Consider the following 70403-nt stretch of genomic DNA (forward strand, 5'->3'; position numbering starts at 1 on the left):
GACGCCACTAGCAATTCCGCCCCTCTCGTGGACAAAAAGGTGAAAGGGTTTGCTGTAACTGGGGGGGCGGAGAGACATGGAGGAGGCCACACTGTCCTTGAGTAACTGAAAGGCTTGGATTGTGTCTGGGGACCACTGCAAAGGGTCAGGAGCAAGGTTAGCAGTGAGTCGGTGGAGCTGTTCGCTTAACTCCCCGCAGGACGTCAACCAGGGGCGACAGAAGCCAATTAATCCTAAGAAACCTCGAAGTTGTTTCTTGGTGTTTGGCAGAGGGCAGTTTTGGATAGTCTTTATGCGGACTGGGTCCATTTGTCTCCCCTCTGGGGTTAACAGGAAGCCCAGATATCGGACCTTCTGTGAGACCCACTGAATCTTGTTAGGGTCTACCTTGTGGCCTCTGGTGTGTAGGTATAATAAAAGTGCCTTACCATCGATGCGGAGGGCGGCTTCTTCGCGGTTACCTAGTAGGATGTCATCTACGTGTAGGACTAACGTGGATCCCTGCGGACTGGTGAAGCCTTCCAAGTCGTGGCGGAGGCATTGGCTGAAAATCGTGGGGCTGTCTCTGTAGCCTTGAGGAAGTCGTTGCCAGACATAACTTTGTCCCTCCCAGGTGAAACCAAAGAGATATTGAGAGTCTGGGTGCACAGGAATGCTGAAAAAGGCTGATTTTAAGTCAATAACAGTGAACCACTCAGCATCCCAGGGGATTTGGCTGATGATAGTAGCTGGATCAGGAACTACTGCATGAAGAGGGTTATTAATAACCCGTAGATCCTGTACAAAGCGCCAACGAATAGGGTCTCCGTCCTTTTAGGAGGCTTTTGACAGGCAGTATAGGGGTATTACAGGGAGTGCGCTGAGGCGGACTAGCTTTTGTGCAATGAATCCCTCGACAATGGGGCGGATGCCTTCCGGGCTTCCAGCGACAGGGGTATTGGGGACTGACGGGGGCTCAGGAGGGCTTCACTTGAATCCTTACTGGCTCTGCCGAAAGGAGCAGGCCAACATCAGTGTCAGAAATTCCCCAGAGGGTTGAAGGCAAGTCAGTGAGGTCAGGGGAGAGAGGGGGGGGGGGGTTTCCCAATTACCCTGAGCTGGGGCCGAATCTCCTAACACTGTCATCAATAATCCTACCCCTTCAGGAGTGCAGGTTAAAGTAGCCTCAAGCTTACAGAGTAAATCCCGGCCCATCAAAGGGATCGGACAAGCTGGGGAAAAAAGAAAACGGTGAGAAAAACATTTATCAGCATAAATAACATTTAGAGGCAAAGTGAGTCCCAGAGACTGTGGGTTGCCTTCCACCCCAGTTGCAGTTTTAACCTCAGAGGATAGCCAGGGAGAGGGGGCATGATTTAAAAGAGAGAAAGTAGCTCCAGTATCAATGAGGAAAGAGACAGGCAGTCCTTGGACTGAAAGGGTTAGACGAGGCTCTTTGCTGGGAGGGGAGAAAGTGAGGAAGGAGCCGGCTAAAGACATTAAGGACATAAGACCATCACATTGTTTGCCTTCGCCCCCGGGGTACCGTCATTGAGAAGGCTGAGCTTGCTGCAGCTGCTGCTGTTGCCCGTAGTTGATCCAGGCCTGAGGAACGGGCTGGGCTGGTGGTGCAGGGGTGTATTCGTCCCTGGTGTAAGTATCTGCGGATGCGACCGGACCCTCTGGGCGTCCCCAGGGGCATTCACGTTTAAAGTGACCGGGCTGTCCGCACTGAAAACAATTTCCTGGTGGCTGGGGTTGCCAGGACCCTCTTCCCCGAGCACCCTGAAATCCCCTGCCACGGCCATGGCTTCTGCCTCGAATACCACCGCGAAAAGCTAAAGCCATCAACTTATATTCTTCCTTTTTCTTCCCATGCAAAATCAGCTACGTCCAACACTGAAGTGACTGACTCACCTCCCCAACCAGGGCGAAACTTTAAGAAATAATCCCTTACAGGGGGTACTGACTGATTCACAAAAAACGAAATAAGAGTAGTATGCATCCTGCTGCATCTGCTTGATCTTTTGCCTAGTAATTACTCCTCCCGAGGTGTGCCCCTCCATTTCCTCCTTATCACTCTGCAGAGATTCCAATTTGGAGTCCTGCAGATTCCCCTCTGCACTCTGGAGAGAGTCCCCTTGCGGAGGAATAGGGGCAGGTGCAGTGGGGACCAACTGACGAGTTAAAACACGCCGTGGTTTACACCCTTCATCGAAATAACATGGAGGGGGTTCACTCTCGGAAGAATACCTGACTGCCATAATTTTTAAAGATTTCCACAGCTCTGCTGCTGTGTCCCAACAAAACCAGTAACATAACTGTCCCGGATGGTCTTTTCGATCTGGCTCCTTACTCCTCTTAAGGCAGCCTGTTCGAAAGAGCCATCTGAAAACCACCTCATCTCCGGGTCGGCCAATACCGCGGTATACCCAGTCCAATTCCTTACACACAGTGTGTACAACTTCCTCCTAGACATTCCTGTCTGTACTGGGAGTTTCCCTTCATTCCATAACTTATTTACAATCCCCAGCGGACTCTCAAGAGGCACGCTAGTCCCTTGACCCATGGTGTCTGACAGGAGCCCTCCAACTGGCGTTTATCCTGCTGTCCAGTACACGACCCCTCAATATTGAATTGGCTGGGAGAAATCTCCCATGGCGCCTGCCAATTCGTATATGAGTGGTCTGGCCACTGGACAGAGGCACCGCACCAGAAGGAATCCCGGACGAGCCCCCAAATTGTTAGGTAAAAAGCAAGTCCTTACTCACCTCTCCAGCACCTGAGTTTGTGCGGAGTTGGTATGGGGCTCACAAGTCTGTCAGAGACCAGACAACAATTCGTTGATCAACAGGCTCACACCATCCTTAGCTTACAGAAAAGCTTCGGAGTAAGTGTGGCAAGTTTATTAGGGTTGAGCATTAATATTTATACACAGAAGTAAACAAAGTGATTAACAGATTAGAATGGTCATGCATAATCAATCAAGATTCTACAGGATAAAACAGGTTAAAATGTAAATTAGAAAAAACAAAGGGGAGATGGCTACTTAAGGGGAGGGGGGTGTCATGAGTAGTTCGCAGGTCAGAGCTTTGATTAAAAGTTTCAGACAGAGACATCAAGTCTGAGTTAAGTTTCAGTTCATCAAAAGTTCAGACCCAACACTATCTAACCAGGGCTTAGGTCACCTTAACTATATGGATTGGGGGGGTCACACCCTGAGAGACGTCGCACTGCCAGTTCAGTGCCCAGCGTACACCAGCCCTTAGATCCCTCTTGGTATTTCAATGCAGGCACTGACCTGTGAGAGGAAAACATCAGCTCACAAACACAGAGACTGAATTCCCCACATTTAATTTTGCTGCACTTTCCAGAAAGTCACAAAATTCAATTCATTCTTGCTAGGCCAGAGAAAAAATAAGGGGTCATTCAGTCCTTTGTAGAGAGCTTCAGTTTGTAGCAAAGTCCATCCAGAGGTATGAAGCAGGACTGAAGACAAGATGGAGGCGAGGCATCAGCCTTTTATAGTCTCTTGCCATGTAGTCTTTGTCCCAAGGACACTCTATACAGCACCTGGCATAGAAAAACCTTAAAGTTCTGTCCATAGGCAGGTCCCTGCAGACCTTGCTGAGCCACAGGGCATATCTGCCTTCTCTCAATGGGTCGATTGTACAGCTGATGGTCCTTAATGAGCCATCAAACAGGCTAGACAGAACTGACACCAACTTGTCTGGGGTGTTCCCCGGAAGCATAGCACAAGTTTGAAATATGGGCAGCATAGAGCCAATATTCATAACATCAACTACAAAAATGATACACATCTAGAGATAGCATCATTATAATCAGCCAATCAGAACCTCTCCATAGACCCCTTACACAACAACCTTTCTACCATATTGGCTGAAAATATAGAACAGTGGTCGCAACAATGATCTATACAGTTATAGATTATGTCAATAACGTCACAGGAAGTGACACGGCATCAGTGAGACTGATACTGTAATGCTGCCTCCAGTTTTGGTGTCCTCATTTGAAAAATATGTTGTGAAATTGGAGCTGGGGCAGCAAAGAGCCACCAAATGTTCTGAGGGCTGGAGAAAAATGCCTTCTAGTGATCTATTGAATGAGCTCAACCTGTTTAGCTTATCAAAAGAAGATTGAAAGGTGACTTCATGGAAGTGTTGAAGTGCCTTAATGGAGAGAAAATATTGGGTATTAAAGGGCTCTTTAATCGAGCAGAGAAAGGCATAACAAGACCCAATGGCTGGAAGGTGAAAAGAGACAAATTCATATTACAACTAAGGCACAAATATTCAACGGAGAGGATGATTCACCACAGGAACAAGCTACCAAGGAAAGTGGTGGATTCTCCATCTCTTGATGTCAATCAATGAAGACTAGATGCCTTTCTGGAATGTGTTGCCCCCAAAAGTAGCTCTTGTGTCATACAGGAGGCCTGTGATATGCAGGGGGTCAGATTAGATGCTCTAATGGTCTCTTCTGGCCATAAAGTCGACTAATTTCTTGAGTGTAGCATTGGGAGCAGCATCTGATGTTTTCCTATCTAGCCGGCTTGCTGCCTAGAACGAACGCTCCTTGAGTGGGGTGATCCACAGGGAGTAGCTCAAACCTCCAAAGTGCCTGGCCAGGGGCAGGACATTAGCACAGCAAGGGAGGGGTGTGGCAGTGACATCACAAAGGCTTTTTGCAGGACCTCAGACTATTGGTCAAAGGTGGTGGGGAGGTGGTGACCTCACAGAGAGATGCTGACATCAGCCAGGCAGGACAGGGTTGAGGGGCCAGGGAAACCTCAGAGACCCCTGTGGCTTTGCTTCAGCAAGTCTCCTTCTCCAGGTCTCTCTTTGAGGACTGAGAGAGTATTCGGCTTCACGGACGTGAGCGCCAGGAGGAACCTCTTTCGAGTTTTCTCCTTCCCTTTTAGTGATTTTACTAGAAAACAGACGTCCCTGTTTAGAAGGTAAGAGCCTCCTCGAGGGAAGGGGTGTCATGGTGGCGTCACAGTTCGGATGCCGGTGCCCCCCCCCCCAATGTATGGAAGTTCCCGCCACCCTGCTCTGTGTTCGCAGTGCGGGAGAGAGCAGCATCCACGGCAGTGATTTGCTCCTGGCTGCCGGAGCAGAGCAGCAGGCTCAGCTGTGAGAACTTCCCGGAGCTATGAAAGGGGAGGGGCCATGGCTCTGTAGCAGGAATGCAGGGCAGGCGAGTTCACGGCAGGCATTGTGGGATACTGGAGGAGGCCAGTTATGGTGATATAATGAACAGCAGCGTCTACTCTGTCACTTTAAGTTTGCTGCAAAAAGCTCTAGACCTCTCATCGAAGTCGTTTTATTTTGTCAGCAAAACAGGGCAGTTTTGTCACCAGACGTGGCATTGCACTGTGTACACCAGCCACAAGCTGCTGACTGAGGGAGCTTAGTGTGTTTTTCACACACCTGAGCAATATAATTCTGCTGAAGTAACCTTGTAGTGCAGACCTGGCCAAAGATTCTCTCTCACACACACACACACACACACACACGCACGCACGCACGCACGCACGCACACACACACACACACAGAGCTTGCAAGGAAAACCTCACCTGCTCCTCTGCTTTGCAGAATCCAAACACAAGCAAAGCTTGTCAGGTCCCGGTAGAGATGGCAGGGAGTCAGGTGTGGGCAGGGCCGGCTCTGGCTTTTTTGCCGCCCCAAGCAACAAAACAGCGGGGGAAAAAACGGCACGGCTGGAGCGGCAAAGCGGGGGTGTGGGGGGGCGGATACGGCACAGCTGGAGCGGCAAAGTTGGGGGGGACAACACAAAAATGGGGGGGCTGGAGCAACAAAGCAGGGGGGTGGGGGGAAAAACAATGGTGCGGCCGGCAAAGCAGGGGAAAAACAAAACAAAAAACCCTACATGGCGGCCAGAGCCAGTGGAGTCCCTGTGCTGCACAGTGCGCACCCGGTCTAGCAGGGGGGAAGGGGAGGGAGTGGGGGGAGAGAGAAGGGGGGCGGCCAGCGCTTCAGCGGGGCACTCACCACGTGGCCCCGACCGCCACACTGCCTGGTACCCTCACTCCTTCTCTAGACTAACCAGTCCTAATATACTGTAACATGGTTATATTCCACCTCCTTCACTGGTCACACCCAACAAAATTAATTATACAGCAGACAGAAACAATCACAGAACCAGACAGAGACCACGCAAATAAACATACAAAACAATACAGAAGGGAGGATTTCACAACTATACATCTATACATATATCTATCTCTTCTGGCCATAAAGTCGACTAATTTCTGAAAAACTTGAGTGTAGCATTGGGAGCAGCATCTGATGTTTTCCTGTCACAGCAGGAAAGAAACAATCACAGAACCAGACAGAGACCATGCAAATAAACATACAAAACAATACAGAAGGGAGGATTTCACAACTACATCTATACAGACATAAGGGTTTTCCAGCTGTGTCTATTGATAAGTGAGTTCTTGCCAGACAGGATGCTACCAAACGAAGTTTCCCTTTCTCTGGAGGTGATGGAATATCAGGGCAGGATTGTATTCCTCACAGCCCAATAGCACCTTATTTCAATGTGACTAGTTGGGAATGTGTGAATGTGACCATACACTTCCCAGCTTATGGCTGCCTTTGCTGCTTAGCCGAAGAACCAGGCCTCAGACTGTCACAGTAAGAGAAGGCCATTACACAGACAGACAGTGATTTTTTATTCTTTCTTTTATATCTTTATAACTAGCTAAGTGATAAAAATACACCTAAATTCTTAAAGTACAGGCCTGAATATCTGTATCCTAACAGTCCTCGAGGTCAGGCAGCCTCGGGGTAAGGGGGTGGGGACTCAGATCCTTCCACAGGCCAATTCCACCAGGGTCATGTATAAACCAGGGAAGTTTGCCACAATAGCCAGACCAGATGCCCCCTTTACACTTGTGCTCTGTCCTCATTGCTTCTCTGTCTCTCTTCCCCTCATCTCTGCTGCTCCCCCTCTGGGCTTTCTCAGCACCTGGCCCCACAGCCCTTCCTGCCAGCCAGAGACTGCGCTATCTGCACTTGCAGCCTGTCTCCTGCTTGCTAAGGAAAGGAACCTTTCCAGGAAATGGCCACAGCTTCTGGGAATCCCTGTGTGGCTGTGAACAGAGTTTGGCTCCTGGCACACAAGGCAACTTAAAAGCTGAGCGCCCAGACAGGGGCTTGAACCCTGGACCCTCAGATTAAGAGCCTGATGCTCTACCACCTGAGCTAGTTAGGGAAGAGCTTCACCATTCACCACAACAGTGATTATCCCAGTGTGCAGGCAAGAGTGAGCAGGCAGGCAAAAGAGAGGCAAAAAAAGTCCCAGGAACCCCTCCTCTTTTTCTGCACAGCCACTGCCTGTCAGCAGGATTCCTCCTCCTCCTCAGGGAGACTAAATCTCTGTGCCCAGACTGCCGGTCCATCCGCTGCACCTCAATCCCCCATGCCCGAGCCTCCCTGCCAAAGCCCTGCACCTGGCCCCATACAGTTAAGTCTCACGTGTCGCTGGGAACTTAACTTCTTGTGCCCAGAGAGTCTCGGCCCCCTCAGCAGATGACCTGAGAAACACAGTGTCCGGCTTTTCCAAAGAAGTGTTTAGACCCCCTCATCATGTGGCCTAAAGGATAAGGCATCTCCCTGTGGATCGGATGATTCAGGATTTGAGTCCCCTCGTGGTTGTGCTCACTTTGTGCTGCAAGTCCTGCTCCCTTCAGGGCTGGAACCTCTTCTTGGCCGCTCAGGCCAATGCTCCGGCTTCAGCTAGAGCCCCGGGAAGGAGTTGGGGGGTTGGGTGTCACAAAGGCTGGGGCATGAGCCCCAGGTGCTTCCAGTCTCACCTTTGCCCTTCCTGACTTGCCAAAGAAAATGGGCGGCTGCCCGGGCTAGCGTGTGGAGCAGTTTCCCTCTTCCAAGTGTGCGCCTGTCCCTGTGTTTGAGGGGGGTTGCTACATAGCACCTTGGGAGCCTGGGTGTTTCTCTGCTTCTCACCACCTGGGGAAAAGCCTCTTGGGGTAAAATCTCCTGCCCCACTGAAAAAGTGAGCACCTGGAGTGGGAACGGTAAGAGGCCCCACCATGGGGGCTGGCCCTGCTTTCCTACCATTTTCTGATGTTGGCCACAGAGCATCAGCAGCCGCCCCACATGCTGGTGACCTTCAGTGGGTGTTTGGCATGGCAGGGAGCAGCCTGGCTGGGTGTTTTTGTGCCTGTCTGAAGGCCACACGTAGGCATGGTCCTGCCCTCCTCTAGCGCTGACCTCAGTTGCTCTGTGGCTTTTAACCCTTCCCTTGGAGCTGTCAGCACCAGCTGCCTCTGCTCTAGGTGCCCAGAGGAGGAGAGGTGTTGCTGGGTCACTTTTGCAGATGCCCCTTCCCTGGTACTGCCCTTGCTCAGCTGCACAGAGGAGCTTCCATCCCCAATCCCTGCCTGTCACTGCACAGCAGCCCTCTGGTGCCACTCCTGAGGGTCACCCTGCCTCACTCTCTTCCTGCCATGTTGGGAAAGACAGCTCCCATCTCGCCTTGTTAAAGGTCAGGTGGGCCAACTAGGGGCAGAAGCCCCTTCTATGTTTTCCTACTGCAGAGCCCAAGCTCAGGGACTCACCTTGGGTGCAGGCACTGCTGTGCTCCCACAAAACAAGCCACCCCTGCACAAAGAGAGAGGAAAGGACCTGCCAAAGCCTGGGATTGAACCAGGGCCCTTTAGATTTTCAGTCTAATGCTCTCCCAACTGAGCTACTTTGGCACCTCCAAAATAATATTTTCGCCTGTTGCTTCTCTGTCTGGGATGTTTTTGTCAGATTTTGCACACAAAAAGGACAGGAAAACGAACGGCTGCTCCACACCCCCACCGGAGGAACCCAACGCCCTTAGCTGTGGGGAGTAAGAAGTGGCCGTTGGCTGACAGGGCCTGTCCCCGAGGAGCTGGAACAGCAGCTGCCGCCTCCCCCTCGGCTCCAGGCTGTGGTAAATGCTCATTGCCTGGTTGCATGGGTGGCTGCTGCTCCGTGCTCTGGAGAGCGTCTGTATTGTTCTGTCAACCCCCCATCTTCACTGAGCCAGTCTGGTAAGGTCCCAAGTGCCCCCTCTGGCCTGGCAGCTGAGAGTCTGTGCAAACATCAACCCCCCTGCCAGCCCCCACAGGCAGCAGCAGCGCCAGCCCCCCAGCACCACAGGGGCACTCAATGCATTTCCTGTGGGGAAATGGCTCCTTGGTGTCCAGCTGCTAGAGTGAGAGCCAGGGGAGAGCAGTGTCTGGCTCACCCTGGGGGAGAGAAGAGACCTGGTGAGTGCGGATCTCCCTCAGCCTCCCCAGCAATGCTGGTCAGTTGTATTGTCACTGTGATAGTCAGTGCTTCCCTTCAGGGCTGGCCCTAAAGGGGTGCAGGGCCCAGGACAAATCCCCCCCTTTCAACCCCAGGCCCTGTCCCCACTCCACCCCTTCCCCCAAGCCCCCACCCCTGTCCCATCTCTTCCCGGCTTGCACCTTCCTGCCCCATTCCTCTCCCTCTCCCACCTCCTGACGTCCCTGCTCCTCCCGCTCCCCACTCAGCGCCTCCTGCACCCCACTGAACAGCTGATCACTGGCAGGTGGGAGGGGCTGAAGGGGAAGAGGAGGAGCTTGTCGGCAAGGCCTGTAGTGGGGTGGGGGAGCTGGCTGCCAGTGGGCGCTGAGCACCTATTTTTGCTCTGTTGGTTCTGCAGCCCCGTAGCTCCCATGGAGTCGCTGACTTGGCTCCTTTCACACCCTAGAGAGAGGAGCAGAACCAGGGCTATGGCTGATCTATGGGGCACCAGGTGAGTGGCAGAGGCTTCAGGTGCTAAGAGTTTGCCTGACCCCTCAGGGACACAGTGTGAGGGGTTGTCCCAGGCATCTCTATGAAAGGAGCAGAACAAGATTTACTTGGGGTGGGGAGAGAATTGAGAGTGTCTCAGGGGGTTGTACAGAGGTGTTGCCCGGGTGAGGGACTGGCTAAAACACAGGCCTCGCTGTGAGCAGAATTTGACCCTGCGCAGGGGAACCCTATTGGATTTCGACTCCAACACCTTAATCACTCGGCCATCAGCACAAAACTGTCCCAATGCTAGAGAAACTGGTAAAGAATCACAATGTCCAGGCTTGAAGTCATCTGAACTACAGGATTCCCACAGCAAACCTGTCTCCCAAAGCACAGGGGGGATTTGGGGTTTGTTCTCTTTGATTAGCCATGTGCAGTAGCTCATGCTCCAATACGTCTGTTAGTCTATAAGGTGCCACAGGACTCTTTGCTGCTTTTACAGATCCAGACTAACACGGCCCCTCTGATACTCCTAGTGACACTCTCCAATGGATCCCCATCCTCCACCCACCGTGAGGCAGGAAGGAGCGGATCATTATTATCCCTACTTGAAAGAGGGAGAAGCTAAGGCTGAGAAAGGAGAATTGACTTGTCTTAGGTCACACAGCCAGCCAGTGGCAGAGTTGGGAATAGGACCCAAGAGCCCTGATTTTCAAACTAACCATCAGATCTTGAATTTCAGACATTGAATGACCTGAATAAAGTGCTCTCGGATGAGCTCCAGACCAACAACAGTGCACAGTAATTATTCAGCAAGGATTTGAGGAGAACTGCAATGTTAGAGAGAATCATGAACTGCTCAGAGACAATTAATGCAGAGAAGTAGCAAAATTCATCAAACATATGACTGGTTATGACTTATTTACTTGGGCTTAAAAGAGAACAACAAGGACCTGAATCTCCTCCCTGGCAATAACCCCCTGCTCAGCCAATCAGGGTAGAGACTGAGGACGGTAGGCTGAGGGTTCTCACCAGAGATCCCAAAGGATGGCCCAGGTCACCGGTGGGGATCACTGCCCGAGCACTATTTCAGCCTCACATTTTTGGGTGGACCTCCCACAGTGCGAGCTGCCGAGCACTCCTCCGCAACACACACACACACACACACACACCGCTCCTGCTGTTGGGAGGGGAACAGGAGAAAGGACAAAAGAAGCAAGAGACAAAGAGAAAGGAGGAAGGGATGGATGGAGGAAAAGGTGAAAAAAAAGGACAAACCCTAATGACCCCTGTGATTCTAAGGGACAAAATCCCAGGTGCGCAATAAAATTCTGCCTCCTTAAGCTCGTGTTTTCCATGCCTAAAATTCAATGGTCACCAGATGGATCAGACTGAACAGGTTTCAAACCTCGAGGAGGCTCTTACCTTCTAAACAGGGACGGCTGTTTTCTAGTAAAATCAGGAAAACCGAAGGAGAAAACTCGAAAGAGGTTCCTCCTGGCGCTCACATACGTGAACCCGAATACTCTCTCAGTCCTCAAAGAGAGACCTGGAGAAGGAGACTTGCTGAAGCAAAGCCACAGGGTCTCTGAGGTTTCCCTGGTCCCTCACCCCTGTCCTGCCTGGCTGATGTCAGCATCTCTCTGTGAGGTCACCACCTCCCCACCATCTTTGACCAATAGTCTGAGCCCCTGCAAAAGGCCTTTGTGATGTCACTGCCAGACCCCTCCCTTGCTGTGCTAATGTCCTGCCCCTGGCCAGGCACTTTGGAGGTTTGAGCTACTCCCTGTGGATCACCCCACTCAAGGAGCGTTCGTTCTAGGCAGCAAGCCACAGGGCCTGCTCCAGACCCCAGTGCGCCAAGCAGGCGTGTGGGGCGGCATTGTCCTGGCAGGGCGGCATTTGGCTCCGGCGGACCTTCCGCAGTCATGCCTGCCGATGCTCCACCGGAGCCGTGGGACTATGAGACCGTCCGCAGGCACTTCTGCCCCGGCCGGGGGACCGGGGAAGGGTGGCGCGAGCGGTGCAGCGCGCCGCCCTGCTTGGGGCAGCGGAATTTCTAGAGCCGCCCCTGGAAATCTGGCTAGACAGGAAAACATCAGACGCTGCTCCCAATGCTACACTCAGTTTTTTCAGAAATTAGTCGACTTTATGGCCAGAAGAGACCATTAGAGCATCTAGTCTGACCCCCTACATATCAAATGCCTCCTGTATGACACAAGAGCTACTTTTGGGGCAAACACATTCCAGAAAGGCAGCTAGTCTTCATTAAATGACATTCCTTGGTAGCTTGTCCCTGTGGTGAATCATCCTCGCTGTTGAATATTTGCATCTTATTTGTGTAACCCCTTTGGGGTATAGAGAGCATGGCCCCTATAAATCTTTTTCCCAGAAGGAGGGAGGAGAAAGGCAGTCTTCAGGCCCTGGAAAAGGAAGGGGAAAAACCTGTGTAAAGCCTGAGAAGGACAGGCCCAGTCAGGGACAGCCCAGGACAGAAGCCAGGAGGTGCACTGTGCCAGGGGGGGAATCGCCGAAGAAGGACAGGCCGGAGCCGGATCCTGTATCATGGCTGCCCAGAGCTGCATGGGGCTGTGAGTACTGGGGCTGGTGACTCTGCATTGGGAACAAGGAGGGAGGCTGTAGCTAGTTAAGTGGGGAGAGGGGTCGCTCTCTGGGGCTTTGCAGAGAGCGGCAGAAGAGGGCACCGGAGGGGTTTGCTGGGGAGAGTTCACTGGCACTGAAGATGACCAGGAGCACCCAAGACTCACCACTGGACTGGAACTTTGCTCAGGACTCGTGAACTCTGTGCGCAGACACATTGCTCAGTTTCTGCCCTGTCAGACTGTGCTCCCACTGGGCCCGTGGGACCTGGGTTTAAATGCAACCCTGTTCTACTGCTCCCTCTATATTTCACCTTGTTGTTTTTCTCCTCTCATCCCTCTGTAAATAAATATCTTCCTTTGTTATATCCATTGTACTTTTCCTGTGGGTGGGTGTGTTCACTCTGGGGGGTTTGGAACAGGTGGTCCCTGGGGTGGAAGGGATTTTCCCCTATCCCTGCGTGGTGACATGGAGAAAATTCAAATGCAGTTCAGTCAACAGGACAGAATACTCCAAGCTGCTGGACATATTATCAGAGAAACAGTTGTGTATTTAAATCTCCACTCTGAAAAGGTGAACAGCAGGAGACCCCAAATGGTGCAACTGATGGAAGTAAGTGCACATGGTCACAGGGTAGTTCAATTGTTTAAGTCAATATTGTCTCAGATGATCCAGGGATAGAATTCCACAGTAAGTGACTTGGAACTAGGCAAAATGCCCAGGTATTTGGTTCCCAAGGTATTTGTGACCCAGTCCCTGCAGGAGGTTACTCCTGAAGAGATCTCCTAGCTAATCCCAACATTTGGGAAATGCTGTCTGTGATGAGGTGTATCAACCTTGAACTGGCACTTCTAGGGTTAACTGCACCCTGTGGGCTGAAGAGACCACACCCCCTCCCCCTCTCTGGGCATGCGGCGACTGGAGACGGAGTATAAAAGGGAGCAGCTCAGCTCAGCCTGGGTGGACTGAGGAGGAGAACCAGCCTATGTTGTGGGCTCCTGCCAGGAAGCTGCTGGACCCCCAGGCTGCACCATCCAGCCACCCTGAGGCCCCTGCAGACACCCAGTTGACCGCCAAGGATGCGACGCTGGATGCCGGGACATTACCGACTCTGGACGTAAGGGGGGAAGTGACTCAGGGAGCGGGACTGTTGCAGTGAGAGATCAACCCTGGACACAGGAGTATTGGATCCTCAAGGCCCTGGGTCAGGACCTGGTGGAGTGGGGTGGTCCCAGGTCCCTCTTCCCCACACTGCGCCCACCACTGGATGGAGTCACCACCTGAAGACAAGCTGTCTTGACCCAGGGGACAGATTTCTCCGCCCCGCCCCCAAATCCCTGCCTTCTTCCGTACATGGCCACACACCCTGTGACAGGATGTATCAACCCCACGACACTGTCCATAATGATGTAGATGTGGAGGAAACAGAAGTGGTGTTTTTGTTGAACTCACCATTTGTGGGTGATGGAACTGTGTGTAGGACGAAATCAGTGTCGTATGTGAGATGGCTGCATTTTTAATAGGAACCTCATCTCTGTTATTTTACAGAGATTCTGATCCAGGACTGTATCTAATCCAGGGGTGGGCAAACTACGGCCAGGGGGCCGCATCCGGCCCTTCAGACATTTTAATCCAGCCACTGGGGAGCAGGCTCTAGGGCTTGCCACATTCCGACACTCCAGCCGGGGAGCGGGTCGGGGGCTGCCCCGCTCCACATGTGCTGTGGCTCGGTGCGGCTCCTGGGAGCACTGGCATGTCCCCCCTCCAGCTCCTACACATAAGGGCAGCCAGGGGGCTCCACACACTGCCCCCACCCCAAGCACCACCTCCACAGTTCCCATTGTCCGGGAACTGCATCCACTGGGAGCTGCCTGGCCATGCCTCCGTGTAGGAGCCAGAGCGGGGACATGCTGCTGCTTCCAGGAGCTGTTTGACGTAAGCGTCAACTGGAGACTGACCCCCTCCCTTGCCCCAGCCTCCCACTCTCCTAACCCCTCAGTCCCAGCCTGGAGCACCCTCCTCCACCCCCAATCTCTCATCCCTCGCCCCACCCCAATCCCCTGTCCAAGCCTGGAGCCCTCTCCCACACCCTGAACTCATTTCTGGCTCCACCCCAGAGCCCACTGCCCCAGGCAGAGCCCTCACCCCCTCCCATACCCCAGCCCCCAATTTCGTGAGCATTCATGGCCCCATACAATTTCCATACCCAGATGTGGCCCTCGGGCCAAAAAATTTGCCCACCCCGATCTAATCCCTAACCACAACTGTACTCAAGGGTTCACTGGTGGAAAGGGGGATTAAAGGAAAACTGCCATATATGAGAAAATTCTTTAATTGTTGAGGATTTATTATTACCAATGAAAATGAAATTACACATGAAGTTACTCTTTAACGGAGAAGAGACTTAATTGTGTGATCAACTGAATTATACTGGAGAAATAAAACTTGTCTTGTTTTTCTTTTTGTTAGTAATGTAGGAAATGGGGGCTAATCCTGAAAAGCTTCTTTGATGTAATTTATCCCCCTTGGCCTAAAATGTCCGGCTGTAAAACCTCACTCCAAAGGTTGGGGTGGGGGAATGTGTGTGAGAAATAGAATAGAGGAGAAAACTGACCCAGTATCAATTTGAATGATTTGTATTTCAAATGGAACTTCTTTTGATTAGCTTCAAAGTCAATTTCTACGTAGGTGTGTTAGCAAAAAGAAGGTGGTCAGGGAAAGTGTGGGACCCTTATTGAATGGGGCAGGCAACCTAGGGACAGATGATGTGGATAAAGCGGAACTGCTCAATGCTTTTTTTTGCTTCGGTCTTCACAGACACGGGCAGCATAGTATGGGGAGGAGGGGAGCAGCCCTCAGTGGTGAAAGAACAAATTAAGGACTATTTAGAAAAGCTGGACATGACCAAGTCCTTGGTTCTGGATCTAATGCATTTGAGGGTCTGGAGGGAGTTGGCAGATGTGACTGCAGAGCCATTGATCATTATCTTTGAAAACTCGTGGCGATTAGGGGAGGTCTCGGATGATTGGAAAAAGGCAAATCTAGTGCCTATATGTCTGCACTGCAATTTTAGTCTTGCAGCCCAAGCCCCATAAGCCTGGGTCAGCTGACCTGGGCTTTAAGACAGGTGCCCTGGGTGTTTTAATCACAGTGTAGACATAAGGAAGCACCCACGGCTGACTCCTGTCACATTAATCAGGGTCATGCAGCTTGGGCTGTAAAGTTGCAGTGTATGTGTCTCAGCTCAGGCTCAGTCCTGCTCTAGGAGCCCAGAAGATTGGGAGGGAGTTTAACGAGTGGAAATGGTGAAGTATTACCCTGAACTCAATGGCATTTCTCCATTGGTCTGTCTGCTTTGGGGCAGGGACAATAACACATCCTGCTGCATTCGTTATTTCAAAGGGTGGTTTAGGATTTTCATTCTCACACATGGTGCACAAAGCAGGACTCAATCCTGGGTGTAAACTAAATGAGCTGCCCATGGATTCTGGCAGCCAGAATGAGCCATTTGGTGTGAGAGCCCAGACCTGCCCCTGTCCCAGAGGGAGGGGGGGTCATCTGTGACAGGCTGGAACACTGACCTATCAGGTCTTAACTCCTGAACTTTCATCAACTCTATTATCAGTGCCTGTGAGCGTAATTTAAACCATACTGGACTGGACCAAAGGTCCATCTAGCTCTCTGTTTTGTCCTCAGACAGTAGCCAATACCAGGTGCTCCAAGAGGTACTCAACAAGGCACTATTGGGAATTGAACCCAGGATCTCCTGTTTACAAAACAGGTGCGTTAGACAGCTAAGCCATGGTACCTGCCTGTGGATAGGAATAATCTCTGCCCACACCTGACTCTCTGCCATCCCCAGTGGGGACTGTAAACTTTCCATGTGTTTGGATTCTGCAAAGCAGAGCAGAAGGTGAGGTTTTCCTTGCAAGCTGTGTGTGTGTGAATCTTTGGCCAGGTCTGCACTACAAAGTTATTTCAGCAGAATTATATTGCTCAGTTGTGTGAAAAACACACAACACTCCCTCAGTCGGCCCTCTTCTCCTGTGTCCCAGCCCACAGCCCCTCCTATTCCCAGTGCCCCTCAATCCCAACCTCGATGAGAGGCCTAGAGCTTTTTGCAGCAAACTTCAAGCGACAAATTGTCAGTGTAAATGCTGCTGTTCATTATATCACCATAAATGGCCTCCTCCAGTATCCCACAATGCCTGCCATGAACTCGCCTTCCCTGCATTCCTGCTACAGAGGCTGGGCCCCTCCCCTTTCAGAGCTCCAGAAAGTTCTGACAGCTGAGCCGCTAGCTACACCAGGATTAGGTTGATATAACTGCATTGCTGGAGGGGGGTGGACATTTTTTACACCTCTAAGTAATGGAGTTACACCGACCTAATTTTGTAGCGTAGACCTGTCCAAAGAATCACTCACACACCTTGGGAGTAAACCTTCCCCTGCTCCTCTGCTTTACAGAATCCAAACACGAGCAAAGCTTGTCAGGGCTCAGTGGGGATTGGCAGAGAGTCAGGTGTGGGCAGACACGATGCTTTAAGTAACAGCAGGCAGTGTGGCTCAGCTGATTACAGCACCTGCTTTGTAAACAGGAGATTCTGGGTTCAACTCCTAGTGGTGAGGTGAGGAGTGGCTTTTGGGGCACCTGGTGTTGGCTACTGTCAGAAAACAAAATTCAGAGCTAGCTGGATCTTTGGTCTGGCCCAGTGTGTTTTTTCTTATGGTTTAAATTACACTCACAGGCACTGATAACAGAGTTACTGAAGGTTTGGGTGTTAAGAGCTGGTAGGTCAGTGGTCCAGTCCCCTTAATGCGGTTTCACCATTTCCACTCGCTAAACTCCCTCCCACCCTTCTGGGCTCCTAGAGCAGGGGACTGAGCCTGAGCCCAGACACGGACACTGCAACTTTACTCCAGACCAAGCTGCATGACCCTGATTAATGTGACCCGGCCCAGCCAAGGGTGTTTCATTGCACTGGAGACGTAGCCTAGTGTTATGTCTACACTGCGATTAACACACCCAGGGCACCTGTCCCAAAGCCCGGGTCAGCTGACTCAGGCTTATGGGGCTCGGGCTGCAAGACTATAAAATTACAATGCAGACAAATGGGCTTGAGCCCAACCTCTGAGGCCCCACGAGGGGTGAGGGTTCCTGAACCCAGGCTTCAGCGTGAACACAAATATCTGCACCACAGTTTTTAGCCCCTCAGCTTTAGCTCCATGAGCCCAAGTCAGATGACCCAGGCCAGCCCTGCTGCCATCTTTATCCCAGGAGAGATGGACTCTAAGGTACGTCTCCATTGCAGTGTAAGCCCAGGTGTGGAACGCTGTGCTCAAAGCAGCACCTGGAAGCCCCATATTCACCACTCTCATATAATGATGACATGGTTTGTACAAAGTCTGCCTGGTGAGGTATCATTTCAAAAGTCTTGATCTGTTGAACATTAATATCTTGTTGGATTGTGTGTGCTCGCATTGGTTGGGAAGTTTTGAAGTTTTTCTCTGTGTGTGTTACTGAAATATGTTATGAGGTTGGGAAATGCCCCCCACCAGCCTTTCAGGTGTGACAATGGAGGAGCCAGACTCGCTGCTGGCCCATTGAAGGTATCCACACTCCCAAGGACTATCCCAGGAACCGTGTACAATGCAGACTTCTCCGAGATAGCACAGCGACAATGGACACTGCTTGACTCACATCGTAGCAAAGGAGCTTCCTAGCAAGTTGGAAGAAACTATGAAAGAGGGGAAGAGACATCATGACTTGGCCTCTCTCCCCCACAACTCAGCAGCTGGAAACACACCTGGAGGACAAAGACTGGACTGAACTGACTCAGAAATCAGAAGAGAATAATAACAATAATACTTTCAAACCAAAGTCCCCATACAGACTAGTATTGGTTTTTCAGTTTGGGGAATTTTGTTTTCTCAGTCAGACCTTGCCAAGGGAAGCAGGGAGAAAATGTTGGAGTTGCCTCCTTCAGAGCAGCTTGGCCTAGACACTAGCTCTGGTTCACTGCTCTGGCCTTGCTCAGGTTGAGGGTATTTTAATAATTTGGGCAGGTCCCAGAGTGTTTGGGGGAGATGATGAGGATGTTCCCTTTTGAGATAAAAACTAAGAAATACAGCACTAGAGAATTTTTTTTAAGAAATCTGTGATTTAGACATTTTATTTAAAGCAAGAGAGTTCTGAGTTTCTGAGAAGGTTTTTGTTTGCAAGAAACAACATTGTTTGATCTGTCATTGTACCAAAGGGGGAGATAGTTGTCTATAAAGGAGGGGCAAAGACTAAATGCATCTGATGAGAATGGGATTCCAACCCATGCATGCAGAGCACAATGGATTAGCAGTTCATCACCTTAAGCATTCAGCCACCTCATCAAAACTGTTAAATAAAAGACAGGAGGGGAAATCTAAGGCCAGCAGAGCTAGGGACAATAAGGAGTTTTTCAATACTAAGCGGAAGCAGGGGCTGAATGAGCTCCCCCCTCACATCTAGTGAGGAGCTGGGGGAAAGACTTCAGGAACAGACCGTGTTTGCATAGACACACCTACTCTGCCTAGCTATGCAGCATGATGGGGCCACTTTCCCCAAATGACCAGTTTTGGCTGGTGGTGGGTTACAAATCACTTTAGGATTGAGTGGAATGAAATGTTATTATCCTTCCTGCATGAGTGAAGGGCAGCAGAACATACCTAGTCGGTCCTGATGGAGGGGTAGGTGGGTGAGGAATAGCTTTTATTGGACTTCATAGAAGTGATTGAGAACGTCATCCTAAAAGAGTGGTCCCCAAACATTTCACACTGTGCCCTCTTATCCAGTTGGGGGAGGGCAAAACCAGAGCTTGAGAGATTCAGCCCTGGGTGGTGGGGCTCAGACTTTTGGCTTCAGCTCCTGGCCCCAACAAGTCTAATGCCAGCCCCGGCAACCCCATTAAAACAGGGTTATGACCCACTTTGAGTTCCTGACTCACAGTTTGAGAACCACTGCTCTATGCTAAAGGGAGAGAATTTTCCTGTGGGTGTATTTAATCCACTTCCCAAGAGGTGGCAGCTATGTCACTGGGAGAAGCTATATCGGTGGGTGTGCAAGCTGTGGTGTTTGCCACATTTAAGAAGTTTAATCAAACCCCATTTTTAAAACCACCTGTGGTCTGGGAATGGCAAAGGACCTCGATGAAGCAGGGTCTGTCCTTCAAAGTGCTGGGCATCATGATTCCATAGTCCTGTTGTCATGGGGATATTGCTCAGTGTTAGAGTGCTTGACTGCAGTTTAAGTAGTCCTCAGTTCAAACCCGCGAGTTCTCTTATAACCCTCTTTCTTTTTTTAAAAAAAAGGAAAACATTTTCATTTCCATTCTCCATTATGTTCAGGAGCTCCACTATACGGGGATGCTTCATATGAATGTAAACACTCAACATTTCACTGTCCAAATGCATTAAAAACCTAGCGAAGCTGTCCATCTGCTGAAATCCGTTCCAATCCTCTAAGTGTCTAGTTTATGTTTTCATCAATTAAACAAAGGTATCATACGAATGTACATTTCCAGATCCCTCTTCTCCAGGAGCTGTGCTGTGCAGAAGAACAAGAACCACATCCAGCTGCAGTTCAGGAATCTGATGACCAAAGAGCCAATAAATGTTCTGAAGGCTGAAGAAAAATGCCTTCTAGTGAGCTATTGAACGAGCTCAACCTGTTTAGCTTATCAAAAGAAGATAGAAAGGTGACTTCATTGAAGTGTTGAAAGGCCTTAATGGAGACAAAAGATTGGGTATTAAAGGGCTCTTTAATCCAGCAGAGAAAGGCATAACAAGACCCAGTGGCTGGAAGGTGAAAAAAAACAAATTCATATTACAAATAAGATGCAAATATTCAACAGCGAGGATGATTCACCAGAGGAACAAGCTACCAAGGAAAGTGGTGGATTCACCATCTCTTGATGTCATTTAATGAAGACTAGATGGCTTTCTGGAATGTGTTTGCCCCAAAAGTAGCTCTTGTGTCATACAGGAGGCCTGTGATATGCAGGAGGTCAGATTAGATGCTCTAATGGTCTCTTCTGGCCATCAAGTCGAATAATTTCTGAAAAACTGAGTGTAGCATTGGGAGCAGCGTCTGATGTTTTCCTGTCTAGCCGGCTTGCTTCCTAGAACGAACGCTCCTTGAGTGGGGTGATCCACAGGGAGTAGCTCAAACCTCCAAAGTGCCTGGCCAGGGGCAGGACATTAGCACAGCAAGGGAGGGTTGTGGCAGTGACATCACAAAGGCCTTTTGCAGGACCTCAGACTATTGGTCAAAGGTGGTGGGGAGGTGGTGACCTCACAGAGAGATGCTGACATCAGCCAGGCAGGACAGGGGCGAGGGGCCAGGGAAACCTCAGAGACCCTGTGGCTTTGCTTCAGCAAGTCTCCTTCTCCAGGTCTCTCTTTGAGGACTGAGAGAATATTCGGGTTCACGTACGTGAGCGCCAGGAGGAACCTCTTTTGAGTTTTCTCCTTCCCTTTAGTGATTTTACTAGAAAACAGCCGTCCCTGTTTAGAAGGTAAGAGCCTCCTCGAGGGAAGGGGTGTCATGGGCGTGTCACAGTTCGGATGCCAGTGGCCCCCCTACACTGTCAGGAAGTTCCCGCCACCCTGCTCTGTGTTCTCAGGGCAGGAGAGAGCAGCATCCACGGCAGTGATTTGCTCCTGGCTGCTGGAGCAGAGCAGCAGGCTCAGCTGTGAGAACTTCCCGGAGCTATGAAAGGGGAGGGGCCAATGGCTCTGTAGCAGGAATGCAGGGCAGGCGAGTTCACAGCGGGCATTGTGGGACACTGGAAGAGGCCAGTTATGGTGATATAATGAACGGCAGCGTCTACACTGACACTCTGCCACTTTAAGTTTGCTGGAAAAAGCTCTAGGCTTCTCATCAAAGTGTTTTTATTTTGTCACCAAAACAGGGCAGTTTTGTCGCCAGACGTGGCATTGCAGTGTGTGCACCAGCCACAAGCTACCGACCTAGAGAAAGTGTTGTGTGTTTTTCACATACCTGAGCAATATAATTCTGCTGAAACAACTTTGTAGTGCAGACCTGGCCAAAGATTCTCACTCTCACACACACACACACACACACACACACACACACACACACACACACACACACACACACACACACACACACACACACACACACACACACACACACACACACACTGCAAGGAAAACCTCACCTGCTCCTCTGCTTTGCAGAATCCAAACACACGCAAAGCTTGTCAGGCCCCAGTGGGGATGGCAGGGAGTCAGGTGTGGGCAGACAGTGTGTTATAGCTACCTACAGGCACCATGGCTTAGCTGGTTAAAACCTTTGTTTCGTAAGCAGGAGATCCCAGGTTCAACTCCCAGTGGTGCCTTGTTGACTGGTTGTTGGGGCAGGTGCTATTGGCTACTGTCAGAAGACAAGATGCAGAGCTAGATGGTCCTTTTGGTCTAGCCCAGTGTGGTTTTTCTTGTGGTTTAAATAACACTCACAGGCACTGATAATAGAGTTACTGAAAGATTGGGAGTTAGGAGCAGGTAGGTCAGTGGTCCAGTCTCCACACAGATGACACCCTCCCTATGGGGTAGGGGCAGTTCTGAGCTCTCACCCAACTGCTCATTGTGGCTGCCAGAATCTGTGGGCAGCTTGTTTAGTTTACGGCAAAGGTTGAGTCCTGCTTTGTGTACCGTGTGTGAGAATGAAAATCCTAAACTGCCCTTTGAAATAACGAATGCAGCAGGACGTGTTATTGTCCCTTCCCCAAAGCAGACAGACCAATGGAGAAATGCCGTCGAGTCCAAGGTAATACTCCCCTGCCATTTTACCTTTTTTGCTGGCTAAACTCCTTCTTATCTTCCCGGCCCAGGCTGTCCTCTGCCTCAGCTGCTGCTCCCGGCCTGCTCTAGAGTCAAACACGCAGGGCCCCCAGGGGAACAGAGGCTGGGACAGGGCAGCAGCCTGTGCTGGGCTGGGAAGATGCTGGGAGTTCTCGTTCCCTGAGAACTGGCCCGGCTCCCTTCTCAACAGCAAACAAGCCAATTCCACGCCCCCTCCCCAGAAAAACCAGCCTGGAGCCAAGGGCAGCAGGGGACGATTCCCTGCAGTTCCCACCGAGGCAGGAGAGAATCCAGGGTGTTTCTAGCAGAGCTTAGGGAACTGACGTGGTGAAACCAGCCTTTAATAACAGGCAGTTCCAGTTTAAGCTCAGTGTTTTTAACAATTTTTACAACATTAAATAACCCTTCAATCGTAGTGTCACCATCCATAAAATTGCTTCAGCCTTATAGGTTCCCAAGTGCACAACTAAACATCTCTTCAAATCCAAGGGAGTGGAGATCAGTCAGTGTTCAGAGTCATCCCACATAGAAGAACCATGTTGTGGTACATACTGGCCCCATCATGGGGCCATGGCCTTTCCCTCCTCTCTGTTAAAAGTTTTAGTATTTTGCACAGAAACTTTCTTCCCTCAGGAGAGACCTGGGCACCAGGGCTGCCAGCCAGACAAACATCCTTAAGAGGCGGCGTCATCTGTCAAAAAGTGATCTCCCTCCTTCAGTTCAATAACACTCTGAAATGTTACTTATCCCAGCAGAGCCAGAGGATTGAAAGCAGCTACATCAAACCCCTGTGTAGCTAGCAGGAATGAACACAAACACTCCCTTGTATCTGAAGTGATGTTTAGTTTTACCCTTTGTTAACTGCAAGACTAAAGGGAAAGGCAGTGGTGGTGCCAGATATTAAGAGTGAAACACGAAACAATCATCATATTATGCCCGTAGTGACTGCAAAATCTTTCTATATACTTCTTATTATCATCAGTGTATTATTTTGGCCTCAGAGCAGGGAATGTGTCCCTCATGCTGCTTTTAGGCCACTAGGTGCTCTGGAAACAGGAGGGCTCTGAGTGTAACCTATAGCACATATGCCCCCATCTGGGGAAATAGCTCAGTGGTAGAGCACATGCTTTGCATGTATGAGGCCCTGGGTTGTATCTCCAGCTTCACTTTTTCACCCTGCTGCTTTGCTCATGCCCAGAGGGGATGTGGCCCAGCAGTCTCCCTGCAGGAGTTTTAATCCTGCTCAGTGAGGGGCAAGTGCTAATTGCATGGAAGGTCTGGGGGGGTTTCTGCTCCTAAGTCTTCTCTGTACATTTAAGATTCCCACCCGCTGTGCTGCTTGGGACAAGGGTAGATGAGAAGGGCAAATCCTCCAGCACTGGAGGGAAAGGTCCCATCTGCAAAGACTGAGAGGCAAAGACTAGACTTATTTCTTGTCTGGACCCAATCTTTTCACCTGGTACAGTCCTTGTTCCAGCTCAGGTGGTAGCTGGGGGATGTCTCATGACTGCAGCCATGTTTGTTCAGTTCCACCCCCTTATACAGCTTTGGTACAAGACAGGAATCTCTTGTCTCTCTCCTGGGGAAGAGCCCCAGGTTTAAGATGGATTCCTGTACCAGGGGACATGGTCACATGTCCTGTGAAACCCCCAAACCTTCATTCTTCCAGGCCTAACTCACGGATGGTGTAGGACAGAGCCATCTACAGTCTATTGTCCTGGTTAATGGGAGCCATCAAGAGTCCAAACCACTGTTAATGGCCCACACTTTGCATCATTACAACAGGACCTCAGAGTTATAGTTCATATTTCTAGTTTCAGATACAGGAATGATCGGTTCATACAAATAGGATGAACACACACAGTAGATTATAAGCTTTGTAATGATACCTTACAAGAGACCTTTTGCATGAAGCATAGTCCAGTCACTTTATATTCACACTCATTAGCATATTTTCATAAAATCCTATGGAGTGCAAGGACACAGCAGGGAAAGGGTTTTACTGCGGCACCTGGGAGCAGTTGAGTTTCATGTTCAGGTTGTGGTATGAGTTCCTCCAGGTTTCTTGTAAGCACACAAGGACCTTAGCGGGTGCTCTTGATACAGGAATTGCCCAGACATGATAAAGTGATGGGGATTGCATTTTCCTTTTTTATTTCTGTATTTCCAATGACATTTCTGTTTGTGATTTCATTTTGCTTTGTATAACTGTGTTTTCTCCTGGATTTGATATTTAACGAAAAAAAGAATACAGCTTCAGGGCTCCAGGTGGAGGAGCAGGCTGGGGCTAGGACTGCTAAGAGAGTGAGAGTAGCAGGTTTTCTGTATTGTTTCCTGCCCTCATATTTCTTGACTAGTTTCTCTTCTGCATGAAATTTGCCTCTTTAAAATGTGAGCCTGGCTAGCTCAGTTAGCAGAGCATGAGGCTTTTAATCTGAGGGTCCAGCGTTCAAGTCCCTGGTCAGGTAAAGAAACACTATCCCCCAGGACTTTCCTTTCCTTTACTTTAGTTTTTCCTTTTCAGGACATGGCCTTTCCTAGGAAGGGCAGTTTACTGCCTGGGACTGAAGGTGCTACTGGCTCACCTGTCCACTGGCCTCACAGTCTGGAGGAAGAAAGGCCTCTGGGCCTGCAGCAAAGTGCTGGGTGCTGACTTTTTGAGCAAATGCAGGGCTGGTCACAGAGGCATGTTCCCACTGAGTCCTCCCTGCCAGAAAAAATTGTCCCCACAGACAGGGGCGGCTCCAGGCCCCAGCACGCACGTGCTTGGGACAGCAAGCTGCAGCGGGTGCTCTGCCGGTCGCCCCGAGGGCGGCAGGCAGGCTGCCTTCGGCGGCATGCCTGCGAAGGGTCTGCTGGTCCTGCAACTTCGGCAGACCTCCCGCAGGCAAGCCGCCGAAGGCAACCTGCCTGCCGTGCTTGGGGTGGCAAAATGCCTAGAGCCGCCCCTGCCCACAGAGTCCTCCCTGCTGGAAGTCGACAGTAATCAACAGGTGCTCTGCTGGTCCCATGGTGTAAGGGCCAGCACTCAGGACTTTGAATCCTGCAATCTGAGTTGAAGTCTCAGTGGAATCTGAGAACAATTCCTGTGCCACAAACTCTGCGGGGCCTTCCAAGGCTCTGTCTTGCTTTCTCAAAGGCCATGAAAGCCACTATAAAAGGTTTTTTTCTCCTGCTGATAATAGCTCACCTTAACTGATCACTCTCGTTATAGTGTGTATGGCAACACCCAATTTTTCATGTTCTCTGTGTGTGTATATATATATATCTTCCTGCTGTATTTTCCACTGCATGCATCCAATGAAGTTGGTTTTAGCCCAGGAAAGCTTATGCTCAAATAAATTTGTTCGTTTCTAAGGTGCCACAAGTACTCCTTGTTCTTTTTGCAGATAAATTAATGGAGGTTAAGTCCATGAATGGCTATTAGCCAGGATGGGTAAGGAATGGTGTCCTTAGCCTCTGTTTGTCAGAGGGTGGAGATGGATGGCAGGAGAGAGATCACTTGATCATTGCCTGTTAGGTTCAGTCCCTCTGGGGCACCCGCCATTGGCCACTGTTAGCAGATAGGATGTGAGGTTGGATGGACCTTTGGTCTGACCCAATACGGCCATTCTTCTGGTCTTATGAAGGGAGGGGCAGAGGCCTGTGACAGAGTTTCTGTAGTATAGTGGTTATCACATTTGCCTAACACGCAAAAGGTCCCTGGTTCAAAACCAGGCAGAAACACGTGGGTTTAATTTTCCCAGCTCCTACTGGCCTGTCCATGCTGTTGTAGGAGCAGCAGTGATTTCTATGCTCAGAAGGTCTGTTATACTTCCCCTGCTCCCACTTTTGTCTCCTGTCCCTCTCTGAATGCCTGTGAAGTAGCTTTTCCCATCCCGCTCCCTCCTGGAATGCTCCTGGGATGAATGGGCTGCTTGAAGAGCAGAAGAGCTTCCAGGTAGACAAGGTGTCTGGGACGCTAATTAGGCAGCACTCACACACCCAGAGCATGGACACTGCCCAAGGTGGAGTGTGACCAACCAGATGCAGCCAAGTCATCTCTAGTCGCAGACCATGAGGAGCAGGTCCTTAAAAGGGGAAGGGGCCCTGTGCTCAGGAGAGCACTCACAAGCTTGTACCTCCAGTGAATGCCCTTTGCCCGGACTGCCTGGCCAGTGGTTCTCTGCGTTGCATTTCATTGTGCCTCAGAAAGACTTACCTTCATCGTACCGTCCATAGCTGCGCTGTGGGACACTTACCTTGCAGAATCCTGACATCTCCAGTGGTGTGCCTGTCCTGGGAGCGTGAGTATGCAAGTGTGAGTGTGACACCTCCCCCCCACCCACTTCTTCTTTTGAGCTTAGCTGTCATTATAACAAACGTGCTGCTTTCTGCCAAACTCTGGTGGGTCATTAGTCCTCCCTACGCTTACTAGCTGGCCCAATTTCGGGTAACACCTGCGATAACCCCAATCCCTGCATGGCAGAGGGTGGTGAAATGAGCTGAGGAAAAAGCCTTAGCATCAGCAGGGGAAAGCTAGAGGATCTGGGCCAGGCACCTTTTGAAGCCTTGTGGCTTGGTCTCCTCTGCCCTGGGAGGTTGGCCTTTGGCGGCCGGCTCTTCCTGCTGCCTCCTCTGCGTGACTTGCCAAAGGAGGAAGTGAGGCGGGAATGGGGCAAAAGAGGAAAGTCGAGCTGAGGAAGGCAGGGCAGAAGCTAAGCGCCTCAGTGCGGCTAAGTGGGGTTAGTAGAGCACCACCAGTCGTTCTGCAAAGCCTGGGGAGGTGCGGTTGGCTGCTGGGAGGTAGAATCTTGTGCCTGCCTCTTGGCTTCCCAGGGATGGCTACTTGCAGCCCAGGAGAAGAAGGACTGTTCTGGGTGAAAGGAAGACAAGCAAAGCTCTGGGAGGAAGTTTGGGTGCGGGGTGCGGGCTCTGCGCTGGGGGAGGGGGGTGGAGTGCAGGAGGGGTGGCGCTTACCCTGGGCACTGCAGCTCCCAAAGTGACTGGTACACACAACCCTCCGGCAGCAGGTCCTAGGTGGGCGGGGCCAGGGGGTCTCCGTGTGCCGCTGCCTGCAGGCGCCGCCCCCAGAGCTCCCATTGGCTGCAGTTCCTGGCCAATGGGCACTGCGGAGTTGGTACTCGGGGCAGAGGCAGTGAATGGAGACACTCCCCCCACCCCAGGGGATGCTGGGATGTGCCAACCACTTCTGGGAGCGGCACGGAGGGACGGAGGCAGAGTGGGCAGGGAGCCACCTTAGTGCTGCTGGCACATCTCTGCACACCCACTGGGGGAGGGGAGCAGAGGGCCTCCATGTGCTGCCTGGGGTAGGGGCAGAGCACAGAGCTGCCTCCCCTCCCGGGTCTATTACAGGAGTGGGTGGGTGGGGTCTTTTGGCCTGCAAGGTGCAGCAGGTCGGACTAGATGATCACACTGGTCCCTTCTGACCTTAAAGGCTTTGAGTCTAAAAGGGAGAGGGAAGTAAAGATTTTTTTTTAAAATAAACCAAACATTGTAATACCAGATAACTCCAACAGCTCATTGTACAGTCCCACCCCTTTCTTCCTCCATTGTGTGTTGAATGACCTGCAGGACATCGATTCTCTCATTTCATTGATAAACTGACACAACGTGACTGAAATAAAACCAATTCCCAGTAGAGAAAATGTCACATCCCTGCATTGGCTGGGAATTGAACCCAGGTCAACTGCTTGGAAGGCAGCTATGCTCACCACTATACCACCAATGCATCTGGCAAAAGTATCACTTATGCTTGCCCAATGAGGCTAGAGCAGCATTGAGGCACTTTTCTGCCTGTTAAAATGTACTGGATTCTCATCACTAAAAAAACACCTCCATCTTCACTTGGGTTTGAACCATCAGCCTTTCAATTAGCCAGCAAAGTTGTTAATCACAGGGTATGTCTACACTACGGCATTATTCCAATTTTACAGAAACTGTTTTTTGGAAACAGATTGTATAAAGTCGAGTGCACGCGGCCACACTAAGCACATTAATTAAGTGGTGTGCGTCCATGTATGAGGCTAGCGTCGATTTCCAGAGCGTTGCATTGTGGGTAGCTATCCCATAGCTATCCCATAGTTCCCGCAGTCTCCCCTGCCCATTGGAATTCCGGGTTGAGATCCCAATGACTGATGGGGCAAAAACAGTGTCATAGGTGATTCTGGGTAAATGTCGTCACTCAATCCTCCCTCCGTGAAAGAAACGGCAGACAATCATTTCGCGCCCTTTTCCCTGGATTGCCCGGGCAGACGCCATAGCACGGCAACCATGGAGCCCGTTCAGCCTTTTTTCACTGTCACCGTATGTCTACTGGATGGTGCTGACAGACGCGGTACTGCAGCGCTACACAGCAGCATCCCCTTGCCTTTTGCAAGTTAGCAAAGATAGTTACTAGCCATACTGTCCCATCTGCTGCTTTGCAAGTTGACAATGACAGTGACCAGTCATAATGTACTGTCTGCTGCTGTCATGGGTGCTCCTGGCCAGCCTCGGTGAAGTCGGCCGGGGACGCATGGACAAAAATGGGAATGACTCCCCCGGTCATTCCCTTCTTTACGTTTTGTCTAAAGGGAGAGTCAGTCCTGTCTAGACTATCAGGCAAGCCTACTAAAGAACCAGAGAGGCAAACAGCCGCTCCGGGTCACAGCCCCAGACATCCCGCAGAAATGATGGGCTGCATGCCATTCTAGGGGGTGCCCCTGCAACAACCACACCCATTGCTTCCCTCCTCCCCCACCCCTCCTGGGCTACTGTGGCAGTTATCCCCCCATTTGTGTGACGAAGTAATAAAGAATGCAGGAATTTGAAACAACACTGACTTTATTGCCTCTGCAAGTAGAGTTCAAAGTGGGGAGGGGGGGCAGCCTCCAGCTGCTATGATATTCCAGGCAGGACTGAATCTCCATTAGACAAAGCTTAAAGAAGAGAATGACCTGGGAGTCATTCACATTTTTGCCCAAGTGCCCCTGGGCGACCTCACCAAGGCCAGCCAGGAGCACTCATGGGACGACGATGACGCATACCAGTTCTACTGTACCGTCTGCCATCTGGAAGGGAAGGGAAGGGAAGGGGATGCTGCTGTGTAGCGCTGCAGCACAACATGTGCCAGCAGCATCCAGTAGACATACGGTGACATTGAAAAAAGGCGAGAAATGATTTTTTTCCCTTTGCTTTCACGGGGGTGGTGATGACATATACCCTGAACACCCGTGACAATGTTTTTGACCCTTCAGGCTTTGGGAACTCAGCCAAGAATTCAAATGGTTTTTGGAGAGTGCGGGAACTGTGGGATAGCTACAGTCATCAGCCGCCCCTCCCTCCGTGAGTGTCCATTTCATTCTTTGGCTTTCTGGTACGTTTGTCTCAGCTCCTTAAGTTTCAGCACTGTGTTGAGTCCCTGATGTGGCCTCTGTCCATCATAGCCTGGGAGATTTTTTTCAAATGCTTTGGCATTTCGTCTTTTGGAACGGAGTTCTGATAGAACAGATTCATCTCCCCATACAAAGATCAGCTTCAGTATCTCCCCTACAATCAATGCTGGAGCTCTTTTTTGATTCTGGGACTGCATGGTCACCTGTGTTCATCGGCGCTCCACGCTGGGCAAACAGGAAATGAAATTCAAAAGTTCTGGGGCTTTTTCTGTTTACCTGGCCAGTGCATCCGAGTTCAGATTGCTGTCCAGAGCGGTCACAATGGTGCACTGTGGGATAGCACCCGGAGGCCAATACCGTCGAATTGTGGCCACATTAACCCTAATCCGACATGGCAATGCCGATTTCAGCGCTACTCCCCTCATCGGGGAGGAGTACAGATACCGGTATTAAGAGACCTTTATATCGATATAAAGGGCTTCGTTGTGTGGACGGGTGCAGGGTTAATGCGATTTAACGCTGCTAAATTCAATATAAACTCGTAGTGTTGACCAGGCCAGAGAGAGCAGCAGGTTTCCCCTATTGTTTCCCGCTCTTGTTTTCTTGACTAGTTTCTCCTCTGCACCAACTTGCTGCTTTTCTTTGTGAGCCTGGCTAGCTCAGTGGGCAGAGCATCAAACTTTTAATCTGAGGGTCCAGGGTTCAAGTCCCTGGTCAAGTGATAAACTACTCCCCAAGATCTTACACTGTCTTGCTGGAGTCCTCTTTGATGTTACTTTTTCTCTTCAGGATTTTCCCTTTCCTCAGAAGGGCCTTTTTGTGTGTGGTTTGAAGGGGCAACTTCCTGACAGCCCCTCTGTCCTTGCAGCCTGGAGGAATAAAGGCCTCTGGGCATAGAGCATGTTCCTCCCCTGCGTGCACACACACACACATACAAACACACAGAATATCCCTAAGGAATTAGAATCACCTGCTCCCTTCCCCTGTCCTGCTGGATCCCCAAATGAAGATGCTCTTCAGCCTAAACCCATGTCCCCTCTTTTCCCAGTGCCCCTCAGACCCAACCCTCAGTCCCTCCTATGCTCACTGCTCCTCACTCCCACCCTTCTCCTCTATCCCAACCCACAGGCTCCTTCTCCTCACACTGCTCCTCAATCCCAACCCACAGCTCCCTCCTTCCCTCCAGCAGCAGGTGCTTCAGACCCCTCAGGAAGATTTTCTTGCAAGGTTTCGTGTATGAGTCTGCATGTGGATTTTACAGTGTGTTGGAAATAGGTTGGGTTGCTGGCCGAAATGATCACTTGTGGCTGGTGTTGGATTCCCAGTCTCCATGTTACAGGGGCAGGAGAAATAAAGGGTTGTTATCCTTGTTGTGTGAATCGAGGGCAGCACAACTGTGCTTGGCAGACCCCGATTGAGGGACTCACCCTCAATTCAATAGCACTTGCTAGGCAGGGGACACCGGTTCCAAAGCCAAGTGTGCTGGGGTCTGGGTCCCAATGCTAAAATTTAGGTGTTAGACCAACTTTAGGACAGGGTGGCTGTGGAGGGATGAGTGAGTCCCTAGACAACACAGTGAGTACGGGGCCTTCTTATTTTCCCCCCTTTTCCACCCAGGATGGCAGGTGAACTCTACAGAGGCACCTCTGGGCTTGCACTGACTAAGGACAACAGCTGTGAGTGGGGTGCAGAGCGGGGATGGCTCATGTTAAAGGACTTTTGGTTGCTGGACTTATGAACCGTAGGGAGAAGGACACTGCCCAGCTTATCTGGGGGATGGGTCTTTCCCTCGTGGTTTATGTTTATGTGTTGGGGCTGCTGACATGACTTCTGCTAACCCTGGGCTTACATTGCAGTGTAGACATACCCTGAGAGGGCATCTAGACTGTGACAAAATCCCGCTGGCCCGGCTGGCCTGGATGGTCTGATTTGGGCTCCTGGGGCTCAGGTTGTGGAGCTAAAAACTACAGCGTAGACATCTGGGCTCAGACTGGAGCCCAGGCTCAGAGACCCTCACCCCTCGTGGGGTCTCAGAGGCTGGGCTGAAGCCCAAGTGTCTACGCTGAATCAACTGACCCAGGGTTTGAGAATAGTGACTTGGGTGTGTTAATGGCAGTGTAGACATAATGCTAGGCTATGTCCACACTGCAATGAAACACCCAGCGCTGTCCCGTGCCAGTGCAGGCTCCCAGGCTAGGGCCGTGGGGTGGTAAATTTGCAGCGTAGACATCTCGGCTCAGGCTCAATACCGGGCTCTGGGAGCCCTCAAGGTTGGGAGGGAGTTTAGCAAGCAAACAAGGTAAAATGGCAGTGGAGTATTACCCTGGACTCAATGGCATTTCTCCATTGGTCTGTCTGCTTTGGGGCAGGGACAATAACACGTCCTGCTGCATTTGTTATTTCAAAGGGCGGTTTATGATTTTCATTCTCACACACGGTGCACGAAGCAGGACTCAACCCTCGGTGTAAACTAAATGAGCCGCCCACAGGTTCTGCCAGCCACAATGAGCCATTTGATGTGAGAGCCCAGACCTACCCGTGTCCCAGAGGAAGCAGGATCATCTGTGACAGGCTGGAACACTGACCTATCAGCTCTTAACTCCCAAACTTTCAGTAAGTCTGTTATCAGTGCCTGTGAGTATAATTTAAACAACTACACTGGGCTGGACCAAAAAGCTCTGTGTTTTGTTCTCCCACAGTAGCCAATACCAGGTTGCCCGAGAGTTAGTCAATAAGGCACCACTGGGAATTGAACCCACGATCTCCTGTTTACAAGACAGGTGCTTTAGCCAGCTAAGCCATGGTGCCTGCCTGTGGCAATAGCACACTGTCTGCCCACACCTGACTCCCTGCCATCCCCACTGGGGCCTGACAAGCTTTGCTTGTTTTTGGATTCTGCAAAGCAGAGGAGCAGGTGAGGTTTTCCTTGCAAGCTCTGTGTGTGTGTGTGTGTGTGTGTGTGTGTGTGTGTGTGTGTGTGTGTGTGTGTGTGTGTGTGTGTGTGTGTGTGTGTGTGTGTGTGTGTGTCATCATTATATTGCTCAGGTGTGTGAAAAACACACAATGCTCCCTCGGTCAGCAGTTTTTGGCTGGTGCACACACTGCAATACCACATCTGGCGACAAAATTGCCCTGTTTTGGTGACAAAATAAAACCACCTCGACGAGAGGCCTAGTGCTTTTTGCAGCAAACTTAAAGTGACAAATGTCAGTGTAAATGCTGCTGGTCATTATATCACCATAACTGGCCTCCACCAGTATCCCTCCATGCCTGCCGTGAACTCACCTGCCCTGCATTCCTGCTACAGAGGCTGGGCCCCTCCCCTTTCATAGCTCCAGAAAGTTCTGACAGCTGAGCCACTATCTATACCGGGATTAGCTTGATAGAACTGCATTGCCAGCCTAAGTAATGTAATTACACCAACCTAATTTTGTAGTGTAGACCTGTCCAAAGAATCACACACACACCTTGGGAGCAAAACTTCATCTGCTCCTCTGCTTTATAGAATACAAACACGAACAACACTTGTCAGGGCCCAGTGGGGATTGGCAGAGAGTCAGGTGTGGGCCATCTTTATCCCAGGAGAGATGGACTCTAAGGGTACGTCTCCATTGCAATGTAAGCCCAGGTGTGGCACGCTGTGCTCATAGCAGCACCTGGAAGCCCCATATTCACCACTCTCATATAATGATGACATGGTTTGTACAAAGTCTGCCTTGTGATGTATCATTTCAAAAGTCTTGATCTGTTGAACATTAATATCGTGTTGGATTGTGTGTGCTCGCATTGGTTGGGAAGTTATGAAGTTTTGCTTGGTGTGTGTTACTGAGATATGTTATGAGGTGGGGAAATGCCCCCCACCAGCCTTTCAGGTGTGACAATGGAGGAGCCAGACTCGCTGCTGGCCCATTGAAGGGATCCACACTCCCAAGGACTAGCCCAGGAACCGTGTACAATGCAGACTTCTCCGAGATAGCACAGCAACAATGGACACTGCTTGAGTCACATGGTAACAAAGGAGCTTCCTAGCAAGTTGGAAGAAACTATGAAAGAGGGGAAGAGACATCATGACCTGGCCTCTCTCCCCCACAACTCAGCAGCTGGAAACACACCTGGAGGACAAAGACTGGGCTGAACTGACTCAGAAATCAGAAGAGAATAATAACAATAATACTTGCAAACCAAAGTCCCCAAACAGACTAGTACTGGTTTTTCAGCAGAAAATTTTCAGTTTGGGGAATTTTGTTTTCTCAGTCAGACCTTGCCAAGGGAAGCAGGGAGAAAATGTTGGAGTTGCCTCCTTCAGAACAGCTTGGCCTAGACACTAGCTCTGGTTCACTGCTCTGGCCTTGCTCGGGTTGAGGGTATTTTAATAATTTGGGCAGGTCCCAGGGTGTTTGGGGGAGAAGATGAGGATGTTACCTCTTGAGATAAAAACTAAGAAATACAGCACTAGAGAATTTCTTTTTTTAAGAAATCTGTGATTTAGACATTTTATTTAAAGCAAGGGAGTTCTGAGTTTCTGAGGAGGTTTTTGTTTGCAAGAAGAAACATTGTTTGATCTGTCATTGTACCAAAGGGGGAGATGGTTGTCTACAAAGGAGGGGTGAAAACTAAACACATCCAATGAGGATGGGATTTGAACCCATGCGTGCAGAGAACAATAGATTAGCAGTCCATCACCATAACCACTCAGCCACCTCATCTGAGTTGTTAGAAAAGGGACAGGAGGAAAAATCTAAGGCCCGCAGAGCTAGGGACAATAAGGAGTTTTTAAATACTAAGCAGAAGCAGGGGCTGAATGAGCTCCCCCCTCACATCTAGTGAGGAGCTGGGGGAAAGACTTCAGGAACAGACCGTGTTTGCATAGACACACCTACTCTGCCTAGCTATGCAGCATGATGAGGCCACTTTCCCAAAATGACCAGAGTTGGCTGGTGGTGGGTTACAAATCACTTTAGGATTGAGTGGAATGAAATGTTATTATCCTTCCTGCATAAGTGAAGGGCAGCAGAACATACCTAGTCTGTCCAGATGGAGGGGTGGGTGAGGAATAGCTTTTATTGGACTTTGTGGACCCAACTGAGAACATCACCCTAAACCAGTGGTCCCCAAACATTTCACACTGTGCCCTCTTAGCCATGGCTGTGGCCCCTCGGAAGCCGCGGTCATGTACCGAGGCTGGGAGTGGGGCCGTTGCTTGCTGGGGAGAGAGGTGCAGACAGGGGTAAGGGGGTCGAGGCCGAGCTGGGAGTCAGAGCCCCAGGCTGAGGGTGGGGTTGGGGAAGAGCTGGGGAAGTGTGGGGCTGAGTGCTGCTCCCTCCATGGGGGCTGGCTCAGGCCCTGAGGTGCCCCCATGAATGTTCCTCTGTGTCCCCCTAGGAGTCATGCCCCACATTTTGGGGACCACTGAACCCTACTCGCTAAGCAGGGGCTAGTGATGCCAGAGCCCAGGGAAAGGGAGAACACGTGCGGGGCCCCAGCGCTGGAGCCATGTGAAGGGGCTGCAGGAGAGGGGCAATGGCTGGTGGCCCAGGGAGTTAAGGGCAAAGGGGGCACAGGAGGGGGCAGGAGTTAGGGGTGAAGGAGGCGCAGGAGTGGTTGGGAGTGCAGGAGCTAGCGGTAAAGGGGGAGTGGGGATCGTCCAGGGGCAATGGGGAAGTGCCAAAGTACAAGCTTTGCCCAGGGCACCATTTTCCCTAATGCTGGTCTGAGCAAACAACTGGAAATGACCCTTCAGTGAGACCAGAACCATAGTGTAGAAAAGGCCCTTCATTAAGTGGTGGTGGCTGAGGGCTTAGGGAGATGGGTTAGAAAACAACAGCCACTTGTCTGTGGAGATTTGATTCTTGCCTGCTAGGCCAGGCTGGTGTGTGGTGTCTCCATGGCTGCACTTTCAGTGTCTGATCACCCACAGGGAGCCAAATCTAGACATACTCAGAGGCTCTATGCCAGGGTTTCTCAAACTTCTTTTCACTGCAACCCCCTTCTGCCAAAAAAAACCTTACTACATGGCCCTGGAAAGAAGGACCAAGCCCCTCCACACTGGGCAGAGGCAGGGGAGACAAAGCCTGAGCCCTGCCCCAGTTGGGGGAGGGCAAAACCAGAGCTTGAGGGATTCAGCCCTGGGTGGTGGGGCTCAGACATTTGGCTTCAGCCCCAGGCCCAAACAAGTCTAATGCCAGCCCTGCCAACCCCATTAAATCAGGGTTATGACCCACTTTGGGGTCCTGACTCACACTCTGAGAACCACTGCTCTATGCTGAGGGGAGAGAGTTTTCCTGTGGGTGCAGTTAATCCACTTCCCAAGAGGTGGCAGCTATGTCACTGGGAGAAGCTATATCAGTGGGTGTGCAAGCTGTGGTGTTTGCCACATTTAAGACGTTTAATCAAACCCCATTTTTAAAACCACCTGTGGTCTGGGAATGGCAAAGGAGCTCGATGAAGCAGGGTCTATCCTGCAAAGTCCTGGAGATCACAATTCTATAATCCTGTTGTCATGGGGGTATAGCTCAGTGGTAGAGTGCTTGCCAGCCAGTTAAGTGGTCCTTGGTTGAAACCACTATGTTCTCTTATAACCTTCTTTCTTTTTTTTAAAAAAAGGAAAATATTTTCATTTCCATTCTCCATTCTGTTCAGGGGCTCCACTATACAGGGGTGCTTGATATGAATGTAAACACTCAACATTTCGCTGTCCAAATGCATAAAAACCTAGCGAAGCTGTCCATCAGCTGAAATCAGTTCCAATCCTCTAAGTGTCTAGTTTATGTTTTCATCAATTAAACAAAGGTATCATACGAATGTACATTTGCAGATCCCTCTTCTCCAGGAGCTGTGCTGTGCAGAAGAACAAGAACCGCATCCAGCTGCAGTTCACAAGTCTGATGACCAAAGAGCCACGAAATGTTCTGAGGGTTGGAGAAAAATGCCTTCTAGGGAGCTACTGAACGAGCTCAACCTGTTTCGCTTATCAAAAGAAGATTGAAAGGTGACTTCATTGAAGTGTTGAAGGGCCTTAATGGAGACAAAAGATTGGGTATTAAAGGGCTCTTTAATCTAGCGGAGAAAGGCCTAACAAGACCCAATGGCTGGAAGGTGAAAAAAGACAAATTCATATTACAAATAAGACACATTTATTCTACAGCGAGGATGAATCACCACAGGAACAAGCTACCAAGGAAAGAGGTGGATTCACCATCTCCTGATGTCATTTAATGAAGACTAGATCCCTTTCTGGAATGTGTTTTCTCCAAAAGTAGCTATTGTGTCATACAGGAGGCCTGTGATATGCAGAGGGTCAGATTAGATGCTCTAATGGTCTCTTCTGGCCATAAAATTGACTAATTTCTGAAAAGGTGAGTGTAGCATTGGGAGCAGCGTCTGATGTTTTCCTGTCTAGCCGGCTTGCTTCCTAGAATGAATGCTCCTTGAGTGGGGTGATCCACAGGGAGTAGCTCAAACCTCCAAAGTGCCTGGCCAGGGGCAGGACATTAGCCCAGCAAGGGAGGGGTGTGGCAGTGACATCACAAAGGCTTTTTGCAGGACCTCAGACTATTGGTCAAAGGTGGTGGGGAGGTGGTGACCTCACAGAGAGATGCTGACATCAGCCAGGCAGGACAGGGGCGAGGGGCCAGGGAAACCTCAGAGACCCCTGTGGCTTTGCTCCAGCAAGTCTCCTTCTCCAGGTCTCTCTTTGAGGACTGAGAGAGTATTCGGGTTCACATATGTGAGCGCCAGGAGGAACCTCTTTCGAGTTTTCTCCTTCCCTTTTAGTGATTTTACTAGAGACCAGCCGTCCCTGCTTAGAATGTAAGAGCCTCCTCGAGGGAAGGGGTGTCATGGGGGTGTCACATTCAGATGCCGGTGCCCCCCCCCATGTAAGGAAGTTCCCGCCACCCTGCTCTGTGTTCGCAGGGCGGGAGAAAGCAGCATCCATGGCAGTGATTTGCTCCTGGCTGCCGGAGCAGAGCAGCAAACTCAGCTGTCAGAACTTCCCAGAGTGATGAAAGGGGAGGGGCCCATGGCTCTGTAGCAGGAGTGCAGGGCAGGTGAGTTCACGGCGGGCATTGTGGGATACTGGGGAAGGCCAGTTATGGTGATATAATGAACAGCAGCGTCTACATTGACACTCTCACTTTAAGTTTGCTGCAAAAAGCTCTAGACCTCTCATCGAAGTCGTTTTATTTTGTCAGCAAAACAGGGCAGTTTTGTCGCCAGACGTGGCATTGCAGTGTGTACACCAGCCACAAGCTACCGACTGAGAGAGAGTTGTGTGTTTTTCACACACCTGAGTAATATAATTCTGCTGAAACAACTTTGTAGTGCAGACGTGGCCAAAGCTTCACTCACACACAGCTTGCAAGGAAAATGTCACCTGCTCCTCTGCTTTGGAGAATCCAAAGACAAGCAAAGCTTGTCAGGCCCTGGTAGCGATGGCAGGGAGTCAGGTGTGGGCAGAGACTGTGTTTTAGTCACCCACAGGCACCATGGCTTAGCTGGCTAAAGCGTCTGTTTTGTAAGCAGGAGATCCTGGGTTCAACTCCCAGTGGTGCCTTGTTGACTGGTTGTTGGGGCACCTGCTATTGGCTAATGTCAGAAGACAAGATTCAGAGCTAGATGGGCCTTTGGTCTAGCCTAGTGTGGTTTTTCTTATGGTTTAAATAACACTCACAGGCACTGATAACAGAGTTACTGAACGTTTGGGAGTTAGGAGCGGGTAGGTCAGTGGTCCAGTCCCCACACAGATGACCCCCTCTCTCTGGGACAGGGGCAGTTCTGAGCTCTCACCCAAATGCTCATTGTGGCTGCCAGAATCTGTGGGCAGCTCATTTAGTTTACGGCAAAGGTTGAGTCCTGCTTTGTGCACCATGTGTGAGAATGAAAATCCTAAACTGCCCTTCGAAATAACGAATGCAGCAGGACGTGTTATTGTCCCTGCCCCAAAGCAGACAGACCAGTGGAGAAATGCCGTCGAGTCCAAGGTAATACTCCCCTGCCATTTTACCTTTTTTGCTGGCTAAACTCCTTCTTATCTGCCCGGCCCAGGCTGTCCTCTGCCTCAGCTGCTGCTCCCGGCCTGCTCTAGAGTCAAACACGCAGGGCCCCCAGGGGAACAGAGGCTGGGACAGGGCAGCAGCCTGGGCTGGGCTGGAAAGATGCTGGGAGTTCTCCTTCCCTGAGAACTGGCCTGGCTCCCTTCTCAACAGCAAACAAATCAATTCCACGTCCCCTCCCCAGAAAAACCAGCCTGGAGCCAAGGGCAGCAGGGGACGATTCCCTCCAGTTCCCACCAAGCCAGAAGATAACCCAGGGTGTTTCTAGCAGAGCTTATGGAACTGACGTGGGGAAACCAGCCTTTAATAACAGGCAGTTCCAGTTTAAGCTCAGTGTTTTTAACAATTTTTACAACATTAAATAACCCTTCAATCGTAGTGTCACCATCCATAAAATTGCTTCAGCCTTATAGGTTCCCAAGTGCACAACTAAACATCTGTTCAAACACAAGGGAGTGGAGATCAGTCAGTGTTCAGAGTCATCCCCCATAGAAGAACCATGTTGTGGTACATACTGGCCCCATCATGTGGACCATGGCCTTTCCCTCCTCTCTGTTAAAAGTTTTGGTATTTTGCACAGAAACTTTCTTCCCTCAGGAGAGACCTGGGATCCAAGGCTACCAGCCAGACAAATACCTTTAAGAGGAGGCATAACCTTTCAAAAAATGATCTCCCTTCTTCAATTCAGTGACAGCCTGAAATGCTACTTATCCCAGCAGAGCTGGAGGATTGAAAGCAGCTACATCAAACCCCTGTGTAGCTCGCAGGAATGAACACAAACACTCCCTCGTATCTGAAGTGATGTTTAGTTTTACCCTTTGTTAACTAGAAGACTAAAGGGAAAGGCAGTGGTGGTGTCACATATAAAGAGTGATACATGAAACAATCGTCATAGTTATGCCTATAGTGACTGCAAAATCTTTCTATATTCTCCTTATTATCATCAGTGTATTATTTTCTCTGGCATCTAGACATTAACTAGACCTTGACCAAGAAATTTGGATCTTGATAAAATAATCAACTATCCCTCGTTAAGGTAATGGACTTGACACCCACTCGGGTGTCTCCACGCAGGTTCAAGTACTAACAACAGTGGCTGCCTTTTAGCCATAGCTTTTAATCAGGGCAATACATTGATACAAACTCCTGTTAAATAATTTCTCAGCCAGAGTCCTTCACCCACATTCCTTAGGGCACTGGGCCACATGTGGACGTTTCATTTCCCGTCTCAATTTCACACAGAGACACAATTTCCTTTGCAGAGATCCATGAACAGCAAAACCTCCCTGTGTCTCTGGTCTGAGCCAGGGCATTTGATTCCAGTGAACCCTTCTCTCCTGCAGTGGCGATGGTCAGACAGAGGGGACGTGGCACCTGCATCCCTGCCAGGGAGATATTGGCTCGGCTCTTTCTTTCTGCTGCTGTTGTTTGTCCATGAAACATCAGGGATGGAATGCAAGGCTGAGTTCACGCACCAGCCCCCTGAAACATTTTAGTGCCCCAGAGAGATCCTGACCCCTGGTATTGGAATGATAGGGTGGAGATTCGAATAGGAAAGGGACTGTCTGAATTGTCAGTGTGGGGAATGAACAACAACCTATAGCAATGTTGTTAGCCACAAACACGCTAATCATACTACAGCTGGAAGGGAAATGGGCAGGAACTCTTGCTGTTCAGCCATGGACACACTTACACTGATGTACAACCGTGAGTGTGCTGGGGGATCTGATCTGAGCAATTTGAAGTGACAATTCTGTGAGAACAGAATCATGGTGTAGTGCAGCAGCTGTACAACAAGTAGTTGTGGCTGAGTGGAGTAGACAGTTGCTTCAGTGAGGGGAGGGGTTTTCCATTCCTGTGATAGCTACATTGGCAGAACAATCTTTCCTTTCATTTAGCACTATCTAACCACGGCTTAGGTCAGCTTAATTATACTGGTTCTGGGGTTTTTCACACCCTGAAAGACGTACTTGTTAGAGGGTTTATCCCATCACCCTCCCATTTCCTGGTCCTTCTCGCGTGACCAGAGAGCAGCAATACACGAAGCTCAAAGGTGCAAACAATTCAGTGTTTATTGGGGTAAACTTCCAGCAATCAATGATTCCAATTTCCTTCCTCAGTGTCCCCCTTCCCAGCTCTGACACCACAGAGCTTTGCCTGTGTCCCTGTTCCCCTTCCCTGTTCCTATTCCCCCCCTTAGCAAAACATAATTCTAATTCCCCTACCCCCTTTCTCATTCTCATTCCCATTCCCATTCCCCCCCTTACTTCCTGACTGACTGCAGACTATATAGTAAAACTGGAGTTCTGCTTACCTATACCCTAACCACTCATTTTACTGAAATGTAACTAACCAATCCTAACATACTGTAACATTATTATCTAACCATTTATACCCCACCACCTTAATTGGTTTACACCCAACAATTTAATTATACAGCAGATAGAAACAATCACAGAACCAGACAGAGATTATACAGACAAGCAATAGGAAAGTGGGGACTACAGTGATAGAACAACAAAGAAATGAGGATTTCACACCCCAGCTATTGACCAGTGAGTTGTTCCTAGATAGGATGCTATCCTGGTAGAGGTTGTGGGTGCTGGTTGCTTAACTTTCTGGCCCACGGGAATACGAGAAGCGATTGTGTCTAACACCTGCCTTTTTTCGGACAACAGCGATGTCCAAGTTTTCCATGGACATTTCCCTTCCAGCACCTCAGGCCCCATGCAACAATACAAGAAACTGAAATGCACAGAAAGTTTCTCACCGTAGGATTCACTGACCAGGCCGGGGGAAAAGTTTTGCCAGAACACTTGGTTATAATATCCCTCCCTGACCTTAAATGGAAAGCGAGGGGATAACTCTCAGAGCACATAACCACAGCTTATGAGTCTCACATTCTACACTGTCCATGTACCCTTCTCCCTCCCGCTCTATATTGACCAGCCAAGCCTGCCCCCCTCAAGCCAGGCCAAGACTCTTCTGGGTAAGGAGCTTGGAATTCACCCAGCTAGGGGCTCTACACGCACCACTTTTGAAGATGTTTGAATTCCCTCCAACTTCTCTCATACAAATGCTAAATAGTTGGTGGTGTAAGGTTACAGGAGAGGTTAAAATTAGGCTATTTCGTCAGCTAGAAGACAGTGATTGTGTCAGGAGTGGGATGTGAATGTGCACGTACATATGGAGCCTAGAGCAACAAATGACAGGGTTAGAGGGCTTTTTCCTTCACCCTCTTACTTCCGTGGTCCGTCTCGCATGAACAGAGAGCAACAATACCCGAAGTCCAAAGGCGCAAACAATTCGATGTTTATTGGGGTGAATGTCCAGCAAGCATGATTCCAGTGTCCTTCCTCAGTGTCCCCTTCCCAGCTCTGACACCACAGAGCCTTGTCTGTGTCCCTGTTTCTGTTCCCATCCCCTGTTCCCATTTCCCCCTGTAGCAAAACATGATCCCAATTCCCCCATCCCCAGTCCCTGTTCCCATTCCCCCGCCCCCCGCCTTCCTGATTGACTGCAGACTACATAGTAAAACCTGAGTTTTCCTTAGCTATTCCTTAACCAATCATTTTACTGAAATGTAACTAACCAATCCTAACATACTGTAACATGGTTATTTAACCAATTATATTCCACCACCTTCATTGGTTTACACGCAACAAAATTAATTATACAGCAGACAGAAACAATCACAGAACCAGACAGAGACCATGCAAATAAACATACAAAACAATACAGAAGGGAGGATTTCACAACTACATCTATACAGACATAAGGGTTTTCCAGCTGTGTCTATTGATAAGTGAGTTCTTGCCAGACAGGATGCTACCAAACTAAAGTTTCCCTTTCTCTGGAGATGATGGAATATCAGGGCAGGATTGTATTCCTCACAGCCCAATCGCACCTTATTTCAATGTGACTAGTTGGGAATGTGAGGATGTGACCATACACTTCCCAGCTTATGGCTGCCTTTGCTGCTTAGCCGAAGAACCAGGCCTCAGACTGTCACAGTAAGAGAAGGCCATTACACAGACAGACAGTGATTTTTAATTCTCTCTTTTATATCTTTATAACTAGCTAAGTGATAAAAAATGCACCTACATTCTTAAAGTACAGGCCTGAATCTCTGTATCCTAACAGTCCTTGAGGTCAGGCAGCCTCTGGGTAAGGGGGTGGGGACTCAGATCCTTCCCCTGGCCAATTCCACCAGGGTCATTTGCCACAATAGCCAGACCAGACTCTCCTTACACTTGTGCTCTGTCCTTATTGCTTCTCTGTCTCTTTTCCCCTCATCTCTGCTGTTCTCCCTCTGGGCTTTCTCAGCACCTGGCCCCACAGCTCTCCCTGCCAGCCAGAGACTGCGCTTTCTACAGCTGTGGATGTGGCCTTTCTCCTGATTGCTAAGGAAAGGAACCTTTCCAGGAAATGGCCACAGCTTCTGGGAATCCCTGTGCAGCTGTGAACAGAGTTTGGCTCCTGGCACACTAGGCAACTTAAAAGCTGAGCACCCAGACAGGGGCTTGAACCCTGGACCATCAGATTAAGAACCTGATGCTCTACCAACTGAGCTACCTGGGCTTAGTAGGAAACATCTTCACCATTCACCACAAGAGCGAGCAGGCAGGCAAAAGAGAGGCAAAAAAAGTCCCAGGATCCCCTCCTCTTTTTCTGCACAGCCAGTGCCTGTCAGCAGGATTCCTCCTCCTCCTCAGGGAGACTAAATCTCTGTGCCCAGACAGCTGGTCCATCCGCTGCACATCAATCCCCCATGCCCGAGCCTCCCTGCCAAAGCCCTGCACCTGGCCCCATACAATTAAGTCTCACGTGTCGCTGGGAACTCGACTTCTTGTGCCCAAAGCGTCTCGGCCCCCTCATCAGATGACCTGAGAAACACAGTGTCCGGCTTTTCCAAAGAAGTGTTTAGACCCCCTCATCATGTGGCCTAAAGGATAAGGCATCTCCTTGTGGATCAGATGATTCAGGATTTGAGTCCCCTCATGGTTGTGCTCACTTTGTGCTGCAAGTCCTGCTCCCTTCAGGGCTGGAACCTCTTCTTGGCCGCTCAGGCCAATGCTCTGGCTTCAGCTAGAGCCCCGGGAAGGAGTTGGGGGTGGGTGTCACAAAGGCTGGGGCATGAGCCCCAGGTGCTTCCAGTCTCACCTTTGCCCTTCCTGACTTGCCAAAAAAATGGTCGGCTCCACTGCCAAAGTCAGCACCATGAGTGGGAACGGTCAGAGGCCCCACCAGGGGGGCTGGCCCTGCTTTCCTACCCTCTTCTGATGTTGGCCACAGAGCATCAGCAGCCGCCCTGAGGGTGGCCTTCAGTGGGGGTTTGGCATTGCAGGGAGCAACCTGGCTGGGTGTGTCTGTGGCTGTCTGCTGGCCACACATAGGCATGGTTCTCCCCACCTCTTGCCCTGCCCTCGGTTGCTCTGTGGCTTTTAAGCCTTCCCTCAGAGCTGTCAGTACCAGCTGCCTCTGCTCTAGGTGCCCAGAGGAGGAGAAGTGCTGGGCTCCAGCCTGCCGAGCCCTGACCCTGCTTCCTTCAAGAGCCAGGTAGGCAAGAGGAGAAGCACAGCAGCAAGTGCCAGACTTGTGGGCACCAGGTGAAGCCATGAGAATCCCAACCCTCAGGCACCAGTAACCAGCTATAGAGCCCTGACCCCCCACAGCACCTGAGTCACCCAGCAGGAAGGGAAAGACTTATTCTTGTCCAACAGGAGACAGGGAAGTGGAGCAGTGTGAACTCCAGGGCTTCACCACAAACCAAAAGTCACACTGAGATTTAAACTCAGATTGCAGGATTCAGAGTCCTGAGTGCTGCCCATTACACCATGGGACCAGCTTGTGCTGTTTTCTGCAGCCATTGATGACTCTCACAGGGCTGGCTTGTGTAAGGGACTGTTGGCCCTTTACTAAAACTGAGTGGGGTTTTTTTGGTTGGCTCGTTCCCAGTCCCCATAGAAGGGGGAAGGGCCAATGGGAAATCAAGACCCTGAGACTGACAGGCCCCTGGGGCAATGGTCACCAACTGGTAGGGAACAAGTGAGAATTTGTTAATGGAGAAAAATTCCTGGTGAAAATTGGCAAAGCTGTGGAGAGTTTGAAAAGTTCCAGTGAATTTACACATGAAGATACAAACAGAGAGACAAACACACACAGACAGAAGGAGAAAATCACACACTGCACAGGCCCACACAGACATAAACAAAAACCAAACCCGCACAGCACACAGAGCCATATACACAAAAAGGAAAACCACACAAAATATAGAAAGAACAAATCAGCAAAAGCCCACAACAGGAAACACAAAACCCACATACCAAAAGAATACTAAGCAAAAAACAATCTGCATGCAAAAATCATACAAACACACACACAAAACTATGCAAGGCATCCACCAAAATCACACAGGACCCACATGCACATCAACACGACAGACGAAAACCACAACATACAGAAAGCCAGGTAGGGTTTGAGTCTCACAGCGAAGAGGGTGAGCACACAGGTGGTTTGGGGAGCAAAGACTGAGGGGGAGTCGGGGGCAGTGCTCTGGGCTCTGCTCGGCCCCTCCTGGCACAGGCGGCTGGTGGAGAGCAGAGCCTGGTAGATCTGTGGAATCTGCCCTGCTCTCTGTAAAGCAAGGGGACCTCGGTGTCTTCTGAGCTGCAACTGTGGGTACGTCTACACTACGGGATTATTCCGAATTTGCATAAACCGGTTTTGTAAAACAGAATTTATAAAATCGGGTGGAGCGTGGCCATACTAAGCACATTAAATCGGTGGTGTGCGTCCATGGTCCGTGGCTAGCGTCGATTTCTGGAGCGTTGCACTGTGGGTAGCTATTCCCTAGCTATCCCATAGTTCCCGCAGCCTCCCCCGCCCCTTGGAACTTCCGGGTTGAGATCCCAGTGCCTGATGGGGCAAAAATCATTGTCGCGGGTGGTTCTGGGTAAATGTCGTCAGTCACTCCTTCGTCTGGGAAAGCAACGGCAGACAAGCATTTTGTGCCTTTTTCCCCTGGATTGCCCTGGCAGATGCCATAGCATGGCAATCATGGAGCTTGTTTTGCCGTTTGTGACTCTCACCGTATGTGTACTAGATGCCGCTCACAGAGGCGATTCAGCAGCGCTACACAGAAGCATGCTTTTGCATGACAGCAGAGATGGTTACTAGTCATATTGCACCATCCAAACCCTTCCATAAATTGGAACTGAGGATGATCATGGCTACCAGTCCTTTTGTACCATTTACTGCTAGTGACCCTGGCTGATCAGCTAGGGGCGCAAAAGCCAAGATTGGTTACTAGCCATATTGCACCTTCTGTTGTTTTGTACCATTAGCTGCTGTCATAAGTGCCCCTGGCCAATCAGCCAGGGGTGCAAAAGCAAAAATTGGGAATGACTCCCTGAGTCAATCCCTCCTTTTTGGTATCTTAAAAATAGAATCAGTGCTGCCTAATATAGGCAAGTGTACTAGAGAACCACCGTATCATAGAACCAGAGAGCACAGCTGCTCTGTGTCAGAGCCTGCAGAAATTATGATCTGTATGCTATTCACAGGGGGTGCTCCTGTAACAACCCCACCTGTTGATTCCGTTCTTCCCCCAGCCTTTCTTGGCTACCGTAGCATTGTCCCCCCACTTGTGTGACGAATTAATAAAGAATGCAGGAATAAGACACACTGACTTGTTAGTGAGAAATGAGTGGAAGGCAGCCTCCAGCTGCTATGATAGTCCAGACAGGACATTAAGCAGTGTATAGGAGAGAAGCCCAGCATCCCACTGCTAGTCCAGGGGCAACTGAATCTTTTCTTTACACATGAAGGGTGGGGGCTGATGGAGCTCAGCCCCCTGTTGCTATGATGAGGATGGTTACCAGCCATATTGCACCATCTATCCACCAGAAAAAAAAATAGGGCCAATAGGCTGATGATGAGGATGGATTTCCAGCTTATTGTACCATCAGCTGAGGCTGATGATGAGGATGGATTTCCATCTTTTTGTACCATCAGCTGCCATGGCAGGGGGGGGGGGAAGTAAGGATGCTGGTGTTGAGTGCTGCACTATCGCGTCTATCTGCAGCATTCAGTAAAGATAGGGTGACATGTAAAAGAGTCAGAGGATTGTTTTACCTTTCGCTTCTGGGGGTGGGTGGGGGGTGGGTGAGTAGATTGCCAAGCTATGCCCTGACCCTGGACACTGTGTTTGACCCTAGAAGCATTTGGAGCTCAGCCAAGAATGCAAATACTTTTCGGAGGCTGCAGGAACTGTGGGATAGCTTCAGTCCTCCAGTCCATGAGCATCCATTTGATTCTTTGGCTTTCCGTTACGCTTGTCACGCTGCAGTGTGCTGAGTCCCTGCTATGGCGTCTGTCTGGAGATTTTTAAAAAAGGATTCTGAATTTCATCTTCTGTAACGGAGCGCTGATAGAACGGATTTGCCTGCCCTTACAGCGATCACATCCGCATGGTCCATGCGGGAGCTCTTTTTTTATTTTGATTTCGGACTGCATCGCCACCCGTGCTGATCGGAGCTCCACGCTGGGCAAACAGGAAATATTCAAAAGTTCGCGGGCTTTTCCTGTTTACCTGACCACTGCATCCGAGTTCAGATTGCGGTCCAGAGCGGTCACTGGTGCACTGTGGATAGCTCGGAGGCCAATACCGTCGATCAGCGTCCACACTAACCCTAATCCGATATGTTAATACCGATACTAGCGTTACTCCTCTCGTTAGGGAGGAGTACAGAAACCGGTTTAAAGAGCCATTAAAATCGATATAAGGTGCCTCCTAGTGTGGACAGTTTGGGCATTAAATCAGTTTTACGCTCCTAAAACCGATTTAAATGCCTAGTGTAGACCAGGCCTGTATTTTCTGCAGGGCAAAATGATTGGCAGAAGCCATTTGCTTAAAGGAAACTAGTGCTCCAGGGGAGGTTTGAACTCACAAGCTCAGCATGACTCCACTCAGCACTGCTCTGTAAGTACTGGGCACTAACCCATTTAACACTGGACCCTGTTTTCAGGAGCTTGTCTCCATGTTTCACGGATGGATTAGCAGAGCGGGGGGTTGCATTAGCTAAAACAAATCCACATTAAAGGCTGCAGGATGGCAGCAGCAGAGGTGGGGAGCCTCCTTCCATGTGATAGAGCTGGTTCCCCCTTCCGTTGCTCAGGGGAAGGTTGGTGCTTTGAGCCCACCCGGTGCTGGAACATCCCATGGGTGAGATTAATGGGACTCTTGGGAAGGGAGGGGAAGTCTTTTCTATCCCTGCCTAGATCCATTGCTCTCCTGTGGCCCTTTCGGCTCTCTGCTCCCCTGTTGGGGAGATGCAGAGACAAGCCCCCATCTGGGTGAGTCACCGAGAGGCTGTGTCCCATGGCATGTGGGGGGAGAGGGGGAGGGGTGGGATGGGGCTCAAGGGGAGAAGGTTGTGTGTGACAGTGTGGGGGAGGGGGAGGGTGTGTTCCTTAGGATAGAAATAATGGAAAACACAGGGGCAGTGACAGTGAAGCCCCGTCTCTGAGTGTTATGACCTTGTGTGGTGCTGCCGTTCACCTTCCCCTCCTATGGTCTCAGCTTTCATTGAATCCAGCATTTTTTCACCTGTCCTCACCACAGAGGTGTCCCACGTGCCTCAGCTACCGAGTGTCCCTCTTAGAGACGCCGAGGACTGGAACTGATTTCAGCTGCTGGACAGCTCTGCTAGGTCTTTATTCATTTGTATAGGAAAATGCTGAGTGTTTAAATTCATTTCAAACACCCTGCCCCCATTCAGCGAACTCCTGAAAATACTGGAGATGGGTCTGGAAATCGATTTTCATTCGAAAAAGATTTTAAAAGGAATCACTTGGATTGGAATTAGGAACCCATTACCCTTCAGGGAAACATTCACCCACTCATCTATACTCTCAACAAAGAGTGTCCTGTATAGCCCAGAGCATGAACAGTTTTTAACCTGGGGGTTAGTAAACTTTCTCTCTATACAAACACCACAGCTTACAAACTCCCCACCCCCGCTCTGTGTCACCAGAGCACAACAACAACTCTCCTTGGGGCACACACAGCTCCCCAGCTCCCTGCCCGTCAGTCTCTCCAGCATTGCTCCAATCCCTTAAAGCAGGGTCTCAACCTCAATTTACCTTAGGGCCAGGGCCAGTCCTCCAGTCCTCCCAGTGGGCCAATAATGTCACTCATACTGCCCAGAACCCGCCCCCCCAAAACTCCACCCTCCACCTGCCTAAGGCTCTGGGAGGGAGTTTGGGAGGGGGGAGGAGGTCTAGGGTGCAGGCCCTGGGTTGGGGCTGGGGATTGGGGTGCAGGAGGGGTGCAGGCTCTGGGATGGAGTTTGGATGCATGGTGCAGGCTCTGGGCTGGGGCAGGGGGTAGCGGGAACAGGAGGAGGGGTGGGGTTGCAGGCTCTGGGTGGGAGATTGGGGGCAGGCGGGAGGAGGAGGGGTGGGGTTGCAGGCTCTGGGCGGGAGATTGGGGGCAGGCGGGAGGGCGGGTGTGGGAAGGAGGAGGGAGTGCAGGCTGTGAGAGGGAGTTTGGGGGCTGGGGGTATGGAGGGAGAGAGTGCAGCCTGTGGCAGAGAGTTGGGGGCAGGGGTGTGTGGAGGGTGGGAAGAGGTATGTGGGGAGGGGCTGGCAGTGCAGGCTCTGGGAGGGGGTCAGGGATGCAGCACTTACCGGAGCCTCCAAGGCAGGGCGGGCTGGGGGGCCTCCGTGTACTGCTGCCCCCAGACACCGCCCCCGAAGCGTCTCATTGGCTGCAAGGATTCAAAATTAGAATAAAGTTACAACAAGATTTCAGCATAAATGAAGTCAAACCCTAAAGATTTCAGAACACAACTGCTATAAGGAGCCACGAGGGAAGCAATACAAAGTCAACCTTGCCTCAGAGAAAGGCAGTGAAACAATTTCTCTTTTTTAAAGCAGCATAATCTCCCCAAACGGAAGGGCACTGTTCCCAGAGAAGGGTCCTGGAGAGGGTTTTCCTTGTTGGTGCCGGCCATCCACCTCCCCGAAAGGCGGGAGCTAGGTCGACGGAAGAATTCTTCCGACCAAGGCGCGGACTGATGTAGCCGCGCCGATTTACGTTCCCCGTGCAGACCAGGCCCGAGGGTCGGTGCATGCTGAACAGTTAAGTCAAAACAGCTCCGTCCGTCAGAGGTGTGCAAAAGGGAAAACCCGCTCCTGGGCGACACGGCCACGCCGCCCTAACCCGCAGCGTAGCTAAGGGCATTCGGGGAGGCGGTGGGTGGGCCTCAAGCGACGGAAAACCCTCCTCCAGCATGGGGTTGTGACAGCCTAGTCTCCGTAGCACAGACAGGGTGGCCACCAAGAGACAGGAACAGACAGCGAAAGCCAAAGCGGCCCCAGGGCAGGGGGCGAGGCTGCCTGTTGGACGAGGAGACCAGGTGGGACAGGCGTTTTGGACAGGCCGTCCTCCCGTCAAAGGAGGAAGAGCCCGAGAAGAAGGGCCGGGTAAGAAGCTACAAGCAGGCAAAGAAGCAGAGCAGGCAGGCAGCTCCCCTTAGAGCCAAAGAAGGCACCGGTCCAAGCCCCCCCAAAAGCAGACTAGAGAGCAGACCAGCTGCAAAAGACCAGGGAAAACCAAGAACACAGAGAGCCTTATAAGGCCCGAGTAAAGCTTCAGAGCTGAGCTTTGCTTACGAGGAGGAACAGCAAAGGTGCCCAAAAGTACAAGGCCTGTGGAAAAGAGCACTTCTAAAGGTACAGAAAAAAAACCTTAGAGTCTGCTTTGCAGTGCACTAAGTAGCCCACTTTTGGTTTTCTGTTGTTCCAACCAATCACCAGGGGAGAGCGCGAACGCAGTCCCCCACTACCACAAATTATGCAGTTGAGTTTCCCCCATTTGGGGAAATCGCAGGGGTCAGCACACCCGCAGTGCAATGGATGAGCCTCACCCTGGGAAAACCACCTTTGTGATCATGGTATTTCCCCTGCCAGGTAAGTATGAGTTCCTGCTGCTTGGCCGCCGCCTGCCCTCGCTCGCCCCGCACTTATAACACACGGGGCGGACCGACCGCCGGCCTCGCCCCCACCGGCCCCCACTGCCGACAGCTGCCCCGACGCGTCCCCCGGAGCCCCTCCCTTCTCCACGCCGAGCTCCCGGTGCCAAAGTCGGGCCCTGCCTGGCAGCCTGCGTCCGCTCCCACAATGCTCTGCTCGCACACAGATCTGCATACCCGCTCACGCGGCTCCGCCCCTCCGCTCGGGCCCCTCCCCCTGCCCGCCCAGGCCGCCGCTCTTGCCTGCCCTGTAGTGGTAGCCGGGTCCCATCCCGGGCAGCCAGGCCAGCAGAGAGACGACGTGGCCCACCTGCTGCTGGGGAAAGAGTGCAGCTTGCATTTCGCTTCTCTCTCGCTCTCTCTCGCTCTCTCCCCACCGGAAGTTGGTCCAATACAAGAATGACCTCCCCTGCCTTGTCTCACGTCAGTTTCTCCTCAGGGCAGAAGGTTGGGTGTTGTCAGCCACTCTCCAGAAACTGGACGGCCACTCGATCCCTTTTGTTACCTGCCAAGTGAGGCTGAGTGCACTGGCAGGCAGCGCCGTTTGAAGAAGTGGAAGATTGGACAAATGACCAGGGAGGAGTATAAAAATATTGCTCAGGCACGCAGGAGTGAAATCAGGAAGGGCAACTCACGCTTGGAGTTGCAGCTAGCAAGAGATTTGAAGAGTAACAACAAGAAGGGTTTCTTCAGGGATGTTAGCAACAAGAAGAAAGTCAAGGAAAGTGTGGGCCCCTTACTGAATGAGGGAGGCGACCTAGTGACAGAGGATGTGGAAAAAGCTAATGTACTCAGTGCTTTCCCCCCGCCCCCCTCCCCGTCTTCACGAACAAAATCAGCCCCCAGACTGCTGCACTGGGCAGCACAGCATGGAGAGGAGGTGACCAGCCCTCTGTGGAGAAAGAAGTGCTTCGGGACTATTTAGAAAAGCTGGATGAGCACAAATCCATGGGGCTGGATGCGCTGCATCCGAGGGTGCTAAAGGAGTTGGCGGGGGTGATTTCAGAGCCACTGGTCATTATCTTTGAAAATTCATGGCCATTGGGGGAGATCCCAAATGACTGGGAAAAGGCTAATGTAGTGCCCATCTTTAAAAGAGAGAAGAAAGAAGGAGGATCCGGGGAACTACAGGCTAGTCAGCCTCATCTCAGTCCCTGGAAAAATCATGGAGCAGGTCCTCAAGGAATCAATTCTGAAGCACTTAGAGTTACGTAGACTTACATAGAGTTACATAGACTTCTCCCCACCCGGCCTATGTTCTATGTATCTTGGTTCGTAAGATAACTGTCATTGTCAACAGGCAGCTGCTGCACAGGGAACTTAGGAGAGTGGTGAGCTGATAGGGGGCTGCCGATCCATCTTGGTTCCAAGCCCCCACCAGCTAGCTGCAATGGGCTGCTCTTCCTGCAAGCAAGAAACAAAGCAGGCGGCTGCCAAACAACATTAGAAGGGAGCATTACACAACTTTAAATAAGCATTTTCCCTAATTGATCAGCAACATAACGAAACGTTAACCAGGACGACTTTAAGTGAGGAGTTACTGTAGGAGGGTTTAGGTCAGCTCAGCTACGTCTCTCAGGGGTGTGGATTTTTAATTTACCTCAAACAGAAAAAAAGAGTAACAGAAAAGAGAAGAAATAAGATGGGAAGGAAAACACCCAGTGGGGCATGGGAGATGTTGACAGATGCAAATTCCTCATGTAAACCCCTCCCCCCCATGCCCTTCATTGTCTCCTCCAACCATTGCAGGGTTCCCCAGTCTTTCTCCATAGCAGGGGTTCTGTGTATTTGATTCCACTCATAGCAAGGTCCTCCATTCTCCCCAATGGCAGGGGCTCTGTGTGAGCCGCTTTTCTCCCCATTCCACCCTCTACTCACTATACGGCCAGGAGACAGCAACTCTCAGATCCTGTGTGGATTGTCTGATGGGCTTGGGGCCAAGAGAAAACTGCATATCCCCTGCCAGAGCAGTAGGAGTAAAAATAGGGGCTTCCAGAAAAATAGGAAGGGAAGAAAAGAGAAGCGGAGAAGAAAATGGAAAAGGAAGAGAATGTGCAGACACAGGACCCTACCTAAATTCTGACATAGATTACAAGAGAAAAAGATATAGCAGCATAAAGGAACTTTAAAAATTTTTCAGTAAGTCCTGAACTAGAAACCTTTAAAACACCATTTTCACACTAGATTTACTTCTCTTCCAAATCTTATCAAAACAAATTAAGTTTTGCCATTAAACAGACTAATAATAATTGGAGATATACCAATTGCCTAGAACTGGAAGGGACCTTGCAAGGTCATTGAGTCCAGCCCCCTGCCTTCACTAGCAGGGCCAATTTTTGCCCCAGATGGCCCCCTCAAGGATTGAGCTCACAATCCTGGGTTTAACAGACCAATGCTGAGGCCAATGCTGAAGCCACTGAGCTATCCCTCTCCCTAATCTAGATTATCAGCAAATACTATAAACAGATTAAGGTAACAGAAAAATCTAAAACCATATTCTTAAATTTGCTTTGCAAGGCCTAACCACTCAGTCCCTCTCCTTGTTCCCCAAACAGGGAGACAGGAACAGTCATCAATAGCAGACAGCAACTGAATTAAAACAACACTGTTCCCTTGCTTCGCACTCAGAAAAAACACTGTAACTTTTCATGGATACCAACGCAGATACTTTCAATCACACTTGTCTAATTACAAATTTTAGAAATGATTCCAGAAAAAACAATTTCAATAATAAGCCCCTCGACTACACACCCAGGGCTAATGCGCAGACGTTTAATCTCCGCGGTGAGTGTTTTCATACAGCGGGTTTCACCCCCTGGGAACTAAAGGACACAAATCTAAAGCCAGGTCCCCATGCCATGACGCACACTCCAGGCAGCTTTAGCGCACTGGCCATTAGAAGAGGTTTATGTCGCTATTTACAGAAACACGCCTCGTGATTAGCATGTGGAGCTCCTACCCACCAATCAAACCCTCCTGCTGTTACTGCCTGAACCTGCCCCGCCTCTCACCGGCTCTGCTCTGCCACGTGCCGGCGCCGCGCCCGTTTCCCCGCAGGCGGAGCCCGGCCCGGCGCAGCTCTGCCTGCCCGGGGCTGCAGCTGGTTCGCTCCGGTTCCCGGCACTAGAGACTCCGCGTGTCACGTGACCGGGGGCAGGCGCCGCCTCTGGCTGCTCCGAGACTGGAGCATCCCGGGGAGGGGAACCAGATGGGTCATTAGTGCCCAGCAGCAGCAGCCCCCGCCCCCTTCACTCCTCGCGCTCCCCCAGCGCCTCCTGCCCGCTGACAGGGAGGGAGGGAGAGGAGCTGAATGCGGGACTGGGGCATTGGGGAAAGGGGGGGGGTGTGGGGCCTGGGAGGAGCCCGAGGGGGGCAGCCCCCCAGCATAGTGGAAACTCGGCGCCCCTACATCGTACTAGTGCAACCGCAACCATTTACATTCTGCAAAGCGGAGGCCGAGCAGCGGGATTTGGTTCAATTGCTGCTCTCAGCACAATTCCCCAGCGCCGTGCGCGGTGTATCCAGGAGACAGCAAGTCTCGAGTTCTGCAAGTATATCGCCACGATTCCCCCCTTGAAACGGCAGCACCCAGAATTCATAGCGATCTAAATATCAGTAACTGTCAGTGAGCCCAGCCAGACAGTCTGGAATGGAAGCTAGAGAGAGCTGCCATCGGAGTCAGGTGCTGGACACGTTCGCCTCCCTGGAGAGTGTTCGGTAACCATCTGTAGAGGTGTAACAGGTATTTAACTACACTCTCTTTCTCCTGAAAAGCGGGAAAAGGCAAAGGCTTAAAGCTGTCTGTAGGAGAATTTTCAAAGCCATACAAGTGATCTGGGCACTCAATTCCCACTGATTTCTAAACTGGTTTTCAAAATCCCCCACCAAAAACAAAAAAAAAGAAAGGCTGATGAACAAACCCCTCACAACAACACATAGAAAAACTAAGTATTCTATAGATTGAGAAACAAAACCAGCTGTTATAAACTTCCCAAAGCATAATTTAAAAAGTCATATTTTAAAGCTTTTGCATTCATTGGTTTAATACACTGCCCCCCCCCCGTCTATGCTGTCTCCCTCCTGCTTCTCCAGCGGGAAGAAGCAGCGGGCATCAGCGCCAGACAGCAGCTGCATTCTAGCAATCCCGCCTATTCGGTGCCTGATTGGAAGAAAACATGGTAAAAATCGTCCTCCAACAATCCCTTTCGAAAGCACGTCTCTAGCTAAGCGCCGGCCATTTCTCCTGCACAGACACCCTCCCTACTGCCAATCCCCGGCTACCCTGATTAACGTCGTAATGACTCGTTTTTTAAAACAAGTGGTCGCGAAAGAAAATGGATCGGACCTTTTGCAAACAGCCTTTTTGTCAGCAGATGGCCACGTTCTTCACAGCAGTGGGGGGGCACACTTTGTACTTTGTACAGGTCGAGTTTATTGCCCGCCCCAGAGGCTCCTAGCACCCCTCAGTTCCCTCCCACAAGCTCCCTATGTGCCCTCTCCCATCCCACTCTTTTTAGGGACTCCCTGAAATTCCCCCAATCTCAGACCTTACCAGAGAATCTCTGCACCCTTATTCTCCCCATACCAAGTTCCCCACACTTCTTCCCACACCAATGGCTCTGTTCACACCCCCATTCCCACTTCCCCATGGCAGGGACTCTGTGTTCCCTCTATTCCCCCATGCCGGGGTCTTTGTGTACCCTCCCTTCCCCCCATGCCAGGTTCTTCCAATCTCCATAGGACTAGGGGTTCTGTGTACCTCCACTTAACCCCTCGCTTCATTTCAGGGCCCCCATTCTCTCCACCACTGTAGAGACTGTGTGCACCCCTATTTGCCTCTTCTCCCCCAGTCCTCTCTCCTTCCCAAGTCAAGCTCTCCCAGTCCCCTTACCCGCCAGGGGTTCTGTGGGTCCCATTTTCTCCTCCCCCACTTCCACCTTACAGCCTGTACTAAGGGCTCAGAGAGGCTCCGAGAAAGTTGCATACCAACGAACTGGCAGAGCATTAGGGGTAGAAATAGGGGCTACTCGAAACGAGGGAGAGGGTGGAGAAAAGAAGAAAATGTGGAGAGAACTTGCAGAATTAATATCCATGAGCCTGTAACTTTAAACTAGAACGAGGGAGGACAAAAGAGAGGGACACTGCATAAAAAGGTAGACTTAGAAGTTCAAGCAATTAGAGGTTCAACTAAGCAACTGTTTACATAAAAACTGTTGTATTTTACACTGCATTTTCTTCTCTCATGCTATTAGAAAACTCACTGAAAAACACCCACATACTCCCACAATACAGAAGCAATAATATTAGTTACAATCACTACATCCCTTCTCTAAATATACACATCAGAAACAAAAGTTAAACACCAACTTCAAAAAATGTTTTTTAATGTAGTTTATACAGACTAACCACTCAGCCTGTGTTCTTTCCCTTCTACAACCCCCAGAGGGAGGAAGGAAAAATCATCAATAACAGACAACAACTGCATCAAAGCAATACTGCTTACTTGCTTTACACTCAGGAAAGAGCACTTTAACTCACCTTTGCAGTTAGGGAGACCAATCACTTTGTGTTAAAACAACCTCCCACGGCTAGTCTAACGTCTAAAGCGCCTATATTTAGTGGTTACAGTGTGTAATTTAATACATCAAATCTCACTATGATCACAGAGACAGCCAGACTGACAAACAGCACACTGTATGCATGTTTCATTGTGGCACCTAACGTATGAAGAAACTTTTTAAAATGCCCAAGTTAGCTTCTGTTACAAATAAACGTCTTCCCGAATTTCACCAATCACTTCCTCTAACTAACAGAGGAACACCCCTTCAGCCAATCAGATATTTCTTCCATAGCTCATACTCATAGAGGCAGGACTAACAAACTGGAACTGGCTACATAGGAATGATGCATCAGAACAGTTATGCACAAGCAGGAGGCATTGCAAGAGCCGAAGGTGCTGACGTGCTTCAGAAGAGATGTACACAGTAAGCAATCCGCTCTTAAAGCAATGACGTCTGTTCCCCAGAGATCCCCATTAGGCCTGCTCTACACTACGCATTTATACCAAATTTAGCAGTGTTAAACCGAATTAACCCTGCACCCTTCCACACACCAAAGCCCTTTACCCCCAATCGGGGCTATTGCAGATTGTGTATTCCTTACGCCACCCGATCTTAAACCGGCTGCCCAGCTCCCAATGGGGTCCAAACCCCAAACAGATCCCTTTTACCCTCTATAAGCTGTAAAATCCTGTTACAGGGCAGCTGCCTGCCAGTGCGAGAGCTTGTAAGGCACTAATCCGGATAGTGGCAGCTGGGTAGCAAGCAAGTTAAAAGCTAGCAGAGTGGCGCAGCAGGTGCATGCTGGGTCCATAACCCAGAAGTTGATGGATCAAAACCATCCTCTGCTATGCATGGGCTTGTTGCTTTTCCTTCTGGGCCTTCAAGCGAGCCGGTGACCAGCAGAGCACCAAGAGCCTAGGCCATGAGGCAAGAGGTGGCTGAGGCGAAGCGGCGGCCTGCCAGGGAGCTCCCCGGCACCTCTGGCTGCCTGGGCTGAAGGCAAGAGGCAGGCCTGGGCGTGGCCAGGGCCACCTGTCCCGGAATGAGGCTGCAGTGCTTCCTGGTCCCCTTTTCCCACCCACACCGGCAGGCAGTTGCTGGTGTGGGAGGCTCTCGGGATGCCAGGCAGCGCTGTGTGTGTGGCTGTCAGGGGAAAGAGCCGAGGCTCCCAACTGCGCGCCATCAGCCGGGGCGGGCCAGGCTGCGGACGTGACTCAGGCTTGGGCAGCCTGGCTGCGCTTTCCTGACGAGGCATGAGGCAGGCCAAGAGCTTTGCACAGCGTACAGGGAAGTGGGAGGGAGGCATCTTTGAGCCGGCGTGTCTCCTCCGCTTCTCCCTTGCCGCTTGGGCGGAGGCGGGAAGGGAGCGAAATGATCCCGGCTGAAAGTTTTTGTGCTCGGCCTTGAGGATTAAGCCTGAGTCTCTGGCGTGGCTGCTGGGAGATGGGTTTCTGAATGGCATCCAGCCTGCTCTTCGGGCCACCAGCTGAAAGCACTGAGGCCAAGAGGCAGCAAAACAGGACCTTTGAGGCTCCCCATAGGCATCAGGGAAGCAAGACAGGCTTATTATAGTCCCTGGGTGGGCTCGAACCACCAGCCTTTCAATTAACAGCCGAACGCGCTGACCCATTGCACCACAAAGACATAGACAGGCAAGGCTGTATTGAGCACAAAAGCCGGGCATCAGCTCAGGGTACGGTATAGCACACGCAGGCAGTGGTTAGACAAGCAACAGCAAGGAACTGGACTGGTATGGAGCAAAAGTTCTGTGGGAAGGAACCAAAAAGAGCACCGGGGCTGTGGTACAGTGCTCGCATACACCTTCTTTGGACTGTTTTCCTATAAGAGTTAGCAGTGAGAGATTGCTAGTCACAGGTCAGTGGGTGGGTTTGTGCAAACTAGGAGTGTAGAGAAACCAGCAAGAGGAAGGAGGCTGAAAGTCATACTGGAAGTACTGTGTCCCTACCGAGTTGGGTGAAAAGAGTGAGAGGAGCCCAACAGGAAAAATTAGGATGTTTGTTCACCAATGTGAGAAGCTTAGGTAACAAAATGGAGGAACTGGAGCTCCTGGTCCGGGAATTGAAACCGGATATCGTAGGAATAACAGAAACATGGTGGAACGGTAGCCATGACTGGAGTACAGGTATGGAAGGGTATGTGCTGTTTAGGAAAGACCGATGCAAAGGTAAAGGTGGGGGAGTAGCACTGTATATCAATAATGAGGTGAAATGTAATGAGATAACTAGCACTGCAATGGACAATACAGAGTCTGTTTGGGCAATGGTCACATTGGGGAAGAAAACTACCAGAGCCTCACCCGGGATAGTGATTGGGGTGTGCTATAGACCGCCAGGCTCTAGCTTAGAGATGGATAGAGAGCTCTTTAATGTTTTCAAGGAGGTAAACACTAATAGGAACTGCTTGATCATGGGGGACTTTAACTTCCCGGATATAGATTGGGAAACAAATGCTAGTAATAATAATAGGGCTCAGCTTTTCCTAGACGTGATAGCTAATGAATTCCTTCATCAAGTGGTTGCTGAACCGACGAGGGGGGATGCCATTTTAGATTTGATTTTGGTGAGTAACGAGGACCTTGTTGAGGACATTGTTGTAGGGGACAACCTTGGCTCGAGTGATCATGAGCTAATTCGTTTCCAAATAAATGGGAGGATAATCAATAGTGCATCTGAGACTAGGGTGTATGATTTCAAAAGGGCTAATTTTACTAAATTAAGGCGACTAGTTAGGGAAGTGGACTGGGCTAACATATTTAGGGATCTAAGGGCAGATGACGCCTGGGGTTACTTCAGGTTGAAGTTGCAGGAGTTGTCAGAGGCATGTATCCCGAGAAGGGGGAAACGGCTCATAGGTAGCAGTTTTAGACCGAGCTGGATGAGCAAGCGTCTTAGAGGGGTCATTAAGAAAAAACAGAAAGCGTACCAGGAGTGGAAAATGGGAGGGATCAGCAAGGAAACCTACCTTATTGAGGTCAGAGGGTGCAGGGAAGCTGTGAGAAAGGCAAAGCGACGAGTGGAGATGGACCTAGCGAAGGGGATTAAAACCAATAGCAAACGGTTTTTTAGCCATATAAATAGGAAGAAAACCAAGAAAGAAGAAGTGGGACCGCTTAAAACTTTAAACGGAGTGGAGATTAGGGATAATCTTGGAATGGCACAATATCTGAACGAATACTTTGCCTCGGTCTTTAATGAGGCTAATGAAGGGCTAAGGAATAGTGATAGAGGGACCGATGGGAATGAAGATATGGGGGTAGACATTACGGTATCTGAGGTAGAAGCCAAACTTGAACAGCTTAACGGAAGTAAATCGGGGGGCCCGGATAATCTTCATCCTAGAATATTAAGGGAATTGGCGAGGGATATTGCTAGCGATAATCTTTAATAAATCCCTAAATTCGGGGATTGTACCGACTGACTGGAGATTAGCTAATGTAGTTCCTATATTCAAGAAGGGGAAAAAAAGTGACCCGGGGAATTATAGGCCTGTTAGTCTAACATCTGTAGTATGCAAAGTCATGGAAAAAATCTTAAAAGAGAGAGTGGTTCCGGAGCATGAGGCCGATGGCAACTGGGATAGATTACAGCATGGATTTACGAAAGGTAGATCGTGCCAAACCAACTTGATCTCCTTCTTTGAGAGAGTAACAGATTTTTTAGACAAGGGAAATGCGGTGGATCTCATATATCTGGATTTCAGTAAGGCGTTTGATACGGTACCGCATGAAGAATTACTGGTTAAATTGGAAAAGATGGGGATCGAAATGAAAATCCAGAGGTGGATAAGGAGCTGGTTAAAGGGGAGACTGCAGAGGGTAGTATTGAAGGGGGAACTGTCCGGTTGGAGGGGGGTTACCAGTGGAGTTCCTCAAGGCTCGGTTTTGGGTCCGATTTTATTCAATCTATTTATTGCTGACCTGGGAACCAAGAGTAGGAGTGGGCTGATAAAGTTTGCGGATGACACCAAGTTGGGGGGTATTGTCAATTCGGAAGAGGATCGGGATATTCTCCAGGGAGATTTAGATGACCTTGTAAACTGGAGTATTAGTAACAGGATGAAATTCAATAGTGAGAAGTGTAAGGTTATGCATTTAGGGATGTCTAACAAGAACTTTAGTTATAAGCTGGGACGCACCAGTTGGAAGTAACGGAGGAGGAGAAGGACCTAGGAGTCCTGGTTGATCGCAGGATGACTATGAGTAGGCAATGTGATGTGGCCGTTAAAAAAGCTAATGCGGTCTTGGGTTGCATTAGGCGAGGTATTTCTAGTAGGGATAAGGAGGTGCTAGTCCCGTTATATAAGGCGTTGGTGAGACCTCATTTGGAGTATTGTGTGCAGTTTTGGTCTCCCATGTTTAAGAAGGATGAATTCAAACTAGAACAGGTACAAAGAAGGGCCACTAGAATGATCCGAGGAATGGAAGGCCTTTCGTATGAAAGGAGACTTGAGGAGCTCGGTTTGTTTTCCTTAACCAAAAGAAGGATAAGAGGAGATATGATTACACTCTTTAAATATATCAGAGGGATAAATACCAGGGAAGGAGAAGAATTATTTCAGCTCAGTGCTAATGTGGACACGAGGACGAACGGATATAAACTGTCAGTCAGGAAATTCAGGCTTGAAATTAGACGAAGGTTTCTAACCATCAGGAGTGCAATACTGGAACAGCCTACCGAGGGAAACAGTGGGGCGAAGGACCTCCATGACTTTAAGATTAAGCTAGATAAGTTTATGGAGGATGGTATGATAGGATAACGGGCTTAGTCAATAGGTCAATTAAGTGCCACACTGGTAAATAGTACAATGGGTCAATGGTATGATATAACCTTTTCCAGAGGGTTTGGCTGGAGAGTCTTGCCCGCATGCTCGGGGTTCAGCTGACCGCCATATTTGGGGTCGGGAAGGAATTTTCCTCCAGGGAAGATTGGCAATGGCCCTGGAGGTTTTTCGCCTTCCTCCGAAGCATGGGGCAGGGGTCGCTTGCTAAGGAGTGGGTGGATCGGCTTATGTGGCCTGCATCTTGCAGGAGGTCAGACTAGATGATCATAATGGTCCCTTCTGATCTTGAATTCTATGATTCTATGATTCTATGAAAGACTTCTCTGGCTTTGAACAGAATTGTGCCTTAATAGTTCTTGCTTTGAAGTTCTCCATTGGCATCATTTCTGTGAAGTGATCCTCACTTAGAGTTACCTAGTTCTCAAAGTCATGTGAATGGTGTTTGGTGCGTGTCCGGGAGCTCGTCATGGCGAGGTAAAAAGCCGTGGGGGCAGAGGGGCTGTGTAACATCCAAGGGTGTCAGCATTGATGCTTGGCTCTTTAGAGCTCAGGTCAAAGGGTATATTCCCACTGACTTGGGGGGTAATAATAATTGATCCATTGGGCTTTGATTTATTGTGTTTTGCTTAGATATAATAAATCAATACCCAAATATGTTTCAGTTGATCCTTGATCAAAAGGTATATTCACACTATCCCCTGGGTTGGTGAGTGATAATTGATTGCTTGGGCTTGGGTTTGTTGTGTTTTGTCTGGATGTAATAAATCAATCCCCAAATGTGCTTTTGTTGACTCTGAAACTTTACTAGGGTAAGAGGTGGAAGTGGAGTGGATGGGGGAGCCACAGCTGTCAATCCTGTGCTGTGACAACAGGAGATAATCCAAAATAAGATATATCAACTTCAGCTACACTGTTCCTGTAGCTGAAGTTGTGTATTTTACATTGACACCCCCCTGCCCCAGTGTAGACCAGTCCAAAGTGTAAGTAGTCTCTTAGCCTATCCAAGGCTGTGATCAAGTGTCTTGGGGTCTATCTACACTATGAAATTAGGTCACATTTATAGAAGTTAGTTTTTTAGAAATTGTTTTTATACAGTTGATTGTTTGTGTCCCAACACAAAGGGCTCTAAGTGCATTAAGTCAGTTGACTGCGTCCACAGTACCGAGGCGAGTGTCGACTTCCGGAGCGTTGCAATTTGGGTAGGTGTGGGTAGCTACCCCACAGTTCCTGCAGTCTCCGCCATTGGGATTCTGGGTTGAGATCCCAATGCCTGAAGGGGCAAAAACAGTGTCGTGGGTGATTCTGGGTACATGTCATCAGATCCCCCTCTCTCTCCCTCCCTCCATGAAAGCAACAGCAGACAATCATTTCACACCTTTTTTCCTGGGTTACCTGAGCAGACGCCATACCCCGGCAAGCATGGAGCCCGCTCAGCTCACCGTCAATGTACGTCTCCTGGATTCTGGCAGACATGGGACTGCATTGCTACACAGCAGCAGCTCGTTGCCTTTTGGCAGCAGAAGGTGTGTGTTATGATTAGTAGCCATAATCATCCTAGGTGCTCTTTTTGCTGATCTCAGTGAAATCAGTTGGGGCACCTGGGCAGACAAAGGAGTGACTCAGCCAGGTCATTCCCATCTTCTGCCAAGCACCTAGGAGATGATGATGACTAACAGTTATACTGCACCATTTGCTACCAGCCTAAGATGTAAAAGCTAGATGGATCAAAACAAGAAATTGACTTGATTTGTTTTGTGAAATCAACGGCCTGCTAAACCCAGGGTTTTGAGTTCAATCCTTGAGGGGGCCATTCTGTGTGACAGTTGTTTGTGTTTCTCCTTGATACAAAGCCACCCCTTTTGTTGATTTTAATTCCCTGTAAGCTATGTTGTCAGTCGCCCCTTCCTCCATCAGAGCAACAGCAGACAATTGTTTCACACCTTTTCTCAGTGCAGAACCAGAAGCTGCAAAAGCAAAACCAGGCAAGGAGGCAACAGCAGTGCGGTGACGAGAGTGATGAGGACATAGACATGGTCATAGACTTCTCACAAAGTACGGGCCGGGTAATGTGCACATCATGCTGATGAGCTCCTCATGAGCTCTGCAGGGTCACCTGTGCTGATCAGCTCGCCACGCTGGCCAAACAGGAAATGAAATTAAAAAGTTTGCGACCCTTTTCCTGTCTACCTGGCCAGTGCATCTGAGTTGAGAATGCTGTCCAGAGCAGTCACAATGGAGCACTCTGGGATAGCTCCCGGAGGCCAAGACCGTTGAATTGTGTCCACACTACCCTAAATTCGACCCAGCAAGGCCGATTTCAGTGCTAATCCCCTCCTCAGAGGTGGAGTAAAGAAATTGATTTAAAGAGCCCTTTAAGTTGAAAAAAAGGGCTTCATCATGTGGATGGGTCCAGGGTTAAATCGAGGTAACGCTGCTAAATTCGACCTAAAGTCATAGCGTAGACCAGGCCTTAGAGGGATTTTATAGCTACTGGCTGGCTGGGTGCCCACCCACCCTTTCATTGAGCACACTTGGTAACTACTAAGCAGAAGCACAGAATCATAGATTGATTTGCTGAGTCTCCTGCAGGCTTCCTAACGGCACAGCAGGGTTGCTCTTGGTTCTGCACAATGTTGTTTCGTTTAGCAGTGACTGTGAAGGCACTTCCAGCTATTTGGCCGTGGGCACTCTGGTATTAAGTGGACACCCTGTGTATGGCTGTATTGCTTGTAGATTTATATATTCTGTATTTCTGTTACCAAATGGAGTATTTTGTAGCTGTCTGCTATAATTTGTTTAACTTGTACAAAATATGAATATGCTCCCTCAGACTTAACCACCTGCCTTTCACACACTCCCTGCCCCTCGCTCTCTGGGGTGGGAACAAGCCACCAGCATGTGTGTCCATTGGATTTTTTTTTATTTCATTACTTCTCATTGTTAAATTATTTATGAGTGTTTTTAAAATTTCATTGCAGTGCGTTTTCTTCCTGCCACTATCACCTGGCAGCTAAGGGATGTGAGATTCTCCTCCATTGCGTTTCTGCCCATGGAAAAAGAATAGACCCCACACTTCAGTACCTTTGGTAATAAAAGCAACCTGGAAACAAACCAGCTGTCTCCTCCATGTGCAGTTTGTGTCTCTTTTGCTGCAGTTGATGTGTGTGCAGCATGTGTGGTGCACAAGGGCACTGTGTGCTCACATGGGAATTCACCACCCTTGGCGCAGGGTTTGACTTGTTCCTGGAGTGAATGTAGCACTGTGGAGTGTCAGGCACAGGCTGCATGACCCCTTCCATTTATCCTTGGCGCAGATACAGCCCAGGCAGCGCTACTGCAACCTCCCATCCTGCTGCCCTCCACCATCATCTGCACAGCCCACCTGTCAGGGCAGGAGGGGAATGTTGCTCCATGGATCCTGGTTCTCAGATGGGGCTGCCCTGGGATGGGGGGGTGTGGTTGCATCCATCAGGTCACCAGACTGAGCCTTCTAATATCCTTGGTGATTGTTCCCAAGATCCAGGACTTTCTGCTCAAACAAACATTTCCCAGCTTCCTGGTTGAAAATAAGCCTCTTTCCTTGCAATGTACAGGGAAGAAATAGATTTGCACCCCAGACAGGACTTGAACCCACAATCTCTGGCTTGGGAAGCCAATGCCTTATCCATTAGGCCACTGGGGCCCTGATGTACAGCTGCTGAAGAGATGGAAATTCCCTCTCATAAATGCACATTCCTTGCATTTGCTTCAATACTAAATAGCCCCTTTATGTGCCTTACAGAAATGTCTGCATCCCCTGGCAGCGAGGCACCTGGGCAGGTCCCTGACAGAGCTGAGCACCACCTTTCTGCCAGCCATCTTTAGAGAAGAACCCCACCCTAGAGTCACCCCTCCCTCCTTCAGCACCTCCACGGCTGTGGCTCTGAGTGGCAGTAGGATGATTAGGGGGCGAATCCGGGGCTGGAAGGGGGGTTAGGTCGGCCTGTAAGGAGGAACCAGGTGGGGCAGACCCAGGGGGAGGCTGTGGGATGCTGGTCGGTTGTTGGGATCCGAGCTCTAGATCAAAGCTGCACAGTGACCTGACACCCAGGGTTATAGGGCCGACATAGTGACCCTCTTACTGGCCTTGGTGACCCCCAAACCCTTGTTATTAAGGGCATTGAGGAGTCTCTGTCCCTTAATAACTTCTGGGAGCTCCCCAGCAGGCTGCGGGCGTCAGCCACCTCCTGCCTCACAGGTTAGACTCTTGGCACCGTGCCAGCCGCCCCCTCGCTTGCAGGCCCAGTGTGAGAAGCAGGAGGCCTGGTGCTGGCAGAAGAGGGTTTTGATTGATCCACCTCTGTGTGATGGGCACAGGACACTTCCACTGTGTCCCTCTGCTGGCTTTTCTTCAGCAGCGCCTAGCGGCCCTGGCTCCAGGCTAGTGCCTGGTGAGCTCTGGCACTGGCAGGAAGCGCTGCAGGGTGCTGGGCAGCGGCCCTGGCAAACCAGCTGCTGGTAGGTGTCTCTGTGGTATCATGGGTCAGTGAGTGCAGCTGTTAATGGAAAGGAGGGGGGGTTATGCTCCCCCAGGGATACCACTGAAGGCTCCTCGTGGGCTCCTCAAGGTCTGCTGGGAGCCGTGATGTCCCCCTTTTGCCACGTTGAAGGCTCCCTCCTGGACACACTGGATTCACCTGCTGCCTACAAGACTGTGGGGGCCACGCTGCAAAAGCCCATCTCCCAGCAGCCGTGCCAGAGGCTCAGGCTTAATCCTCAAGGCCGAGCACAAAACTTTCAGCCAGGAACATTTCGCTCCCTTCCCGCCTCCGCCCAAGCGGCAAGGGAGAAGCGGAGGAGACAGGCCGGCTCAAAGACGCCTCCCTCCCACTTCCCTGTACGCTGTGCAAAGCTCTTGGCCTGCCTCATGCCTCGTCAGGAAAGCACGGCCATGCGGCCCAAGCCTGAGTCACGTCCGCAGCCTGGCCCGCCCCGGCTGACGGCCGCGCAGAGCCACGCGAGTCAATGGCAGGTCGAGTCCGGAGCCTCGGCTCTTTCCCCTGACAGCCACACACACAGCGCTGCCTAGCGCCCCCAGAGCCTCCCTCGTGTTCTCCCGCAGCAGCCGCCTGCCGGGGTGGTGGGAAAAGGGGACCAGGAAGCACTGCAGCCTCATTACGGGACAAGAGGCCCTCGCCACGCCCAGACCTGCCTCTTGCCTTCAGCCCAGGCAGCCAGAGGTGCCGGGGAGCTCCCTGGCAGGCCGCCGCCTCAGCCAGGAAATAAGGAAAAAGGTGATGAATGAAGAAGTCAGGAAATAACAAGGAAATGAAGAGGTTTGTCGAATGGGTTTCTGCCCGATTTACCATCTTCTCAGCTACCGCTCAAAGTTAAAGACCTAAAGTCGACCTATCGGCATAAGTACAGATGGTTAGATGGGAATTAAAAGGAGCTGCTGTCACAAGTGTTAGGTGCCTGCAAGCAGCATGCAGAGCGTTTAAAACCACTGCAATTTTGCCCTAAATCAGCAGCGACAATAGGAGGACCAGCAGAAAGCCACTCTAGGTAAACGTCAGAGTAATGGAGGCCATTAGAGGCAAAAAGTCATTCCTCAAAATTTGGAAATCAGATCCTAGTGAGGATAATAGGAAGGTGCACAAACTCTGGCCTGTTAAGTGTCAAAGTCTAACAAGTCAGGCCAAGAAAGAATCTGAGAAGCAACATGCTAAAGACACAAAAGCTAAGCATAAATCCGGTCAGTGCGAGTCCTGGTCTGTCGCTGCAGAAAGGTGAACCCCCTCTGTGGCCGGAGTGAGCTCCTCTAAGCTGACCTCACTACAGACCTGCGCCAGGTAGTGCTCATTGTAAAAATGTTTCCTCTGAAGGTTGGGAAAACGGGACCAGCGGTGCTCAGGCCGGCTGACACAATTAAAATCCCCCCCAACACCAAACATCATGCAGTCCAGAGGAAGGGAGCCTTTGATCTTCCCTCTCATGCCTTAACTGGGGACCATACACACTAATATAGCAGTAACCACTGCCACAGAGCACAAAGCCACCAGTAATGCCCTCCCTGGTCTAAGCTCCACCACCTTCTGTACTCGCACCGCGAATGTGAAGAACAAGACTCCAGCCCCATCATTCTTCCCTGTCCAGGAGGTCTTTCCTCCAATCACCCTCTGCCTATTGAGCTACCCTAGAGTTGTTAATGTGCATTTCCTGAACACCCACCATGGCCAAGTCCAGCTGCTCCAAGGCACTGAACATCAAGCGCCTCCTCCTGGGCCCCCAAATCCCTGCCACCTTCCACACGGCCACTTTCACAGATGCCCCTTCCAGGGCACTGCCCTTGCTCAACTGCGCAGAGGAGTTTTCATCCCCAATGCCTGCCTGCCACTGCCCAGCAGCCCTCTGGCACCATTCCTGAGGGTCACCACGTTCGGAAAGACAGCTCTCATCTCTCAGGGCCCCATGAGAATACAGTATGGCAACTTTTTTAATGGAAGGGGCCCCCAGAATTGCTTTGCCCTAGGCCAGCCCTGCTCACCTTGGGTGCAGGCACTGCTGTGCTTCCAGAGAACAAGCTGCCAAAGGCTGGGGTTAAGCCAGGGACCTTTAGATCTTCAGTCTAACACTCTCCCAACTGAGCTACTTTGGCAGCTGCTTAAAAGTATTTTGGCCTGTTGCTTCTCTGCTCGGGATGCTTTTGCAGCAGTTGAAAAGCAGGTAGGAAAGCAGGGCCAGCCCCCGAGTGGGGCCTCTGACCGTTCCCACTCAAGGGGCTCCTTTTGGCAGGGGGGCAGGAGATATTTCCCACAAGAGGCTCCTACGCTGCCTCATCCCCCAAAACCCCAACTCCCGCTCACTGCTCTCCACCCCTCCCCGCCTCACTCGCCCTTATGGTCATTAGAAAGTGGCAAGGCAGAGCCCTCCCATTTTTAAAAGCCCTGGGGTGTTGTTCCCCCCTGTTCCGGCACCCCTGGGGCCCTGCACTTCACACAGCTCTCCCTGATTTCAGCTGTTAGTGAGGGAGCCTCACTGCTAGCGCAGACTGGGCAGTTTCTTGCATGAGAGACACGGTCCCAAAGCAGGACTAATGCTTAGAGCTGGTTATCAGTGATTTCAGATCTGTTGGGCTGCAGCAAGACTCTCCATTGAGTCTTAACCAGCTCTGTTATTACCCAGGGAAGAACAAAAGGGTGAAATGGGGCCTGGAACCCTTAAGAAGAATCCACCCCACCGAGTACAACACTTGTCGCTACCTGCTCTCAGCCCCACTGAGAATGTTTTGGGGGTCATGCCTTGGCTTTATCAGCCTAGGGGGGTTTCAGAAAACACTGTTCAACAGGTGCTCCAGTGGTACAATTGGTTAGTGCACAGTACTTATAGGGCAGTGCTGAGAGAAGCTATGCTGAGGTTGTGAGTTCAAATCTCAGGTGGAGCGCTGGTTTTCATTAACCACATGGCATCACCCCCTCATTTGTCCCTGTGGAATGTAGAATTCCAGCCCTGGGACACTGAGGAGGGGAGGAGTGGGAAACGCCCCCTTCAATTATTACCTCCTCTCCAGAGCACAGGTGAGAATCTACAATCCTTTCTCCTCCCTCAGCCCTGTGCCGGGATCCCTCAAGCAGAGCCTGGAGTCCTGCCCCTGGCGTCTGTACTATTGACAAAGACTAAGTGACAAAGACAAAACACTCAAATCCCGCCTGGTGCGGGGAGCCAGGTTTGCTCTTCAAATTCTGTCGTTGGTACATTTGCAGGCCTGGGAATGTCCCACAACAGCATTGAATGGGAAGCTGCCTGCAGAACAGTTACACTGCACAGAGCTCCTGTGGAGGGGGGGTGGGAATTAGTAACATTTTGAGGATCGTTTGGGAAATGAGCCTTTGCTGACAAGGTTTGTCTCTGTTCATATTTCACCTTCAAGTGTTATGTTGAGGGATCTTTAGTATATTGTTGTGAGGTTAATAACTATCTCCTCAACTTTATTTACTCAACTTAAAAATTGGTGTCACTTGATTTTTGCATCTCCCTGTGAAAATGCAACTGACACGTGTGGCTTTCTACACAGGGTCATGATGTTAAAGTTGGGGAATTCAGTCTCTGTACTTCTGGGGGGAGTGTTGCTTTTTTACAGCTGCCTCACGGCCAGGCACACTGGGCTGTTAGCTGCACCCACGGTCCTTGCCAGGGGCTCCTGCTGAACCCTGGGCAGCTGCACTGCAGTGCTGGGGTGACTGCAGGTGGAGAAGCTGCTGTGGAGCAATGTAGAGCAGGTGCAGGAAGGAGACGGGGTCACTATTCACATTCTGAGCTGCACAATTTTCCAAATTTGGGAATAGATTCATCGATTCATAGACTTAAGGTCAGAAGGGACCATTATGATCATCTAGTCTGACCTCCTGCACAATGCAGGCCACAGAATCTCAGCCACCCACTCCTGTAACAAACCCCTGACCTATGTCTGAGTTATTGAAATCCTCAAATCGTGGCTTAAAGACCTCAAGGTGCAGGGAATCCTCCAGCAAGTGACCCGAGCCCCATGCTGCAGAGAAAGGCGAATGTCCAAGAACAATTCTAGGGGAAGGTGAATGCAGAGCAATGACACTGGAGATGCCCAGACCTCCAGTGGGGGCAGCGTGGAAATTAATAATGGGAAGATCATTTGTGAAATTAGTCATCACTGACAAGCTTTGTCTCTGTTCCTATTTCACGCGATGGGGTTAGTTAGAGGAATCAGGACAGATTTTTACTATATTAATTAAACACTTAATTTTATTTAACCAAGACAAAAACTTAGTGTCACTTATTTTTTCTCTGTCCTAGTAAGAATGAATTGAATTTTGTGACTTTCTGGAAAGTGCAGCGAGATTAAATGTGGGGAATTCAGTCAGTGTGTTTGTGAGCTGATGTTTTCCTCTCACAGGTCAGTGCCTGCATTGAAATACCAAAAGGGATCTAAGGGCTGGTGTACGCTGGGCACTTCACTGGCAGAGCGGCGTCTCTCAGGGTATGAAACCCCCCGTCCACCCATATAGTTACAGTGACCTAAGCCCTGGTTAGATAGTGCTAAAGAAAAGGAAGAATTGTTCTGTCAATGCAGCTATTACAGGGATGGAAAAACCTCTCCACTGACTGTCTACTCCAGAGTGCTATAGCAAGTGCCACAGCAGCATTTTAAGTGTAGACAGAGTGAAACTAGATTTAGCTCCAGTTTGCACTGTGAATGCTCAGGCACTAAAACTAGAGTAATCATAACAGCAGTGCAGTGCTTGCGTAGTTGGCAGGATTTGAGCCTGCACGGGGCAACCCCAATGGATTTCTAATCCATCGCCTTAACCACTCGGCCACAAC

At 50.3% G+C, this 70403-nt stretch overlaps 10 non-coding genes and 2 pseudogenes across 10 annotated transcripts in view; 2 read left to right on the forward strand and 10 right to left on the reverse strand.

The window, feature by feature from the left end:
• Positions 1-8677: 8677 nt before the first annotated feature.
• On the reverse strand, positions 8678-8750 carry TRNAF-GAA. Its single transcript has one exon. It is a non-coding gene; the product is annotated as a tRNA-Phe (tRNA).
• Positions 8751-25892: 17142 nt separating this feature from the next.
• TRNAV-AAC lies at positions 25893-25965 on the forward strand. Its single transcript has one exon. It is a non-coding gene; the product is annotated as a tRNA-Val (tRNA).
• Positions 25966-27898: 1933 nt separating this feature from the next.
• Positions 27899-27970, reverse strand: TRNAG-UCC. Its single transcript has one exon. It is a non-coding gene; the product is annotated as a tRNA-Gly (tRNA).
• A 4379-nt stretch (positions 27971-32349) lies between these two features.
• On the reverse strand, positions 32350-32423 carry TRNAT-UGU. Its single transcript has one exon. It is a non-coding gene; the product is annotated as a tRNA-Thr (tRNA).
• A 1816-nt stretch (positions 32424-34239) lies between these two features.
• On the reverse strand, positions 34240-34321 carry TRNAS-GCU. The gene has a single exon. It is a non-coding gene; the product is annotated as a tRNA-Ser (tRNA).
• A 3774-nt stretch (positions 34322-38095) lies between these two features.
• On the forward strand, positions 38096-38169 carry TRNAT-UGU. The gene has a single exon. It is a non-coding gene; the product is annotated as a tRNA-Thr (tRNA).
• A 5007-nt stretch (positions 38170-43176) lies between these two features.
• Positions 43177-43249, reverse strand: TRNAK-CUU. Its single transcript has one exon. It is a non-coding gene; the product is annotated as a tRNA-Lys (tRNA).
• A 7239-nt stretch (positions 43250-50488) lies between these two features.
• LOC120392721 lies at positions 50489-50652 on the reverse strand. Its single transcript, XR_005591767.1, has one exon. It is a non-coding gene; the product is annotated as a U1 spliceosomal RNA (small nuclear RNA).
• Positions 50653-53228: 2576 nt separating this feature from the next.
• Positions 53229-53432, reverse strand: LOC120392723 (annotated as a pseudogene).
• A 2678-nt stretch (positions 53433-56110) lies between these two features.
• On the reverse strand, positions 56111-56302 carry LOC120392722 (annotated as a pseudogene).
• An 8374-nt stretch (positions 56303-64676) lies between these two features.
• On the reverse strand, positions 64677-64749 carry TRNAG-CCC. The gene has a single exon. It is a non-coding gene; the product is annotated as a tRNA-Gly (tRNA).
• A 5575-nt stretch (positions 64750-70324) lies between these two features.
• The window catches only part of TRNAS-AGA, an 82-nt gene continuing 3 nt past the window's right edge, over positions 70325-70403 (reverse strand). The window contains exon 1 of the tRNA in view: positions 70325-70403. This exon is cut by the window's right edge and continues 3 nt beyond it. This is a non-coding gene — a tRNA (tRNA-Ser).

This window comes from Mauremys reevesii, unplaced genomic scaffold (assembly GCF_016161935.1).
Source record: "Mauremys reevesii isolate NIE-2019 unplaced genomic scaffold, ASM1616193v1 Contig111, whole genome shotgun sequence".
Classification (NCBI taxonomy): Eukaryota; Metazoa; Chordata; order Testudines; family Geoemydidae; genus Mauremys; species Mauremys reevesii.